Raw genomic sequence first — 72,089 nt, 5'->3', positions numbered from 1 at the left:
GGGATCAGATAAACAACTGGAAATTTAGCCACTCCACTTTCTATCCCTTGGAGATTAAGAAAAAATTGCACATCTAGGAACAATATGTGCAAAGGTGGTCTCCTGGCAATTTGCAGCCAATTACAAGTGTACATTGCTTTGCACAATGGATGTGCTACTGAAAAGGTTATATGCAAATCGAATTTTTGTAAATTGAATTATATTTAACATGCACCAAGGGAACTGGCTATTTTAGGGACACCAAAGTTGAATTCATTTTGTGGAGCAGGGAACCCTTTGTAAAGCAAATTATCATCCTTCAATTCATATATTCTTTGATAAGGTCAGGTTTTATTATTTTGGACCTTTTTGAACTAGAGCATACCTACAGTGTTAAAATGGTAATAATAGGATATTCAGATCCTTCCCCAAATTCTAGAAGTAAAAGGAGGAGAGAATGAAAACTTACTTTGATTCTCCTCCTAAAGGAAAAGATGAACTGGAAAACAGGGAGACTTTCTAGCCTTTACTCTCCAGGCCCCTAGATTGTTAAGTAAAAGTAAGATCCAGGCTAACCAAGGCCTTCTTAACACTTAGGCCCTCTTATCGCAGGGCCTGGGGCCTATCATCGTTTTAAGGACCCAGCAAATGTCTGAAAACTGAAAGAACACAGAGGGAAATTGCAAATCAAAATTAATAAATGTTTAATTAAAGATCTACGAAATGTAACACCATGTCAACTTCATTAATTGTTAAGTTTGGTATTCATGAAAGTTTAATTACCTAAGAATTAGAAAGGAAGAAATCAAACTTATTATTCACAGCTACTATAATTGTTCACATAAAAAATCCAAGGGAATCTATATACAAACTATATCAGTCAGTGGAGGCTGGATTATGCTGTGCTAACAATCCTGAAACATCAGTGACTTAACACAACAGCAATTCATTTCCTTATGCAGTCTGTTGAAGTTCTGAGTGACTCTCTACTAGGTAGTGATTCATCAACCCAGGCTCTGCTATCTCAAAGCCAGGTGTCCACACTTACTTCAGCTGGAGAAGAGAGAGAGGAGAAAAATCATGCAGGAGCTTTACACTGCTTCAGTCTGATAATGACCCACATCACTTCCACTCCCATTTCATTGGCTACAACTGGTCACATATCCCCTTACTGTAGGGTACTTGGGAAGTATTGGCTTTTTTTTTTTTTTTTGGTATGCTCAGGGAGACCTGGTAATATACACCATGTAAACTATTAAATTAATAAGAGCTTAACAAGGGAATTCAGGAAAAACATCTGCTTCATTGACTATTCTAAAGCCTTTGACTGTGTGGATCACAACAAACTATGTAATATTCTTAGAGATGGGAATACCAGACCACCTTACCTGCCTCCTAAAAAATCTGTATGCAGGTCAAGAAGCAACAGTTAGAACTGGACGTGGAACAACTGACTGGTTCCAAATCGGGAAAGGAGTATGTCAAGGCTGTATGTTGTCACCCTGCTTATTTAACTTATACGCAGAGTACATCATGAGAAATGCCAGGCTAGATGAAGCAAAAGCTGGAATCAAGATTGCCAGGAGAAATAGCAATAACCTCAGATAACAGATGACACCACCTTTATGGCAGAAAGTGAAGAGAAACTAAGGAGCCTCTTGATGAAAGTGAAAGAGGAAAGTGAAAAAGTTGGCTTAAAACTCAACATTCAGAAAACTAAGACCATGGCATCTGGTTCTATCACTTCATGGCACATAGATGGAGAAAATGTGGAAATGATGTCAGATTTCATTTTCTTGGGCTCCAAAATCATTGCGGACAGTGATTGCAGCCATGAAATTAAAAGACGCTTGCTCCTTGTAAGAATAGCTATGTCAAACCTAGACAGAGTTTTAAAAAGCAGACATCACTTTGCTGACAAAGCTCTGTATAGTCAAAGCTATGGTTTTTCCAGTAGTCATGTATGGATGTGAGAGCTGGACCATAAAGAAGGCTGAGCACCAAAGAATTGACACTTTCTAAATGTGGTGCTGGAGAAGACTCTTCAGAGTCCCTTGGACATCAAGGAGATCAAACCAGTCAATCCTAAAGAAAATCAACCCTGAATATTCATTGGAAGGACTGATGCTGAAGCTGAAACTCTAGTACTTTGGCCACCTGATGCAAAGAACTGACTCATTGGAAAAGACCCTGATGCTGGAAAAGATTGAAGGCAGGAGGAGAAGAGGACAACAGAGGGTGAGATGGTTGGATGGCATCATGGACTCAATGGACATGAGTCTGAGTAAGCTCTGGGAGTTGGTGATGGACAGAGCCTGGTGTGCTGCAGTCTATGGGGTTGCAAAGAGTCAGACATGACTGAGTGCCTGAACAATAATAACAGCAAGATCAATATACCCAAATCAATAGCTTTCTTATACATCTGTAACAATTAGAAAATGTACATTCAAATAGATGTCAACTTAAAATGCAACCAAAGCCATTAGAACAAATCTAACAAAAGTTATGCAAGTTCTTTATAGAGATAATTATTAAACTTTATTGAAGAATAGAAAAGATGTCAGTCCTCTCCAAATTAATCTATAGACCAAATGAAAATTTGATTTAAACACAGTATTTTCAGTGGTGATCAGTAAGCTGATTAAGTCTGGGTATTTCTGCATGATATGAAGTGAAGTGAAGTCGCTCAGTCGTGTCCGACTCTTTGAAACCCCACGGACTGTAGCCCGCCAGGCTCCTCTGTCCATGGGATTCTCCAGGCAAGAATACTGGAGTATTAGGTTACCATTTCCTTCTCCAGGGGATTTTCCTGACCCAGGGATCGAACCCGAGTCTCCCACATTGGAGGCAGACACTTTAACCTCTGAGCTACCAGGGAAGCCAGAGCATAATTCAAAGCTACTGCAGGAATCAAAAGCAGGTAGCACAACAGAACAAGGGCAGACAGAGATGTCTGTAAAGACAGTAACAAAATGGTCCAAAAGGTATTGTGACTCAGAGCATGAAGTCCACCAGGAGGTAAATGAAAACTGCCTCCCAAATGTGGTTGACTATATGTTCCTTTCAATTCAAGTAGCCTAAGACCCAGGAGGTAGTATAAGATGTGGATGATGGGGAGAGGAAGCAGATTATGGGGGAAAAAAATCATAAAGAGAAATCTCTACTTTTGACCTTGAGCCTTAACCACCTCCATGTAATTTATGCACAAAGGATCTACTCTTATATATAATTTTTGAAATGGAAAAATCCATACACATCATGTTTCCTCAGGGGTCTGAACATTTGCAAATCACTAGCTACCTAATTCCTTTCACCTATATTCAATTAGTCAAAGAAGCGGGTCATGAAATGGAGACTTCTCCACCTTCAATAAATAAAACACAATTTTCTTAACAATTATAGATTCATATCCACTTTTCTTTTTGATCCCCATTACATCAGTGACAATAAACAAAGTAGCTCCTTAGTGTTTGCTCTGAAGTCAGTTGCTTTGAATGCATGTCAGGTAATCCTAAAAACAAATTCCACAAACCTTTGTGGGGACTCTCAGATGAATTCAGAGCATGAATACGAAGAGTGTTTCCACGAGGAGCTGTGTGCCCTACACCCCCGCTGTAGGCTACCGTTAGAGCAAGACAGCGCTGACACGTCTGTGCGCTGTCTATCCACCTTTCACACAAGTCTGTGTCAACAGCAGTAACCTGATCAGAGACGCCTTAGAGGCCTCTGAGAGTCACCCCTTTGTTCATTCATTCATTCATGTCAAATCAGTATCAGACACTTAATATGCACAAGACACTATGTTAGGCTCTGGACACCATTTATTCACAGGTCTGCCAAGTTTTACAGTCTGTTTTCTTTGTTAGAAGCACCAGCAAGGACATACCACCTCTCAGGGAGGGACTGTTCTACTTAGCATTGGAAATTGTGCTGTGGCTCAGCAGGCAAAATAGATCACTAAAGATTAATAAAGATCGCTACAGGCTAAGGAGGTTCTAAGTTCTCATTTATCCCAGAATGACCCTGGAACTTCAGTCTGAATAGTATAAGGATAATGGGGGTAATGCCTTCTCTCTGGGTATAATAATGGCACATTTCTAGCAAAACCGATGGTCGCAGATATGGGGACAGGGGAGGTCCTCTTTGTAGCAGAGGGAGGCTAGAAAGTTCTGGGTTAACTGTGAGCAGGATTCATGCAGAAACCATTCAGCCCTTCTGTGCCTCGGTTTGCTCATCTGTAAATCAGGGACAGCCATGCCCTCTTCGAAGGTTATTGTGACAAATAAGATAGCTTGAGAGACATGCAATCAACACACTGTCTGCCAAGAGGCAAGGACCCAGATTAGAACTGAAGGAGCATACAAACGAAGGGATGGAAAAGTGGCTCAACTATTAATAGAAGTTGAAGAATAGGACACAACACCAGGGACTCCACAAAGGAAAGAATCAACGTCTTTTTCTTCTTACTCTGGCTCTCTTTCTTTCTGCCTTGGACCAAGATGGGCCAGGAGGGTCACTAGAAAGACCCAAAGCTGCAAAGCTAACTTTTCTGAGTTATTGGGGACACATGAGAGGAAGGGGTTACAGTGCTTTTTGAAATTGCTCAAATAGGATAGTCCTAGGTCTATAGAAATTCCAGAATTTCAACTATTCTTCATTAAAGATACTTATATTGAAACAGTATATTATCTTCCTGCCTGCAGTAATAGCTTAAGAGGTTGAGGTGATTAGGGGGAGGACCACAAAGTCTTGTACTCTGGAGTCAGCACTCAACAAAGAGCTTTGAGAAGTATCTGCAGCTGTCTTTGAGGAACTTGATCTCTGGTCTCTTCTCTCCCTCACCATGATTTTACATGCTCTGCTCTCCAAATAGCTTGGAGGGTTGCCATGGAAGATGATTTGTATATCTGTAAAAACTTCAAATGTCACAGCCATCTTTCAAACAACTTCAGACTAATTTCTGCATGTCTTAGCTCCAGTTTACTGATCTGTAAAATGGAACACAGTTCCTTTGACATTGGATAAAGAAACAAGATAATGTAGAAAAAGCACCAGCCATAAATTAGGGGCTAAGGAAATGTTAATGTTGATTCTCAGTATCTCATATGACCTTCTGATCCTCAGTTCATTCTGTAGGATGAATTAATGGCCAGTGTTTTTCATCAGCATAGGATAAGCTGGAAAGAGATGATGTCAAGGGTATGTGAGACACCAGTGCGTCTATGCCTTGGGCATGGCATGTGGTGGAGCTGTAGACCCCGGCCTGGGCCTAGCTGGTCTTTGTGGGGTTGCCACTGCGGTAGCGTCCTAAAGGGGGCACTGTTTTCCCTCTCCATAGAGACACTCTGGCTTGACACAGTGGAGCGGGCCCTTTGCTGCCACCCTCTCATTCCTCACTGTCTTTATCCCTTGGGGGAAGGTGCTTCTAGTAAACTCCTTGCAACAGGGGTGGGTGGGGACTGTCAACCGTGGTCATTTGCTTCCCGGGTCTCAGCATGTCCATAGCCTCAAGGACAGGATGCATAGTGTCAAGATTTACAGTGTACATCTATTAAGAGTCTAGACTTCTCCCAACAGCACGTGGGCGAGTTTGGCCCAGTGCGGGAAACCCAAGCCAGCAGATCTGCAGTGCGGGAGACCAAGGTGTAAGATGCCAGGGTCAGGGTCCTGAGCCAGCAGGGCGCCTGTCAGGATGCGCCCATCGCATTCCCCAGTCTGCTGAAAATCCTGGGCTGCATTTTCCCCGTGATATGAACAGGCCCTGTTCTCCCATGCAGATGAGGACTTGGTAGTTATTAAGAAAAGCTCAATTGTCCCCCTTGGCTTATCATTACTAACCAGGCAAAGAAAAGCTGCAGCCCACCATTGATTTAGATTAGCACCTTCATTTCAGTATTATTAATTACCCAAGTTAGCATATGGCATGTCAACATCAAAGCCCTACTTTTCAAAATTAACTGTTTCTTTTGCAACTGCATGGCTGTACCTGCTTGCTTTCTTGCTTCCAAGGACCAAAGCAGAAATATCTCAAAGATGTGGTTTTAACCGTCATAAAACAAGGTTTTTGGACTGGGGACTGAAGAGTTTCTCCTTTCATGGGAGGCCACCAGCATAACTTTTTGAGGTGACAGTTTCATAATAACTTAACATTTGCCAAAGTTCTCCACTGCATTCTGTGCAAAGTAAACAGAAGGGTTAATTTAGTTCTCTAATCTCTTGTTATAAGCCTAATTATTTTACATGTCTTCATTTCATTAATGAATTGCTGCTTTTTACATGCAGCTCCTTCCCCATTGCTTTTGTTTAAACCTCCTGGTGGGAAGGGATAGATTAATTTTGTTGTGCCTTAATGAAACTGTATGCTACATTAGATTTAACCATTTGGCATGCACTGCCAACATCACCATTATGCATAATGAATTATTTTTTGTGAGTCCCAAACTACTATAGGCCTTTAGTGTTCTCCTTCAGATATTGTGCCTAGGCGACGGGCAGGACAGGACAGCAAGCTCATTGTCCCTCGCATCTAAGGAAACCACCCAGTAGCTTTTTACTTTCTATCACCTGCATAGAGGAGTCTAGACTTCCCCTTGCCATGGGAAGCCAAGATATCCAGTTGATTTCTAATGAGCATCTCAAATGAAACTAACAAGTTGATTTTGAGGTTTGGGGGCTAAGCACTGTGCTAGGCACCTTAAGGCAGAGCAAAATTTACCTAAAACAAGGACTCACTGTTGCTCCTATGTCTGCAGGATGTCTGGGGTCTGCCTGGTCTTGACTGGGCTTGACTAGTAGTTCCGCTTCAGGCTACAGTGTCGGGGGCAGCTCCGTTCCTCCTGTCTCCAGTTTTTCCTTCTGGGATCAGCAGACTAGCCAACATCTGCTCTGCTTTTGTTGATGGCAGAAGCTCAGGAAAACAGGTAGAAATGAAAGGCCTTTTAAGGCTTAGGCTTGGAACTGACACACAAGTACCTTTTCCCTTTTATTGTTGGCCAAAGCACGTCACAAGGCTAAGTCCAAAGTCAAGAGGTAAGGAAGTATTCTCTTCTGTGTGTTGGCCAAGACAAAAAAATATACTCACAGGGACTGGCAAATAATTGGAGCCAATAATTAAATTGTTTATAAGCTTCTATCGGTTGGCTAAATTCTAGGGTTCAGTTCATTTCAGTCGCTCAGTCATGTACAACTCTTTGCAACCCCATGGATTGCAGCACGCCAGGCCTCCCTGTCCATCACCAACTCCTGGAGCTTGCTCAAACTCATGTCCATTGAGTTGGTGATGCCATCCAACCATCTCATCCTCTGTCATCCCCTTCTCCTCCCACCTTCAATCTTGCCCATCATCAGGGTCTTTTCTAGGGAGTCCGTTCTTTGCATCAGGTGGCCAAAGTATTGGAGCTTCAGTTTCAACATCAGTGTTTCCAATGAACACCCAGGACTGATCTCCTTTAGGATGGACTGGTTGAATCTCCTTGCAGTCCAAGGGACTCTCAAGAGTCTTCTCCAACACCACAGTTCAAAAGCATCAATTCTTAAGCACTCAGCTTTCTTTATAATACAACTCTCACATCCATACAGTTCAGTTCAGTTCAGTCACTCAGTCGCGTCCGACTCTTTGCAACCCCATGAATAGCAGCACGCCAGGCCTCCCTGTCCATCACCAACTCCCAGAGTTCACTCAGACTCGCGTCCTTCGAGTCAGTGTTGCCATCCAGCCATCTCATCCTCGGTCGGCCCCTTCTTCTCCTGCCCCCAATCCCTCCCAGCATCAAAATCTTTTCCAATGAGTCAACTTTTCACATGAGGTGGCCAAAGTACTGGAGTTTCAGCTTTAGCATCATTCCTGACAAAGAAATCCCAGAGTTGATCTCCTTCAGAATGGACTGGTTGGATCTCCTTGCAGTCCAAGGGACTCTCAAGAGTCTTCTCCAACACCACAGTTCAAAAGCATCAATTCTTCGGCACTCAGCCTTCTTCACAGTCCAACTCTCACATCCATACATGACCACAAGAAAAACCATAGCCTTGACTAGACGGACCTTAGTTGGCAAAGTAATGTCTCTGCTTTTTAATATGCTATCTAGGTTGGTCATAACTTTTCTTCCAAGGAGTAAGCATCTTTTAATTTCATGGCTGCAGTCACCATCTGCAGTGATTTTGGAGCCCCCCAAAATAAAGTCTGACACTGTTTCCACTGTTTCTCCATCTATTTCCCATGGAGTGATGGGACTGGATGCCATGATCTTCGTTTTCTGAATGTTGAGCTTTAAGCCAACTTTTTCACTCTCCTCTTTCACTTTCATCAACAGGTGATGAAAGTCCATTTAGTCCTCTTTGCTTTCTGCCATAAAGGTGGTGTCATCCATACATGACTATTGGAAAAACCATAGCTTTGACTAGATAGTGTTTGTTGGCAAAGTAATGCATCTGCTTTTTAATATGCTATCTAAGTTGGTCATAGCTTTTCTTCCAAGGAGCAAGCATCTTTTAATTTCATGGCTGCAGTCAACATCTGCAGTTATTTTGGAGCCCCAAATATGAAGTATCTCACTGTTTCTATTATTTCCCCATCTATTTGCCATGAAGTGATGGGACCGGATGCCATGATCTTAGTTTTCTGAATGTTGAGTTTTAAGCCAACTTTTTCATTCTCCTCTTTCACTTCCATCAATAGGTGATGAAAGTCCATTCAGTCCCTTTGCTTTCTGCCATAAAGGTGGTGTCATCTGGTTATCTCAGGTTATTGATATTTCTCTTGGCAATTGTGATTCCAGCTTCTGCTTCATCCAGCCTGGAAATTTGCATGATGTACTCTACGTATACATCACCAGGGCTTCTCTGGTTGCTCAGAGGTTAAAGCGTCTGCCTCCAATGCAAGTAGAGCTGGGTTCGATCCCTGGGTTGGGAAGATCCCCTGGAGAAGGAAATGGTAACCCACTCCAGTATTCTTGCCTGGAGAATCTCATGGATGGAGAAGCCTGGTAGGCTACAGTCCATGGGGTCGCAAAGAGTCAGACATGACTGAGCGACTTCACCTGCCCTCTACGTATAAGTAGGGTGACAATATTCCACCTTGATATATGCCTTCCTAATTTGGAACCAGTCTGTTGTTCCATATCCGGTTCTAACTGTTGCTTCTTGAGTTGTATACAGATTTCTCAGGAGGCAGGTAAGGTGGTCTGGTATTCCCATCTCTTGAAGAATTTTCTGGTTTGTTGTGATCCACATAGTCAAAGGCTTTGACGTAGTCAATAAAGCAGAAGAAGATGTTCTTCTGGAACTCTCTTGTTTTTTTTGATGATCCAGTGGTTATTGGCAATTTGATCTCTGGGAGTTCATGTTCACATACTGTTGGAGCCTGGCTTGGAGAATTTTGAGCATTACTTTGCTAGTGTGAGATGACTAATTGTGCAGTGGTTTGAAGAGTTTTTGGCATTGCCTTTCTTTGGGATTGGAAAGAAGATTGGCCTTTTTCTAGTCCTATGGCCACTACTGAGTTTTCCAAATTTGCTGGCATATTGAGTGCAGCACTTTCACAGCATCATCATTTAGGATTTGAAATAGCTCAACTGGAATTCCATCACCTCCACTAGCTTTGTTCATTGTGATGCTTCCCTAAGGCCAACTTGGGTAGCAACCCCCATATTTCAAAGCTGGAACCATTTAATCTCACAGTTAAGTCAAGTCCAACCCCAGCCAAGACCTAAGATCCTACAATTTCCTACCTCAGGCCAAGACTAGTTCCAGAATCTGGGTATCTTCTTTTCTCTTCCAAAGATTTCTTGACTTCACCTGCTTTTCTCAGTCCTCATCATCTCAACTGGCAATAGTATCCTAACTAGCTCCCTTCTCCAAGTCCCCTTCAACCCCATCCACCAGAGGTGTTTCCCATCACCTCTGGGACAAAATCATGGCTCCCATGATATAGATTCCATGTTCTGACAGCTTCCTCTCCAGCCCTATCTCTCTTCTTTGCTGTTATAGTGATTATCCCCTGGGCCTTTGCATAGATAGTCCCCCTGGCAGAATCACGCTATGACTAGTGCTCATCCTTTAAGATTCAGCTCAAATGTCATTATGATTTTTCGCATATTGCACAGCACATGTTCTGTAAGATATATATATATATATATTTCTTTACCAGCTGAGCCACAAGGGAAGCCTGTATATGTGTGTCGTGTAATGTTAGTCTCTCAGTCATGTCTGACTCCTTGCTACCCCATGGACTATAGCCCATGAGGCTCCTCTGTCCATGGGATTCTCCAGGCAAGAATCCTGGAGTGGGTTGCCATTCCCTTCTCCAGAGTATATGTGTGTATGTGTGTGTATATGTGAGAATGTTCAAGGAATAATGGACTTGATTCTTTCTGATACATCATAAATGCATAGTTATTAAAATTTAAACTGTCCATCCACATACCCCTAAAGATTATCTTGTGTTCCCCTATAAGTTTGCCTACGTCTTCAAAACAGTGAGGAAAGCCATCTGGCTGCTTAAAACCATAGGGCTGGAGAGGGCTCTGAGAAGTCAATCATTCTGTCTTTGGCAAGTTCATTGCTTAAATGGCATAATATTTAAGTTGTTAACATTTCTTGAGTGTTTCCTACATGCTGAACACTGTTATACATGATTGACATGTATTCACTCATTTAATCCTCATGATAACCCTATGAGATGACAATGAAATCATCTCTACCCACTCCAGTGTTCTTGCCTGGAGAATCCCAGGGATGGCAGAGCCTGGTGGGCTGCCGTCTGTGGGGTTGCATAGAGTCGGACACGACTGAAGTGACTTAGCAGCAGCAGCAGCTACCTTACAGAAAACAAGATAGTGCCTTGGAGTGGTTAAGTAACTAGCTCAAGATCACCAGCTGATGAGAGTGGACTGGTCTGTTCAAACTAAACCATATGGCTAGAATCCATGCTCTTAGCCTATCCATATGCTATCCCCTCTAGTAGAGTTTACTGCCTCTGGTATTCTATAGGCAAGACTGTCCTCAGTGCCTAGACTTTGCTGCAGTGCAGCCTTTTTTCCCTGGGGAAGGGAGGACTATCTGATCAGAAAGCAGGCAGGAGACCTAGAAAAGGTAATCTTTTGGAAATGGGCCACCCAGTAGTCTGTGATCCTCTGGTCTTGCTTTAAGAAGTTCTTTGTGGCAGAAGCCAAACTGGTATCACTGTGACAGAATCCCCAGCTGCTGGCCATTTCTGCTATCCTGTGCATGTTTCGGTCTCCAGAGGTAGCCTGAATTTTCCAGCTCTAAGCAAGAAAGCTTTGAAACCAAATCATCCAATTTCTGCCTGACACTTATAAGTGCCACCCCTGTTGAAGGCAGCAGAGCCTCAGCTTTTCTACAGAAGAAACTTTAGGCCAGGTGCTGGGACTCCTGCTCCATGCTATCTATGCTTTACTTGCCCTAGCTTAAAAAGAGAAAAATCCTCGCTTGAGTCATTTCTGCATCTGATTGGGAGTTTTGTGGAACATGTGCATGTCAGTTAAGCAGCTCGTTCTTGTCACATGCCTGTCACATTCACTGGGAACCGGCATGTCTCCACTTTTGAAATGACGCAGCCCAGATGCTATTGATCAGCTCGGCGTCTCTCGGAGAAACCCATGCTCAGCTATGTCCCTGTGGGTGATAAACAGGATAAATGGCCCTATCCCCCGATAAAGTACTTGTTATCTACAAATGTATAACTCAGAAGGAATTACCACCAATATTCTTTTAATTGGAAATATCTTTCTTCTTCCTAAGCAGATTCGTGCAAGCTCCCTTTCCTCCATAAGCCATCCATAGAAACGGAGCATGTGTGTGAGAGACAGGCTGTTTAATCTTTCCCTGTAATCAGCTCCCGCGAGCCCAAATGCTGAGTCTGTAAAAGTAGCAAGCCCAGGCCGCTCTCCTGCTAGAGACTGGCATGGCCTGCCCCACCCTGTCTTCCTGACTTTGGCAGTGGGACTCCTTGGAAAGCAAGCATTTCCCATCTTGAATGAGATTCTCCATCAGAATCAGACACCCTAGAAAAATAGAGCTTAGGCAACTGTGGTTTTTCTGATCCCATTATTGATAAGCTCTTAGAGCTCATCAATGAAATTAGAACTTGTTAATCCTGTACATTCCTCCCCCTGCCTTGATTTTTAATTACAGAAGAAAGAAGCAATGGATAACTTCTGGGGCTGCAGAGACACCAAGGCTGTCAAGAGAAAATTAAATTTACAGTCAGAGAGTTTTGTTTTCTCAAGTGTCCTTGTAAAATGCAAAAAAGGCTTCTGGCATCACCAAGGCAATTCAGCCGGTTTCCTAAACTGGCAGGGTTTTCCTCGAAGAAGCCCTCCTTCGTTTGCCAAGAGAGTGTATTAATGACAAGGACTGGACCTAAAGGGAACTCATTCAGAAGAAAACTGCATTAAAAGAACATTAAGGGCGATGTTATAAAGTCTGATTTAAACTCATGAAAGCAGGGAGATTTATTGTTGAAGCCAAATCGTCGCGCTGACGCGCCCTGCCTGGTAATGCATTCTGATTGGAGCACCGGGGATTGAATCCACTCAGAAACATCACTCATCGGGGCCAGGCGATCCAGCTGGGCGAAAGGAGGACAGCCATGGGGGAAACAGGCTGGGGTGGCACGCTTCTGGAGGCAGATGGACTAACATCCAACACGGGCCAGCCCACCAGGGCAGCAGGAAGGAGAGGAGGGTGCTGCCAGCTGAGATCAGCCCTGACAGGAGCAGACAGCTGAGCAGTCTTTGAGCTCCCCATGGCTGCTGGGGGCAGCCAGGGTGGAGGCACCCCCTGAAGAAGCTGGAAGCTTGGCAGGATGTCCCAACCCCTGTCCTGTGAATCCTCAACTCCTCCTGTGAATTCTCTTTGGCAACCCCTCCTGCAAGCAAATAGATCCACAGCAGAATGGTCACCCCTCTTACTCTCTTGCTCTGTTTCCCTGGACTGTACTAGGCTTTGGAGGAATGCAGTGCCGGTCTTACCTGTGCTGCAGACCTGGACTCTAGCCAAAAGGCCGGCTGCTTGCCATCTTGCCAGTCAGGGTCTGATTTCTAGATTAGAAGTGTTAGTACCTGTGCTGGAAAGGCACAGTGGAGTCTCCTGGAAAAAAAAAAAAAATCAAAGAAATGAAAGAAAACAGCCTCCAGCCTGTGTTCGTCCCTCGCCTCCTGGTGCAGCGGTGTTGCCAGGGCACTTGTTCCCTCTCCCGATGCCAGCTTCTAGAGTTCAGCCTGCCACGGCATCACAGTCTAGTCCATGTAGCAGCCACACTGCAGGACAGCTTGGTGCTTTTTCAACAAGGGCCGAGAACTGATTCTGTTTCAAGCTTTTCCAGTGTCCCTAGGCCTGGACAGACATCCATCGCCCAGTGTCTAAATCATGAGTCCTTACTGTGTATGGATATAGCCTTGTCTTTTCAAGTGATGGGATCTGAACAGCCGAGGGACTATAGGGGTGGATACGAAATCATCTACCACAATCAGAGGACCAAAGAGTGTCACCCGGGATGCGACATGAAAGCCTTTGGTGAAGGCGAAACTGGGGTCTGAGATGAGGAAAGCCCATTGGAGTCCGGGAACAAATGTGTCTCAGTGACAGCGTGAGTGGACAGTCAGTTATCCAGGTGATTAGCAAGGGCTGTGCGATCCTTTCGAGTGTCCATTCATCTGTATGTTGGATGCTTCACAGTATCAGGGAGGATGAAGCTGTGTAAACAAACTCAGTGAATGTGACAAATATAATAGAGGAAGGTACAATTTCTAATCACAAGCAACTGGGAAGAGGGTCGGGGAGGGCTTCCCGGAGGTGATGGCTACTGAGTTGGATCTTGAAAGGGAGATAGATATTTGCTAAGACAGGAAACGGTAGTGACTGGGGGTGGGGTGAGGTGAAGCCCAGAGCAGGGCCTGGGTGGCCAGTTTCCTCTGGAGAGGAGGGAGCTGCAAAAGAAGAGACTAGAAATGTCCTCAGAAGCATGATTGCAAAGGTTCTCTGTGTCTTGCTAAGAAATATTAACTATCTCATGCCATCAGTGGGCTTCCCTGGTGGCTCAGTGGTAAAAAAAAAAAAAAATCCACCTGCAATGCAGGAGACCTGGTTCAATCCCTCGGTTGGGAAGATCCCCTGGAGAAGGGCATGGCAAACCACTCCAGTATTCTTGCCTGGAGAATCCCATGGACAGGGGAGCCTGGTGTGCTATAGTCCATGGGGTTGCAAAGAGTTGGGCATGACTGAGTTCACAGCAGCAGCAGCATGCAGCCCATAGGAAGCAACTGAATATATTTTAGATAGCTTGTGAAATTTTCTTGTTTGAGGTAGAGGTAGGAGGGGGGCTTCAGGATTGGGAGCACATGTACACCCGTGGCGGATTCATGTTGATGTATGGCAAAACCAATACAATATTGTAAAGTAATTAGCCTCCAACTAAAATAAATAAATTTAAATTTTAAAAAACCCCACAACTGACCATGTTGCTACCCTATCTGCAATATTAAGAGAGAGTGGAGGGGGACCCGCATTATTTTGAAGCTGAGCTGAAAGCTGTGAACTTCCTCCCCAGAAAACTGCTTCTGTGTTCACAATTTTGCATATAATTTCATGGTTTTCATGGCCCCCCTAAAGCCCACCCATAAACTGTAACTTATAAGCCTTCACTCTAAAGGTATCTGTGGGAAATAATTTGTTCCCTAGGGAGGATTTCATAGTTCTAAGGGGATTTGTGCTGCAGTATTTAACAAAGATTTGTCATAGCGCCTATAATTTTCAGATGGTTTGACAACACATTTTCAAAAGTGTGTGTGTATGTTTTGTGGGGAGAGAGAATGAGGGGAAGCAACTGAGGCAAAAAGTTAACAATTGATGAATCTAGGGGAAGAGTGTATTGATGTTCATTCCAATTCTTTCCACTTTTCTATACATTGGAAATTTTTAAAAATAAAAGCAAAGAGAAATAAAATCCTTGCTTGAGGCAGAAGTAGAAGGCATGAATATAAAGTGATAGATTTTATTCATTTATATTCTTTCACTATATACTATCTGAATACGTACTATAGCTGTTCAATATTTAGTTGAAACAATCAATAGGAATTGGTGCCTGATGGGAGGTGGGTGGGGGGGTGTTGGTGAGATGATGGAGGAGACACAGTGATGGAGCTTGAGTGGCCAGGGTAAATGACTGGAGCTCAATTAACAAAGAGACCACAAGGCAGAGGGCAGCGGGCCAAGGAGGAGAGATGAGTCCAATTCTGTGGGCGGCTTTTTGAAAGGCATGTTAATGAACTTGAATGAGTCTGAGGGAGAGCCACCAGAAGTAAGGGGAACTAAGACCGTGGTACATGAGAAACAGTATGAGGCAAGGACGGGAAGATATGTGAGAAGAAACTGAAGTGAGTGAGAAGTCTGCAAATTATCTGCAGATATGAAAAAAATCCAGGAAAAGTAGGCTTGATTTATGTGACCTAAGAGGGCTACCCTTGGAAGATGGCTGAGAGTTGCAGGCATAGACGAGGTCTAGGGCGTGGAGGGAGCTTCGTCTTCACTGCGCTGTTGGACGGCTCCCCACCAGGCTCTGTGTCAGGCACAAGGGCTGTCTGGGGTCAAAGCTGCAAGGCAGGGCCTCTACTTGGAGTGGCACAGGCAGTACAGGATGAAAGAAGAGGTTCACTGCTTGACACAGACCTTCACAGTCTTATAAAACTTATAACTGTCTGTTCAACATCTCCATCCAGGCACTCAGGATGACTAAAATCACAACACACACACAATTCCCGAGAATTATGGTGGTGGAAAATAGAAATTCCAGCTGTCCTAGGTAAGTAGCTGTTTCCACAGTTTCATGGTCCCTCCCCAACCAGTTCCTTGCCCCACCACGACACACACACAGAGCTAAAATGAGTGTGGGCCTTCTGGAGTGACATTTGCACATACAAGAAAAGTGGGAGTCTTCTGAGAGGGAAGAGGAGGAAGAAGTTCCAGGTGAATGAAGTAGCAGAACGGAAGCTGAACCATCTGTCATCCTCCCCCGTCTTCTTTCAGGGAAATGGGTGAGAGAATTGAAGGAAAACCCGGAATATGGAACCCTAGTTTATCCTGGGTCTTGTCTGCTGTGTCCTGTCCTATCCTATTCCAGGACTAATTTATTTATCTCCCTGGTCTTAAGGCTTCACTGCTGGTCAGGGGCTTAAGGTAAAGCCCAGGGGTTCCCTTCTAGAGGTGTCTGAACTCAAGTACCTGCAGGATTTGGCAGAAGCCCCCAAACTTATTTTGCTTTCAATATGTTTCCTCTCTGTCCCCCAACTAAGCACAGAAAGGATTGTGTAAACTGTGTCCCTATGTCCGTTCCCCCAAACTGCTCTGGCTGGTTCCCTCCCTTCCCAGAGGAAGATGTGGATGTGGCCTTTGAAAGTCCTCAGTAGACAGCCACCAGGCCATCAACACCCACCCTTCCTCCACATCTCCAGGGCTAGCATGCATGGAGCATTTTCTCTGTGCCAAGCATCTTGTAGGTTCTTTACATGCATTTCATCCTCATAGCAGCTCTATGAGGAGAATGCAATTAGCCCCTTTCTACAGATGAGAAACAGAAGCTTAGAGCATGTAAATAACTTGTCCAAGGTCACTGGACCATGATGTGAGAGGGCAAATAGTGGGATCCACCAAAGGGTTGACTCCAGAACCCAAGCTCTTAAAAATCCACAGGCCAGCTATGCTGTCTCCTTCTAGAGGCTTCGGTGGATTCTGAAAATGATAATCAATACTGATACAGTGGTACTGTTTTCAGGCTTTGTTCTAAGGACTTTACATATATCAATTCCATTAACTTCAAAACAACCTTATGAGGTCAACACTATTGTCATCTGAGATAAACAGACTGAGGCACAAAGAAGCTAAGTAAGTCGCCCAAGGTCAAAATTCAGCTCTCACACCTGTGTCGCTGTGGCACTATATCTAAAAAGAAAAGCATGCAGAGGATGCATGTGTGGCTTGCAGAAAAGCATCTTTTCAGGAATGACACGCCCAGCCTGCACTCGGGGTGCCTCACTGTCCCAACACCTCGCTCACCAGCCAGAGACTATCGGAATGACAGTCGTGCACACATCCCTTCTCAGTCATCCTTGTCCCTGGAATCCCACACACTGTGAGAGAAGAATCAGGAATGTTTCTTGAGCTAGAGGGAGGGCTTAATTTTCAAGTGTTAATAATGTGAAACTCAGGAGAAACACACTCATACTGTGAAAATCCTATAAGATATTAAGTTTTTTTTAATTAGCATATTTACGCTCAAAGTTAGAAAGGAAAAAGATCCTTGCTGCTGGCATTTATTCATAGTTTGCTTATCTCAGCCTCCATGCAAAGCATTTAGGTACCTTTTTTTTCCCCTGCCATCAATAAAAAAGAAAATCACTAATTTGTCTATGAAGAAAGGGAAAAAAAGAAAAGAAGGATAGGTAGGAGGGAGGGGATGGATAAAGAAAACCTTTTTTCTTACATTGATCTAGCGGAGCATGGTGATAGGAATATAATCTGAGCATCTAAATCCGCCTGGTCTTACTGACTCCCATTTGTGAAGTGGTTATTTTCGCCTTCATAGGAAATATTTTGATTTACCATTTTCATTATGTGTAACCTTCCTTACCTCTAAGAGTGGTTTGTCCCAGGGTGACATTCGGAATTTATTTATGATCAGCTTGGCCAGGGCCCCAACCAGTCAGAGCAGGTGCTCCCTGCTGCGTGGTGCCTATGAAAGCAAACCCAACCTCGGCCCTCACACATCATTGATCCTGAGCTTTAAAATAAGACCTGTGGGAAAATGATAGCGCAACGTATCACTCTTCCCAGATCATTCCCCCTAGGGTTTAAATAATCTAAAATCTAGCCAAGAATCGGGACAGCTCAGCAAAAAAGACAACTGCGCAACTTGATGGATCTAGAAGGTCTAGGTATCACAGCTCACACACTGTTTGCAGAAGCCTTCTTACAAGGGATTCTGTGCCAGTGGTTTTGATTTTGAAACCACTTTTAATGTTCACTTTGTTTTCATCAATCAGTAGGCTGGAAGCTGCAAAGGGAAGCTACAGGGGAAAGGATTATTGCTGGAGACAGTATACACCGATGACAGCAAAAAGAGATAAGGAGACAAAAGAGCCGGGGGGAGATCCCCAAGAAACAGATGCAGTAACTCTAAAGACGCTAGTCTGGGGTAATTTAGTGCAGGGCGAATGGCCCTGTACAGCCCAAGCAATATCCCCAGAGAGCAGAGAACCATCACAGCCACACATGGGGATGACTCTGGCCATCAGGAAAAGATGAATTTATGTTCCAATGAAAAAAGAAAGATGAATGCAATGACAGGAAAGATTTATAATATATACACATATTAAAATTCTTAAAAAATCGAATCCTTAAAAGAATAGCTTGCTGTGTCAAAATGTGTCTTAGGGTATGAAACTTTGTTTAATGTTGCTTTGTTTATGTGTGCTCTTATATATACTTAAGAATAGATTATTCCATAAATAAGGGAAATGGCATTATCTTTGAGAATGTTGATGACTAGGTTTTTACAAAGAATTTAATAATCATAAGGTAATAGGAGAGGAGAAATTGTATTTTCCATAATTCCATGAAGACTAGAACAGTCCTTTGGTTGGGCTGAGCTGTTTTCCATCCAAAAAGTGGTGGGAGAAGATGGCTGAAGGAATGGGCTACACTTCCCAGGGCCAGGCCTTCCGGGGGTGTGAGTTCCTTGTTGCAAGAAGCCTCCCTTGTTTGAAGGTAATGAATGGGCAGCAGGAAGAACCTAGAGAATGATGTAAAGCTGAGAGGGTCAGAATCCAACCTCTTCCCAAATATGAATCTAATCAACTTACCAGATTCTCAGTGTCTGTGAGAGAGGATGGGTTGTTTTCTTTTTTTTAATGTGTGAAAAACAGCTAAAGGAGCTATTTTTCCTGTGTTCTAGCTGGCCGCGCATTAAATTAACCTTAGGCTCTTGGCTTTAGAAGCAGTAGAAGAAAGCAAGCGGAAGTAGGGTCGTGAACTTGTAGGAACTGTAAGGAGGACTGCTGGATTCAGAATCTGAGGATTGGGACCAGTTTACCCATATCTCTGAGGATCAGGGGGGCCCACTGGAAACCTAGATCTCTGCCTTTGTCTCTCCCTGTCTCACATACGTGTGTCGTATGTACCTATGTATATTGTTTAATAGTTACCTATCACTGAGGTATAATAGTTATCTCGAATACCTAATGAGGATAGGTGCTATGCTAAATGCTTTTTACATTTGTGATTTCATTCAACTTTCATGAGGTAAGAATTATTACTGTGAAGAGATTGATGCTCAGAGAGGTAAATTAGCTTGCCCAAAGTCAAAGTCACACAGCCAAAGAATAGTTATTATAAAACACATTCTTCCTGCTAAGCCCCAAGCAGATTTTAATGCACCAGGAAAAGCTGCTCCTCTTTATTTCCAAACCCACATTCCCTCAAATACTCAGGGTGTCTGTCTTCTGGTTGTCAAGTTACTAAACCTTGACAACAATGAAGGAGAATTTTAATGTTCCAAGATTTCAATAGATCTGGAGTTTATGTGGGAAATTGAAGACACGGATTTAATGTGGGACAAGGAGGACAGCCATATCTTGTAGATTTAAGGCGTTTGCTGTGTATGCGTGTTAGGAGTGGTTTTCTTCTGCTACCACCACTGCCAGAGATAAAGCATGAATGATATCGAGTTCATGGGACTGATATCCATCAGCGGCACAATATATTCCAGCCTCATAGGAATAAATACAAGGATGTACTGATAATTACGCCTTGATACATGGAAGAGGATATAAAAAACTCTTTCTCAGTTTGTCTAGTGCACTGTGAATAATAATGCTGTCCATGTGTTCATAAGGCAAAGTATTTAAAGCTCTATTGTTATTTTCACAAAAAACAACTTTGGGCAAAGCATGTTTTCAGTATTAAGCTGGAATGTGGAGGTTATCTCACAGTGCTATGCTGCCTTTTCTAGCTGGCATAAATTCCTGGTATTTAAATGCATCAGAGACACTCTACCTTCCCTTTGAAATGAGAGAGTCTTACGGAATGTCAAACAGAGCCCTTGTTTCCTGACTTCTGACCTAGCTCAGGTTTGGGGTTTTTTTTTTTTTTTTCACCCATTTACATGACTCAGACAGGCTCTTGGAGGCCTAGAGATAAAAGGCCCTATTAGAAGTGCAAAATATGACTATTATTACCTCCTTTAATAAGGCTTCTTGCCAATTTTTCAAATGACTAGAATCTGTTTGCTAATTATTACTCCACAGTTTCTGCATTCATTTTCTTCCCCTGAAGGAGCCTGATCCCAGTGAAGATGAAGCAGAGTGCTAAAAAGTGTGTTTACTGCCATCTATGGGGTGTAGCAGGACTGCCATGGCGTGGATCCCTTCCCAGGGAGCTCTCAGTTATTACGGTTTCAAAGCCATGGGGAAATGTTCAGCAACTGTAAGCACAGGCCTTGCACTGAGCCCCCACATGCAAATACCACTGAAAGATTATGTGTGTACAGTTTCTCAGCAATATAAGTTCATATTGCTGCTTTAGAGAGTGAGACAGTATGTTTTCCTCTATTTGAGGCAAAGATGTTTATGTGTAAAGTAATATATGGGCATGTGGGTTCTACTCATGACTAAGAGTTCTAACCTGTGATTACCTCAAATGTTCTAGCAGAGAATGTTAGAACTAGGAATTCATTTGCTGGATGATTCTGAATATTCTGAAGAAGACCAGGAACCAGGAAATAATAAAGACTCCTGAATGACCGAAACAGATGTAAACTGTGTGTGCTATGGCCTATGGACTCAACTCAAGAATCAGGCCTCCAAGGTTATTATAACAAATCCTATTGTTTGAGTATCAGAACGTCTCACTATCAGAGGTAGTAAATTACAAGATAGTGCAAGGGTTTTGAAAGACAGACATTTGAGGAAAGCAAACGTGATAGCTCATATCCTAAAACCTAGGGAGGGAAGAGAAAACTAAAACCAAAGCCAAAACCAAATATGAGTTCAAGAGAGCAAAGCAGTCTGCAAAACCACAGTATAGTATAGCGATCAGTGTTCATGTTAATGGTTCAGTTCTCAAATAGGGGTTAAATTTCCTGAGGTCTATTAAGTCATTAACATGACAGACTCAAAGGACATGTCTACACAATTCATAGAGAAAATAGGAAAAGATACAACTTCATTCAGAACAAGAAGGCCTTCAAATTAAGAGTAAATGATTTAAAGACAAGCCACTGACTCAGAGAAAATATTTGCAAAACTAATATCAGATAAAGGACCTGTACCCACAGTATACCAAAAATTCTTAAAATCCGCCAAATAAGAAAAGGAACAACCTAATTAAAAAGTAGGCATAATACTGTAGAATTTTATGTAAATGGAACCCTGCTGTGCATGTACCCCCCCCCCTTTGTGTCTGCATTATCTCGCTCGTTGTTTGTGGTATTTATCTATGTAGTTGAATGTATCAGTAGTTTGTTCCTTTGTGAATTTTTCCATTTACATATCACAACTCATCAATTTAGGGACACTTTGGTTTTCTTCAGTTGGGGGATAAGAATGCTATAGACATCAAAACAATTAAAAAATAAAAGGTAGGCATAAGATCTGAACAGACATTCAAGCCAAACCATATTAGAAGAGACAGAGAAGAATACTTTATAGGAGCCACAGTCTACAATATACATTTTTTTAAAAGTAACTGAGTTTGTATTCTTTATTCGCCAACTGACCAAACTTCAGAAGAAAAGTTTGGTCACATATGGTGCTAATGAAGGTGTGGAGAAACAAATCCGCTCATACAGTGATGGCAAGAGAAAAAACACGATGTGTGCTCTGTCAAGGGCAGTGCAACAATAGTCATCAAAATTACAAATGCACATATCCTTTCTTAGACCCGGTGATTGTTTTCTGGGAATTTCACCTACAGGTATCCTCAGACATCTGCAATAATGGAGTAAATAAGGAGATTATAATTGCAGCAATTTTTTTATAATAGCAAAAGATTGGAGCAACTAGATGCCTATCAGCAGGGAACAGCTTAAGTAAATAATGCCGCATCCCACACTGAAATAGCATGCTGCCATTGCATAGAATGAGGAACTCTTATGTAGTGATGAAGACTGATGATCAAGATAGGAGATTTTAAAAAGCAAGGTGCACTACTATGTCCTAGCATGTCACCTTTTGTGGGGAAAAATGCATGTGTACATATAGAATATCTGCAGAAGGAGATACCCCATAAGCTGGTAGCATCCGTCAGGGATGGGGAAGTGGGAGGCTGGGGCACTGGGGCCGGAGGAAGACTTAATTATCAGTCTCTACTCTTTTGTTTCTGTTCTGGAAAAAAAGGTGATATAAAATAATTTAAAAATAAAGAAGGCAAAAGGGTATATAATACATTTGGGGATGCTTCCATTTACCCTTTTTTTAAACGTTGATCTTTAAAGTGTTGGTTAGCTCTAGTTATCTGGACAATTTAATTATGTAGAACACCTCATTTCCTGACGATGCTCGATGAATAAGGCAGTACTCTGGTTTGCTGACTTATGCACAATTACAAAGTTAACATTATCATCATAGCACAAAAGAGATTGGAATTTAGAACAAAGGCTGTGATACTTTTTAACAAGGCATGAAGGCAGAAGGAGAATGGATGAAGTGGAGAGAGTCGGTAACCCTCACACTGATTGAGGGATGAAGGCCTAATGAACAAAATCTATGAGCCTCTGTGAAGTGCGGTACTTCTGCATGTAATAGGCCAGGCTTCTGTTCCCCAAACGGCAAAGGCAGTTGCTGCCTTTGTAAGAGACATTTTGTTAGTCGCCAGCGTTGACAGGGAGAGTAGCATTTTAGCGTTTGGTGCTTACAGGTGCTTTGGAGGGACTGCAGAGAAGGCAAGGGCATAATTTCTGGCCCCGGGAGAAGCCTGGCCCCATCTACTAGACACGGCTCAGGACTCGGGAATGCAAGCAAAGCATACTCATCACAGATAAACACAAGCAACATCTTTGAAAGAATAGAGAGCAGAAACTGACCATCAGGCTGATACAGATTGCAGAAATATCCTTCACCATGATAAGGATGTTTCATATGGAAACTCAGGTTTCTTTTTTCAGCTATCTTGAAAAGTTGGAAAATCTAATGATACAGGGCCTGATTTTCTTGCATGTTAACACCCACTGGAGGTGAGCAGGGACTGTCCCCTTTATATGGGACATAAGCTTTATGTGGGGCAGTTAACCACGGTCCCCAGGGCTCCCTGGTACCTTACACCTGGTCTGTCCCTCTCAGCTACTTGCCTGGTCTCTGCAGGCATTGCAGTTTGCAAGTCCTGGTCCAGAATCAGGAAAAGTTAGTTTGAGAAAGTATCTCAGACGTCGGAGATTCTTGAGCAGACTTTGAGAAACAAGAGAGAGTGGCCTGGGGGATTGGGTGTGCAAGACATTTTAGAAGGAGGCTTCCTAGAAGACCAGACTGTTTCCTCTTGACCAAAAATTGGGCCAATCACAAGCTGTCTGTGCTTTAGAAAAATCCAGATGGTGTTGGCTGAGCAAGGTCTTCCCTCCTACTCTGTGCTAGGAACACTTTAGTGGACAAGACAGTTTTCTGTCACAAGCAGCTTATAGCCTACTCATGGAGGTGACCAGCCCACCGGAAAACACACTGCTACGTGTAGATTATAGTGAAAGGAACAGACAGAGTATTGTTGTCATAGAGGATTACAATGAAAGTGTCAGAGGGGAACGTGGAAGCTGAGGAAGGAATATGATCAAGATGTGAGGTCGAGGGAACAGCATGTGCGAAGGCCCTGTGGTGGGAGCACCCGGAGCATTCCCGAGACTGGGGGAGCACCCAGCATGTCCGGAGCACAGTGAGGAAAGAGGAAAGTGGCATGAGATGGTGCTGGAGGAGGAGGACCCTCTGAGTGAAGGCTAGAGGGGTTTTAAGGATAGGAATGACTTGAATCTACACATCAGTTACTTAAGAGATCAGCCTGGGAAAAGCAATGCAGGGCCACACAGAAGGAAGTCAGGAGGCGTGTACCATGATGAGCCAAAGCACCTGGTGTTGGCTTGTTTGCCCTTTCAGCTGCCCACGGTTGGCACCAGGGCCCTGTCAGCAGCCCCTCCTGGTAGGACAGAGGTCCACCCCACTACTTTCTTTTGGGTATTTTCTTTTTTTCCATCTCTACCCCTGGTGCTCGTGTTTTAAAATTTCCCTAGAACAGAATATGAAGGGAGTGGTGATTTCCTTTCTCCTTCCCTCCCCTGCAAGCTCCCCCACCCTGCGCCCCACCACGCATATGCACACACCTGCAAATGTGTGCACACATGGGCATCTTCGGGTGCCTCAGGATGGCAGCGCAGGTGGAAGGGCTTTGCTTGGCTGGAGCGAGGCGGGCCAACCTGAGCTGGGCAGGAATGGACGGCAGTTAGGTAAAGCAGGGCTAATTGGTAGTGGGCCTTGAATTCCGAGAATGGAAGAGTTTTATTATGATTTGAGAGGCAGCTGGGAGCCTTTACGGGCATATGAGGAGGAGAGCAATGTGATCTAAGTGACACTGGAGGAAGATGATTCTCGATGATCTGTGTCCGATAGATGAGAGGGAACCCGTGCAGGCTGGAGGAGGGGGAGCTAACTGGGTCCAGGTGTGCAGTGATTACAGTTTGGACCAAAGGTGTGAGAAGAAGGGAGACAGAAGCAGAAATGCCAGGATTTAATGCTGGATGGGAGTGTCTCTGGGTGTGCGTTGGTGATAGGAGATGTGGGTGCAAAGATGAAGTGAAGAAACTGGGAACTTATTTGACAGTGACATGGGAACTAGGCATGGGTTTGAGGGGACAGCCAAGAGACATGCTTAACAGATCACTCAAAAGTCCCTTCTATAGAAAGTCATCCCTTCCTCCCCCTGCCTTGGGTGCTTAATCACTTTCAGGTGTGTGTCCACGCCTATTCTTGTACCATGATGCTGTGTTGTAATATGTCTTTGTCTGTCTACACCTGCTGCTAGAATGCCAGCCTGGAAGACAGAGGCCCCAGTTCACTCTCTCTCTATTCCCAGTGCATAGTTAGCAGGGGCCTGGCCCATAGTAAGTGTACTCAACATGTTTTACTGAGTGAGTAAGTGAATGAATAGAAACTTTTCAGAGGCATGCCATTGACCCCAGCCACTGTGCAATGCTGTAAAACGTACACATTTTGTGGCAGCTGCAGCACCCTTTGAACAGTTGTGGAAATCAGGTTACAGCTGGGAGCCACACAAAGCCCCAGCCATTACAGCAACTGACAGGTGGTCATAGAAGGAGGGCTTGGCTCAGCAGACGGGAGGCTGGAGGAGTTAAGATACTGCTGGGGGAATTTGAGATCAAGTTGCAGGGTTGTTTAAACACCTTAGGGTTACAAATGGGCTTTCACCCTTTAAATCCCATCTGTAAATATGTAACCTTCAACTGTCTAAATAGCCCTCTTAGTGTTGTTAATTCCCAGGGTTGGTAGTGGCTGAAGGAACACTTATCCTGTACACTCTTACCCTGTTGCTTTCACTGGAATTACATTTGTGCTATAATGAAATCTGGAACTTGAAAAATACATAAAAATGAACTTTCCCCTACAACATTATGCCACCAACGAACGTCAAATTTTTAGACTTTCTAGATAACTACCTTTTATTCAGCTTTTACTGTGTGCTGAGCATTAATTTTATACACAAAAGGTAGTGGCCATAGGAAAGACTGTACACTCTCATCCTGTTGCTTTCACTGAAATTACATTTGTGTTACAATGAAATCTGAAACCTGAAAGATACATAAAAATGAGCTTTCCCCTTTCACATTATGCCACCAACCAACATCAACCAAATTATTAGACTTTCTCGATAACTACATTGTAGTCAGCTTTTATTCTGTGCAGAGCATGAATTTTATACACATTACAGTGTTTAAAGTTTACAACAAGTACATGAGATAGACACTTGTTCCCATCTTGTAGATAAGCAAACTTTGGCCCAGGGAAGTTACATTACTTGCCCACTGGGTGCGCGCTATTTTGAGCTCGTCATTTGGCCATGTAGTCTTCCAGCTGACAACGAGAAAGACAAGCCTGGGGAAGACAAGGAGAGGTGGGGCTTCAAGGAGAACAGAGAGTTGTCTTTCTGTAAATAGCACTAACAAAAGCCATTTGAGCAGCCCAGTCCCCTTAGAGAATGCACATAGAGGGAGACAGCAGAGTGTTTGAGATGGCTCTTTACAGTCGGTCCTCGGGAGATTCTTAGGGAAGAGGAAGAGGGCACAGCCAAAGGACCTTCCCAAGAAACAACTGGGAGTCACTTGAGTCCCTCTATAGCCTTAACACACTGTTAGCAGGACCTCCACCTTCTGCCTCTATTTCTTTTAGCTATTCCTTCCCTAACCACCCACCACCCCCTATAGATAAACAGATTGGATGACAGCAATGTTTTCAATTCAGATGTTCATTTAGTTGGAACTTGGAGAAGTCTGAATATCAGTCTATCTAGACTGCAGTCTAGATGAGAGCATCACAGCTACTTCAGAAAAGGATGAGACATAGAAGGAGTATAATCGTGACAGTGGCAAAGGGGCATTTAATCTGCCTTCTGAGAAGCCAAGGAAACCCAGTGAATGGCACAAGGCTGCACTTGCGGGTGGTTTTTTTTGCCCAAGGATCTTGGAAAATTGCCATTGCCCAAGGCCACTCACGACAGCAACAGCAAAACAATGGAGGGCAAGAAGGTGAATCTGGAGGGCAAGAAGGTGTTACTCTCCAAATGGTGGCTGCAGAAATTCAATTGGTAGTTTTAAACCGAACTTTTCCAAAACTCAAAAGAGATGCAGGTTATATATTTGGTGAGAGCTATTTTGCTGATAATAGTAGAAGTGAAAAGATTCTGGGAGACAATTTAGTTCAAACTCTTCATTTTAAAGCCCAGAAAACTGATGTTCAGAAAGGAAAGCAACTTGCTCTTGGTTATACAACCAGACAATTGACATTCTGGGGCTCGAACCCAAGTTTCCTATATGTTCTGCTGGAATTTTCCCCCCAGGGGACATAGGAGAGTTATGACAAATAAAAACATTGTCTCAGCATGACCTTCAAGGCAGTAATTTTTTGGTTCCTTGTTTTTCCTTGAAGTCAAGGCAGCTCAGAGCAAAGTGGAACATTCTGGAAGCCTCTTCCTAGTTGGAAACACTTGGTCAATTAGGACTAAGTGTTGCTTCAGACCCTGCCCGTGTGCTGAGGGAGTTGGGTCTTTTATTTCTGTTAGTTTGGATGGTTAATGATGTGAATATATATCTAGTCAGTTCACTCAGCATTTATATCAGACCTGATGGACAGGGAGGCCTGGTGTGCTGCAATTCATGGGGTTGCAAAGAGTCGGACACGACTGAGCGACTGAACTGAACTGAGTGGGTAATATTACTTGTTTCCTTACTGCCCATTGAAGGGTCAACAATTGCCAGTAACTTTTGCATGAGGAGAATTGCAAATTGTTCATGCAAGCATGGCATCTGCTTTATTTTTTTATTTTTCAAAAATATTTGTTTATTTGTTTTGGGCTGTTCTAGGTCTTCACTGCTGTGCTCAGGCTTTCTCTAGTTGCGGCAAGCGGGGGCTACTCTCTGGTTGCGTGGCAAGGGTGGCTTCTCATTGTGGTGGCTTCTCTTGATGTGGAGCACAGGCTGTAGGGCACACAGGCTTTTTAGTCATTGTGGAACATGGGCTCAGTAGCTGGGCGCACTGGCTCAGTTGCCCTGTGCTGTGTGGGGGTCTTCCCTGACCTGGGGTTAAACTGGTGTCCCCTCACTGCAAGATGGATTCTTAACCACTGGACCATCAGGGAAGCCCTTTTTAAAAAAATATCTATTTTTATTTGGCCACACGGGGTCTTAGCTGCAGCACACAAGAGCTTTGATCGTCGATCTTCATTGCAGGATGCGGGATCTTTAGTTGCTACATGTGAACTCTTCGGCTGCAGCTTGTGGGGTCCTGACCAGGGATCACACCAGGGCCCCTGCATTGGGAGCTTGGAGTCTTACCCACTGGACCACCAGAGAAGTCCAAGCCTCGTTATTTTGAATGCTTTATATTTGCTTTACTTAGATTTGGAATAGTATACATGCCTCTGGCACACACACATCTCTTGTATTTTTCATCCTGGCATGTGGATTGAGTGTACCGTATAGAGTAAAAAATCACTTGATACGTTCCATGCTTCCAGGTCTCTTTTCCCTGCCTCATTCTGGGAGGTCCCAAGCCAACCCTTCAATAGGGGACTGAACCCAGGCAGCCCAAAGACCTGTGACCAGGGGTTTTGAGATACACGGAGCCCTGTCAGTTACCCTGATCAGTGACCCACACTGTTCCCAGAGCTTTGTCCAAAGCAAAATGCCCCACCCTGCCTTTGATGACTCTCCAGCCAACTAGACAATGGCTTCATTTTGCTAATAGTGACCTGGGTTGGGATTTCTCATTATTTTTATTTCCTGAGGGCCAACACATTCTGTGGGAATCAAACAAGAAAAGAGGGCAAGTTGATATGCAATTTTTCCAGCTTCTATTTTCCTTCCAGGTGCAAATTCCCTGGCTGGGGTCTACCTGGACAGCTCGTAGGAATTTAGACCTGAGTGAAAGAGAAAACAGCTAGAGGGACCACCTGAAGACTCCAGGAGAAGGTGCTGCCCAGGAATCACAAAGCTCTGCGTGGAGGGGGCTTATTAGAGCTTCGCCTTCTTTCAGGTGACTCTGAAACTGCCCTCCTCTCAAATCCTTTCCCTTTACCCTCTGGCAAGGACTTCCTGGCATGGAATGTTCTCTGTTATCCTAGAAACAGGTCAGAGCTTCTTTTCATCCTGGATACAAATCTGCATGGTTTAAAAAATAAATTAAAAAACGGCTCATTGGAACAGACTTTCCAAAAGGCACTCTGGCAATATGTATCAAAAGTCAAAGGCAATTATATTTTGGGGGATTTATCTTAAAGGAACAATCAGATCTCTACATAGTGCTCTAAGTACTAGATGTTCATCAGAGTGGTGTTTACATGAAAGCAATGGGATTCCAGAATTTCTAGAGTAGGGTCAGGCAGCATCTCTCCCACCAGAGGGGCATTTGCACCCACTTGTTTCAGAGGCTGAACACAAGGCTAAATAAAGCACTGAAGAGCTTCTTGAGGATAAACTATTTGAAACATTGTCCTTTTTTTAAGGTTCAGACATATCAGGTATGTGGTGAGTGTGGCCCCAGTGGAAATGAGACGGGCGGATCCTAGGATGAATTTTATCATAGAGAATAAAGCAAGCCAGACTGAGCCAAAGGGCCTAGTCTTGGAAGGAAGCAGTGTGGTAAACACAGCATGTTGGCTGATGCCAGTACTTGAACCAATTCCTTTACTAGTGACTGACCATTCTGGCTTGTAGGGGACTGGGAGCTTCCTGGAACATGGGAATTGTGTTACTAAAATCAGGAATGTCCCTGCAAACTGGAATGGTGGGTCATCCTCCTCCTACTAGGGAAGTGGGGTGGGCACTCAGAGAGAGAAGCTACGCAAGAACCAGAGTGTGTGTCACTCACACTAGACAGTCAGGCTTTGAGCAATCTTGCTATGGGACCCTAGCTGATCATAGTATATATACACGCTCCCTCTTACTTTCAGGAGTGGTAGAGCAATAAAGTCAGTTTTCAAGTGCATTGATGGTATTTTGGTTATGTTGACATTTGAAATAACAGATCTTCAGGACATGGTGATGACTTGGTAAGACAAAAGGAGCAAAGTTCAACTTGAAGGATATCCCTGTGGAACTTTCAGGCATGGAGTGAATCTGTTGGCCATGGAGACAAGCAGTAGCCAGGAATGACCCGCTGACACAATGAGCACTCTGTAGACTCTGAAAGCAAAAGTGTTAGTCACTCAGTCATGCCCAACTCTTTGTGACCCCAGGGACTATAGACCACCGGGCTCCTCTGTCCTGGAATTCTCCAGGCAAGAATACTGGAGTGGGTTGCCATTCCTTTCTCCAGGGGATCTTCCTGACCCAGGGATCGAATCCAGGTCTCCTGCATTGCAGGCAGATTCTTTTACTGTCTGAGCCACCAGGGAAGCCCCCTATAGACTCTGGCAAGTATTTAAAGAGGAAGACTTTGAAAACCATGAGAGTTGAGACCCTAGGGCTACTAAATTTTGGAAATCAATGTTAATGAGACTGTATTTGTACTCACTGGCTAGTAGAGCCTGAGATATTCATATCACATTTATGAGTAAAAAATTGAAACAGTCTGATAATAGAAAATTGATTAAATTATGGTATTTATTAGTCATTTGGAATGGAGATATGAATATATTTATAGACATGCAAAGAGGGTCACAGTATTATTGAGCAGAATAAAATCAGTATGTAAAATATAGCCTATTTTATTATAGGATGTCTACATTTTTAATTTAGATGCACATACATGAACAACCAAAACAGTCTAGAAGATTAACAATGAAATAGACTCTGGATAGTAGGATTTTAGGTCAGTTACAGCATTTCTCAATTTTATAATTTTTCTAAAAGAGCATACATAACCTATGTTACACACACATACACACACACTTAAACCTCCTGCACATGCCAGACAGAGGCAGTTTCCTAAAACCTTTTTATAGAACAGGCATCATGTCTACAACTTTAAGATGTGTTCAGATTGAGCACTGACACCTTGGCTATTATACAGAGCATGTCAGGAGAAGGCAATGGCACCCCACTCCAGTATTCTCGCCTGGAAAGTCCCATGGATGGAGGAGCCTGGTAGGCTGCAGCCCATGGGGTCGCTAAGAGTCGGACACAACTGAGCAACTTCCCTTTCACTTTTCACTTTCATGCATTGGAGAAGGAAATGGCAACCCACTCCAGTGTTCTTGCCTGGAGAATCCCAGGGACGGGGGAGCCTGGTGGGCTGCCGTCTCTGGGGTCGCACAGAGTTGGACACGACTGAAGCGACTTAGCAGCAGCAGCAGAGCATGTTACCTTTAGGCCTGAACTAAGAAGTATATGGATTTTGAGGCGCTAAGGGAAACAAAAGCATACATTAAGTTCTCGTGACCATCTAGGTTCAGAAATTGGGGAATAAAGAAGTTAAAACTCTTCTTGCATTTCACTGGCCAAGGTTTTTTCCCCGCCCCAATATTTCTTGAGCCCCAGGCCTGGTGAGCTGGGAGAGGAGGCAGCACATGACAGAGGCCTAACCAGACTGAGGGGTGGCGGGGGGCTCTGGGCATGTTTGCCTGAGAAGAGTATGGGCTGGGGAGGGGCCGCTGCAGGCTCTGCTTGGACAGGAGCCCTCCGTCTGTCATCTCAGAGCCTGGCAAGGAATGGGCAGGAAGCAGGCCCTCACTATGGGCTTGTTGCATTCATTACACAATACCAACAGCCACCAGATGCCAGGGGAGCTTTATTGTGCTTTCTAGCTCAGCATTTTGCCAGACACTTTATATAAACATATATACCCCCCATTTTAAAGATAGAAAAAGTGGGGCTCCACGTGGCTTAGTAACTTCACTGCCATTCTGCAGTGGTATTTGTTATCCTAGATTTGACATCCCTTTATGTTCCTAGCCTGAAGAAGTAACCAAAGTGGGGTAGCAGAGTAGCTGCTCTGGGAAAGGACGCCATGCTGGCATCATGTGCTCGGATACTGTGCAATGCTTGCTAATGGCCCAGACAGTGGAAATTGGAGGACTCAGAAGCTCCTCCTCTTGTCATCTGTAACATGCCTTTACTCTTGATGAGCAGAATGCCGAGAGCTTGGAATTGCATACTTAACTGAAGCTCATCCAAACCTCTTTGGTCTGGATCATGGCCTGGAAATCAAACTCTTGCTGAGAGTTTGTAGTTCAATCAAGTCAAAAAATTACATGAATCTCAGTTTTTTAAATACATCTTTTTTCAGTATGATTGAAGAATTACTTCAGTCTTCAGTTTCTGCTAGTTAGCCCACATTTCTCCATTCCTCACCTATCATCCAGAAGTGCACAGAAATCTGTCCTAAAAGACTTCACTGTATTGAAGCTGCTAAGGAAAGGACATTTGCTTAAAATACTCGATCCATCGGAGTTTTAAAATAGTTAGACTGATTTCACTCCATGGAAGTATAGAGAATTTTTAATTAAAGTTGTGCCCACTGAATTCTTTAAAATATGATACCATTTGTAAAAGCTACAAATTAGAACACAGTAACTCCTTAAAGTAAAACAGTGCTCCATAAAAAAGGTGGGACGGGAGGAAAGGAGGGAAGAAGAAGTGTAGTCAATCATATAAGTAGTGGCACCTGTTACAACTTTAGATCACTAAATTTAGGTAGTAAATCATGTGAAAAGTCATCTTCTGTGTATAAATGAAGAGGGGGAAAGGGATATAAAACATAAGAGTACTCAAATAATTTACATTCTCAAAGTGATGGGGGTTTCTGGAAATATCAGTAAACACAGGCATGCTCTTCAGAAGGATGGACCTCAGTGCAAACAACTGTCTTTTTGATGACCTGATGCCGTAAAGAAACTTAAGAGCTGGAAGCAGCAGTCCAGAAATCATACACTTTTAAATCCAGGTATTTCTCATCTTTTTTGTTGTGGTATCTAAGGCAACTTTGAAGGGAATTCAGTTCCTCAGGCATCCCAAAACTGCAAACTTGCCTCTAGTTGTTAAGCTCTCTGAATATGCATGAACCTTACCCATATTTACTTAGGCCAATTCCTCCCTCCTCTTACTGCCCTCTCTGTATATTTTTTCTGTCTTTTAAAATTAACATGTCCCTGTAGAAAAGCATCAGGTCTTCTCTTGCCCCGAATTCAAATTCTTCAGGGTTCTCAGAGTATTGGAACAAGCACATATCCTAGTACTGAGCTATGCCCACCTCTTCTTTCACAGGTGAGGAAATGGATAAGAGTAGTTAAGAGATGTATCTACAGTCATGGAATGATTTTCTGCAAATTAAAGAATAGTATGGTCTACATAGAATGACTGGTCTTTGAAATAACACAGACTGCATACAAGTCCCAGACCTATCCTTTGCCCTGTAGCCTTAGGCAGATCCATATAATCACGGTCTCTACAATGCCATCTGTAAAATGGGGATAATAAAATATATATTAAGGGTTGTTATGTGGACTAAATGAGAGCTAGAGAATGTCCGGCCTATGATAGGCTTTCCATAAATGTCAACTTCCTTTCTTTAAAAAGACAAGGCATCAAAAGAAGTAAAATATTTAAGAGATTAAAATGGCCAAAATTCCTAATTTATTTTTAGCCACACATAAATGAGGCAAAATTTCTATTCTGAACTGATTTCTGTAATTCTTATCATTTTCTAAAACTGTATATCTCCACAGGAATGTCCTAAAAATATTTCCACCAATGTCAGAACCTAGGATTCTTGTGCTTCCTTTTAGAGCCTGGAAAGTGCTTTTCCCTGGCACTGGGAGGAGGCAGGGACCTCCTTGACACTGGCCTGTGTTACACAGGACATAGCTCAAGATTCAGAGAATGGTCTCCTGATAAGATTCACATAGTAATCATAGAAAATCAGGCTAAACACTTGGTAGAATCAGGAAAATTATAAGACTGATGTACTGACGTGAATATGAACCATAGCCTGTTCTTCAAAGTGAGAAAGACAAAAAGAAAGATACTGGCAACTGTCACCCTGTAAACATCTTATCCAGCCATAATAATTGTGTGTGTGTGTGTGTCCGTCTGTGTGTTTAAGTATCAGGAAAGTCATGATATCAGGAACAATAAGTAGCTTAGGCTTCAAAGAAACAAATCATGCCAGCACAATAGCTTTTTTTTTTTTGACAGAGTTAAGGGGAAATGTAAGAGATGTAATATATCTTATGTTGGTAAAGATTTGATATGTCTCAGGAAATTTTACTTGCAAAATTAGCTACAAGATCATAAAGAAAGGTTATTGATAAATTGCAAAATATCTAGTTGTAGGAAGGTGCAGAGATGGCTGTCGGGGATGGTCTAATTTAACGCCTTCATCATTAATTTGGATGAGGGAGTGAATGTCTCTTCGTGTTCATGAAAATTGCAGGTTATACTAAATCAGGACGTGGTGTGAACACTGATCAGCCAGAGACTGACACAAAGAGGTCCCCAAAGAAGGACAAATTGGACAGAAGCAGGAGCCCAGGGAGAAAAACAGCATTTTTAGGTCTGTTTTGATTTACCTTTTCTTATAGTGAACAGAAATGAGAACTTTATAGCAAAATAGAGCCACACAGACGTAGAGGAGAAGATGGACAACAGAAAGGCATCTGTTAGATACTTTCGTGGGTCCTCACATTTGCTGGGCACCTGCTGTGTGCCAAGTTCTGAATTTGGACTTCACTGTGTTAGCAGGTGCCCAGAGGAAGCTCAGAGATATTGATATTGAGGATCCCTTCACAGAGGAGAAACTGGTTCTGTGTGATCTAGTCATTACTCACTAAATATAATTAGACATAAACTGAACATCCTTGACTTCTTGGAGCTTGAATTCTATAGATGTGCATTTTATCTGTAAGTCTACGGTCCACTTTGAGTCATTTTGTAAACGGTATGGATCACGATGAAATTTATTTTGCGTAGGGACATCCAGTATCGTCTGTTGAAAAGACTATCATTTCTTCCTGAATTGCCTTTGCACCTTTGTCAAAAAACAATTGTCACGTATGTGTGAGTCTGCTTCTGGAATCTTCATCTGTTCCATTGATCTGTGTGTTTATTCTTTTGCCGGTAACTCACTGTCTTGATTACTGTAGCTTATCGTAATCCTTGGGATCAGCCAGTGTGAGTCCTGCAGCTTTCTTCCTTTCCAAAATTGTTTCGGCCAGTTTAGTTCCTTTCTTCTTTCATATAAATATTACAAACAACTTACCAATATTAGCAAAACATCTTCCTGGGATTTTCACTATGATTTCTTTGGATTTGTAAACCACTTTGGGGATAATTGACCTGTTAACAATATTGACACAATCTGTGAATACAGTGTCTCTCTCCATTTCTTTAAGTTTCTTTGATTTCTCTCATGTTTTGTAGTTTTCAAGATATGGATCCTGTACTTAGTGCTCTTGCAAATTATGTTGCTATTTTTAACTTCAAATTCTAAATTTTACTGCTTACATACAAAAATATAATTTTTGCATATTGGCCATGTACCTTGCAGCCTTGCTGAACTGAGTTATCAGTTTTAGGACCTCTGTTATATTGTCCACATAGGCAATTATGTCATCTGTGAGAGAATTTTATCTCTTCTTTTCCAATCTGTATGCCTTTTATTTCTTTTTATTGCCTTATTGTCCTGGATAGGACTTCAAATATAATGTTGAAGAGAAATGATTAGAAAACAATTTTTTGCCTTGTTCCCCACATTGGGGGAAAGTATTCGGTCTTAATATATGATGTTAGCCTTCAACTCCGAGAAGAATACCCTTTATCTTAAGACAGTTTTCCTCTATTCCTAGTTTGCTGAGAAGTTTTAATCATGGATGGATGTTGAATTTGGTCAAGAAAGTTTTGCATTCATTTTGAAATCAGTGTAGTAGACCTTTGGATATTTTCCCACAGCTCTTCTACACTCTGTTCCAGTTGCTTATTTACCATCGTTGTTATTCAGTTGCTCAGTCGCATCCGACTCTTTGTGACCCCATGGACTGCAGCGCACCAGGCTTCCCTGTCCTTCACCATCTCCCGGAGTTGGCCCAAACTCATGTCCATTGAGTCAGTGATGCCATCCTTATTTACTGTGGCTTCTTCATTTTAAGCATTCCCATGTGACCGTTGCTTATGGTTTTAATTTCTTTGCTGAAATTACCCACCTTATTCTTGTATATTGTACTCCTTCCCAGTTTTAGAGTCTTTAACATATTAATAACAGTTGTTTCGAATCTCTTGTCTGAAAGTTCCAACATCTGTGTATTTGAGTCTGTTTCCGTTGTTTGCTTTGCCTCTTTGCAGTGCGTTGTTTTTACTTGCTTCTTCATCTGCCTCATTTTGTTGTTGTTGTTGGAAGCTGGACATCTTGTGTAGCACAGTTGAGACTGAGATAAATACTCTTTCTGTCTGTAAATGGGCATATCTCTCCTACTGATGCCTTTAGTGTGTGGTTTTGAATCAGTCTACTGATGAGTTGAGATGTATTTAGGGTTGCTATGGCTACCCATAGTGCACCAAAGGCTTCAATTTACTCTTGTAATGACGTGTTTAAGATGGGGACTGGTTCAGTATGGGGTATTTTTCAGGGCCTGCTTCACTCTGAGCATCAGGTCTTGGCTTTCTGCTGCATCTGAGAGAGTCTCTTCCCATGCTGCCATAGTTCTCCCGGCAGAGTTCCACTGGGGCTTGTTACTTGTTACTGGTGATGGTGACAGGGGCATTCTCTATTGTTCAGACTTAGCCAGTCACTGTGTCCCTGAGTCTCATGGGTTTTCACTGCCTTCTCAACACTACGAGCCCTTCCTGATGTTTAGAGGTTTGTTTTTTTCTATTTTCTTCCCCAGCTGCAGTGGGTTTTCACCAGTACCTAAGAGTGACAGTATTTGTTGCCTTTCTTCCCATAGTATAAGGCTTATTCTATAAGATCGAGGAGAAGAGATTCTTTCCCCCAGTCCTACCGTTCACCTCCCACAAACATGCACTTCCAAGGATGCTTTCTCAAGACCCTCATCATCATTTTTTTTTGAGCATCTGCTAAAGTTAGTGGGAAAGAGAATACAAGTGGGTGGAAATCTAAAGTCATTGGCAGTTCTATATTCTCTGTGTTACTTGCCTACACTCAGCCTTTGCTAGCCTCACTAATTTGTTAACAATTTCACCTAATGTCTTCTACCAGTGTCCAGCTGCATCTGTCCCAGGTGAGAAAGTGTCCTCACATCATCTCTTTGTGGGCATCTGTCATTCGTTAGCTCTTTTAGAGGGTAAAGTGATGCTGTTGTGGATTTGCTGTTTGTCTAGTTTTCGTGCGCATATTGATGCTATTGCTATTGTTGTTTGTGTAGGGATGAGTATGATGCTATTTCTAGCTTTCTGCATTCCCCAGATGGACTAGAAAGTATCTGTTTGCTTTTGATAAGACAATCAGAGATCTTCCCAGTGCTGGGGACCAGATGTTATTCTCTTCACTCTGATGGAGAACAGAAAAAATGTACTCCTCTTGAAGGTAAAATGATACTGACCTTCTGTGTTTATTTGAATCTTTTGATATTTGCTACAGAGTTAATTTTGGATATTTTCCCATTCTCCTCATCAAGTCAATAAAACCCTTAGAAGTTCTCTTGTGTTGAGAGGGTATGTGAATTACTTCATTACAAATTTATTTACCCTTGGTAACACTTCACAGAATCTTTTCTAAACCACCTTTCCCATTTCCCATTTCCCATTTCAAAAGTATAAAGCCAACAGGCTATTCCATTATTTCAAAAAAGAAAAGAAATCATTCACTTAGTAGCATGTCAGATGAAAGGGACATTGAATAGTGGCATCATTCTGCACATATGAAAAGCCAAGTCTGCACCTGTCATGACTATGGGATGAGGCATGAATATTCTATACATTTCTGATTAATCAAAATCCATGAAAAAGTATCACTTAGATCAGAAGAGTCAGAACTGATTAAACCATGTTTAGCTTATCTGTATTGTCCGGGTATCACGCAGATTAGAATAGAAGCCAGTGTGATAGTGTGGGAACAAAGGCCTTGTCAACCTGACACTGTTTTAAACACAGAAACAAATGGGATCTTGCAAACCAATTCTGATTAACTCAACCTGACTCCACCTCGAAAAACATAATGGTTTTATATTTTTATGATTTTAATACGGTTATCAGCGCATCTCTTCTCTTCTAAGGTATCTAGACATATAATCTTCAGGTGTTGGGAAATAACATCTTCAATCTGAGAATAACAAGGCCTGCAGTATGCCAGCCACATACAAGAAACTACAGGGCAAGCCTGTTTCTGGTGTGATTAAAAGCACACTTGAAAGGATCTCTTTGCATGTGGAACTTTCCTGGGTAAAGGATAGGGAGCTTCTTTGTCTTCAAAGAGCTTCAAAGGATATACGGGAAAAAAGCGTGTGGAGACTGGAGAAGCAGATGTACGAGGTAAGGAAAGGATTAACGTTTTATGCTCAGATAACATGTAGTATCTATAGCCCTTACTCCTTGGCTCCATCCTCCAAAAGAAGCCATTCAGGTAGAATGCGGTAGAACAAAGCCCACCTTGACCTCTCCCATTGCTACTGTGCTGGGCAGGCTGAAGATTTTGGATAACTGAGTGGTCATGGCTGGGGACTGAGGATGCAAAGGTGGGCCTTAAGTGAGGGCGACTGCAGGGGCCAGTCTTCCCAGCTTGGCCTCAGAGGCACTGCAGTGGGCAGAAGTGGCATGTGGCCTCTGCATGATGGAGCATGCAGTGTAAACCACTTCTCTGTCATGCCTCTTACTGTCCCATTCCCCACCTGAGGATTAAACCTTGTATGTTCTGAGAGGCAGGAAGGAAAGTCGCATAGCCATAAACACAATCCTGCTCTTCCTCTCTGTTTTCTCTCTCCTGAAATCCAGGCCCACCCATTTGGTTCCTGCAGCCCACTCCTCTGGGACCTCAGCAGCCTCTACTCCTTCCTCCTCCGTGTTGCACGTCAGCATCGGGGACATAGAAGCAGCTGCCTGTCCTCCACCCTGGTGGGCAGAGGGTGAGGTGGTGAGCTGTTTCAGTAGGACTGTGTACCTTTTAGTAAGAGTCCACCTATGGCAAAAGTTAAAAATGCTTTCAATAAAGACACTCTAATTTTTTAAGAAGAGAATAGCTCTGGGGGCAACACAAATTTTAAAATCCACAACTTGTTCCACTCCAAGCCAATTACCAATCAGGGCAACAAGGAATTTCTAGGTTTCCACAACCTCCATATCACAACAGCTTTCCCCAAACTAGTCAAGATGGAATATTCTTACCTGATATCCCTTCTCTCTTTTTAATTAACTCAACCACTCCCCTTTCTAATTCACCTTTCTTAACAAGCTTTATTACAAAGTCAGTGTTCAGGCTTCTCATTCAAAACTTGTTTACCATTCTCAGGAATACTCATCTATTTGAATTATACTGAAATTCCACTTTGATAAATCCACCGGGGAAAATAAGACATTTTCTTACCTCAAATTCTCTAGGTAAGAGATCCTATTCTTATTCTAGAGTTTGCTTACACTGTATCCTATTTTCATCCTAAGTAGATGAAAACATGCTTTAATACTGTTTCTGTAACATCAACTAAATCTCTGGTCCATTTTCCAGAAGGTGAGGGGAGGTAAAAAGTGAACTTATAAATGGGTAGTGATGAAATTGGTACACATGAAAAGATCAATAATTTCTAATGTTAAAAAATTCTTGCTTAAATATTGCTTTAAAAAATTATCTCACCAAAATTAATTAGGGATCTTTAGAGTAAGAAATTTAGGGAATTCTCCTGGCAGTCCAGTGATAAGGACTTCACAGTCTCACTGCCAAGGGCCCAGGTCCAGTCCCTGGTTGGGGAACTAAAATCCCATAAGCCATGGGGTATGGCCAAAAAAAAAAAAAAGAAAGAAATTTAAGTAGTTGACAGAAAATCAGGAGGCAGGGGTAGGGGAGGTGGAGGGGATAGGGGAAAAGAGGAGCATGAAGGTTGTGACACAAGAAATTAGTTTGAAGTTTTGTATCTTATGTGTACCAGCAGTAACAAAGCAAATGGACTAACATAAAATATATGTGTCAGGATTGAGAATGCATGGGTCTTGCATGAAATCATGAACATAAAGTAGAATTCAAGTATTATGTCTTAGTGTGAAAAGGTTGCCATGCTATAGCAAGAAATGTCATTTGCTTAGTGAGTAGAGAGGTCCCCTTTGGAGACCATCATTTCAGTTTCATACAGAAGTTAAACACGAGTCTGTTTTCTATTCGATATAGTGGACATTGATGGTGCCTGCCCAGCCTCCAGCTCTGCTTACTCTGAGATTGCTCAGGCATCCTCCAGCCCTCCGTGTACCCGATCTGACTTCGAGGAACCTGACCCCATGCATCCAGGAGTGAGCCTGATTGGAGAGGTTCATCCTGTTCCTGCAGACCATGGTCAGCAAAGCTTTCCTATAAAGGGCCAGGTAGTAAACACATGAGGCTTTGTGATCAGACAGGCTCTGCTGCAACTTCTAATGCCACTGTAGCATGAAAGCAGAGCAGACAATGCAAAGATGAGTGGACACCGCTGAGTTCCAAGAAAACTTTGTGGCCACTAAAATCTTCATTTCATATAATTTTCACACTATGAAATATTCTCTTTTGATTTTTTGCAGCCATTTAAAAATGTAAAAACCAGGTTTAACTAGAAGTCTATACCAAGAGAGATACTGGATGAAATTTGGCTTTTGAGCTAAAGTCTGCTGACCTTTGCTCTAGCAACCAGTGTTGTCCAACAGTATTTTCTGAGATGGTAAGTTGATCACATGTGGCTACCAAGCACTTGAAACGTGTCCAGTATGACTGAGGAATTGAATTTTTAATTTTATTTAACTTTAATCATTTAAATGTAGACAATCACCTTTAGAGAGTATACTGCTGCTGCTGCTGCTGCTAAATCACTTCAGTTGTGTCTGACTCTGTGAAACCCCATAGATGGCAGCCCACTAGGCTCCCCCGTCCCTGGGGATTCTCCAGGCAAGAACACTGAAATGGGTTGCCATTTCCTTCTCCAATGCATGAGAGTGAAAAGTGAAAGTGAAGTCACTCAGTTGTGTTTGACTGTTAGCGACCCCATGGACTGTAGCCCACCAGGCTCCTCCATCCATGGGATTTTCCAGGCAAGAGTACTGGAGTGGGGTGCCATTGCCAACTCTCTATTTTTTTGATATTTGACTTCTGATACCCTTTAAGCCTCATCATTTACCCCAGATCTACGCCTGCCCCGAAGAAAGCCTTCGTGCTCCCTCTTTGGGCACTGATGGATGATTCAAACCACATAGACTCCTGCTCACACCATGTAACGCTCCTACTGGCCCCACCCCTGACTGTAATAAGCAATCAGGCCAGCCTCTTATCCCTGTACTCTCAAGCTGTCTCAACTCTGTTACAGAGGGCTGCCCTGCTCTCTCTAGAGACCTCAGTCATGTAAGTTATGAAACTTCATATCCTTGGTAAATGTATATGGCATCATTCTCAATACAACCAAATTTTAAGCGAGGGTCCATCTGCCTCTGCAGGCAACCATAAGAGTGAGTCTTCATTATACTGGACAATACAGCTCAGAGAGTCATTTATTCAGGGAAGTGACTCAGTTTGGATTTAGGCTGCTGAGAACACAGGGAGTTAGTTAGGGACGTCTAGGAAATTTCTTTTCAATTATTTGGAAATAATCCTCTGCCTTTGACTCAATGTACATGTGGAATTCTGTACTCTATTTGCTGCTGGCATCTATGTTTTCACCTAGAAAGTGAACAAGCCTTAGAGAATGAAATTGATCCTGTGATAGGATAGTGGATCTTTAATGCCAGTATTGAACTTCTGGATCAGCCCCTTCCTGAAGCTGTCCTCTCAGCTTCCAGGATGTGAGCCAACATATTTCTCAATCAGGTTTCTGTTAATTACAGAAAGCATTCTAACATATATCATTGATTCTAAAAAGGACAATTTCCCCCTCAATTTTAAAATCTCTAAAACTACAATGAGTCTTATAATCTACAGCATGACATAATATACCTGGTAGAATCTTTTTATTTCTTTGCAGTACACAAAGTAGTGGTGTGTTTTATAATGGTGGGATCTTAGATCTGATGAAATACTTTAGATTTGATGATTAAGTTAGGCTTTGAGATTTTCTGCCTTTCTCTCTTTTTTTTATAATTATGCTTATTTAACTTTTTGAGTAAGATTTTCTTCTAAGATAATCTTTTCTTCAAATTTATATATCCCCCAGCATTATGAAACAGCATTTTCATGTTAGCATATCTTCAGAGCATGCCTAACTGAATTTTAGTACCAGGATAAGATTTTATTACTGGAAGAATACATTCTGCTTTGTGAACTAAAGGCAACGTACAAAACATCATTCAAAATTGGAAAGATCATTTGGGAATATCAACTAAATTAAAAAATATTATTAAGGGGCTGACATATTCTAGCAATACTCAGGCGCTAAGTGAACTGGCCTTGGATAAAATGAAAAAGAGGGTATCTGCTTAATTGTATGCTTGATGCACTCCATTGTCCCTGGCTACTGAAGAGCAGCTTAACTCTGAATTACATTTTTGTTATTAGATTTTTAACATTCTTTTTGTTTTATTGTGAAAATCCAGCATAATGCAAGCATATTATTATGAGTTTTTAGTCAAGAGCCACCAAGCACTGCCATTAATTCAAACGTATTGAAATCCAAGATAAACACCCACATTCATGAGCCAAAACCCCCAATTCACATTGAATTCTCTTACTGCAAATATCCCCCCCTACTCCACCCCCAAATCTCTCTCAAAATGGAAATAAGAAACTGTAATGAAAAATAAAGTTCCACTTCATAATTTCAACAAAAAAGATAAAATGCCTAGGAAAGTATGTGACTGTTTGCAGAACACTACGAAAATTTGAGATATGTAAAAGAAGTCTTAAATCAATTGATATAGTGTTTTTGCACTGGAAAAGTGATGCCAGTATTTCAGAAAATTCTTAGTAGTTGTATGAAGTCCTCTTGGAAATACTAGATAGGGAGAGGAGAGTCTGACAAAATAATTTTAAAAACAAAAGGCATAGATAGCCAAGAATATATTTAAAGTAAAAACTAACAAAAGAGAACTTGCCCTACCAGATAATGCAACTTCAGTAATTAAAGCAGTGTACTACTGACAGAAGAATTGGCAGGCAGATCCATGTAATGGATTTGATGGCCCAGAAATCGACCCCAGTATAGATGCAGACTTAAGATATATTAACGATGGTATCACAAATCAGTGAGAAAGATTCATTATTGAAAAAAATGGTTCTGGGACAGATGGTTAACTATTGGAAGAAACAAAGTTAAATTATCAGTCTAAAATAAATTGCCATGAGTGACCTTTAACCTATTAAATGCTAGAGGTAGATATAGGGTGAAATGTCCTCTTTAAGCATAAGTTATTGAGAGGAAATCACAAAGGAAATCATTAAAAGGTGAAGCACATGTCTCTGCTTCCTCTATGGTCCCCTGGAAGTGATAAAAATAGTAGTTTGAAAGAATCAAATCTTCCAATTTGTTGGCTTTTCAGTTTGATCAACTTTTTATCTGTTAGGATGAAGTGGCACCTTCCAGGCTTCTTACATGCAGAACTAGAGAATGGAGGTCTAAAGCCAAAATTTTAAAGTGCAGGTTTTTAACCTGACTTCAATTAATGGGCTTGTTAATCCCCTGATTTCCTTTCCAAGACACACTGGCAATAGAGATGGAGTGGCTTCCATTGGAAACTAGCTGAACAATGAAATTAAGAAAACCAGGGAGCAGGAAGTAGACAAGGAACTTCAGAGCTTACTGGAAAGATGTTATAAAAGCCACAGAAGATGTGGCCGTTTTGGTCAAGACGGTGTCTAGCTAAATGGTTCTCATGGAAACCAATTGTACTGGTTGCATGAGAAATAGCTAAAGGGACCAGGAAGAGAGCGGCTTGATCCTGACAGGTAGCTGCTAATTAGCAATCAAAACTTAATTGAGATTAACAGCTGTTTTTCTAGTACGGTTACTAACAGGGAGGCAGAAATGGTATGAAGATCATCCAAGCTCTGTAAGCTGCGTTTTAGTATCAGAAAGCTACGAGAATAGAGCTATGTGCCAAGCAAGCAGGGAGATGAAAGCAGGCCATGAACACAGAGCTTAGCTGACAGGCCAAAGAGGGCTGGATCCAGAGGACCAATTAGGCTGTCTACAGGGGTGCTGGAGGCAGATTAAAGGGGCAGGATGCAAACAGCAATAGAGAGTCTGTGCACTGGCTGGTGTGGCTGAGTGACTGCCTGCTTCTCCTGGAGGGAAGGGCACCGGGTGCAGCAATCTTAGCTAGCAGCTGTGCCCTCGGGTTAGGCTGGAAATTCTCTCACGCACACTCTCTGAGCACCATCCCAGCAATAGTCCAGGCTGTAGAAATATCTATTGTGTGGAGACCTGGCCGCCCCATGGGGCTGAACCTGGTGACATATCCACCAGGTAAAACACATTGAATGGTCAGTCTCTCTCTCTTTGAAATCCTTTCAGTGGATTTTCCTTTTCTGGGACAGTCTCAGCCTAGTGACTCTGAATGGGCTTCTTAATTAGCACCACTAGTAGAACCAGTGGCTGCCACCAGAAGTATGTCACAGGACCCAGGAGGAACTAAAACACCGGGCAGGACCCAATCAGCGTGGGTTAAAGCTGTTAGACACCTTGCTGCCCGGGCCAGTGGCACCTGTTAAACACTAAAGGAATATGGTACGGTACCTCCTATGTGCCTGGCGTTGGTCTCAGTGCTGATGTATAGTAACGCATGTAATCCTATGCGTCTGTGAGGTATTGTGCACTGCGGTCATCTCCATTTTACAGATGCGAAAGTTGAGGGAGAAGGACTAAGAAATGTGACCTGGTTTCACAGCTCTAAGTGACAGAGGTAGGATTTGAACCTGTGCAGTCTGGCTCCAAAGTCTACACTCGTAACCACTAGGCTGCAGTCTGCAGCCTCACAGTGCTGTCCCCACATAGAACCTCATTAGAAATGCAGAAGTTCAGGCCCTGCCCTGGACCTACTGAATTATGTGCTACATTTAATAAGATGCCCAGGTGAATCCCAAGCATATTATGGCTTCAGAGACACTGTGTTATGCTATATGCCCTCGTGCAGATGAGTCTTATATGTATATTTATACTTAATTAATAGTAAAAACATAAAAGAAAGAAAGTGAAGTCGTTCAGTCGTGTCCGACTCTTTGTGACCCCATGGACTGTAGCCTACCAGGCTCCTCCATCCATGGGATTTTCCAGGCAAGAGTACTGGAGTGGGTCACCATTTTCTTCTCCAGGGCATCTTCCTGACCCAGGGATTGAACCCAGGTCTCCCGCACTGCAGGCAGAGGCTTTAACCTCTGAGCCACCAGGGAAGCCCAAACTGCTCCTCAATAACAAGGGCACACTGCAGGTAGGCCAACAGGATAAACAAGGGGAGGAAATGTCCTCTGTTGAACACTTTTCTCTCTCTTCACCAGGCCTGTTTTTCCTAACTGTGGCCTCATTCGCTGAATAAGAGTTATTTTTCTTCTGACTCTCTCTGCCACAGGCCATTTTCACAACCTGTAATTCCTTTTGTTTCAGCAAATATTCACTACATTTTAAGTGATAATTGCCTCTTTCCCATCATTTTTTCCCTTCTTACTTTTGCCTCAAGTATCTACACTCTGACGTTTTCTCAGTTAAAGTAGCTTAGTTAGTTTCTAGAGCATCCAGTTTCTCTCCTTCTGTTCCTCCTTACACTTTCCTCATGGTTGCTCCTGAAGTACTGTTAACTAGGATATACTTAGCAACTAGAACTCTCGTGCACTGCAGGTGGGAACGCACCATGATAAAGCCACTCTGAAAAACATTTTGGCAGCTTAAATACATACTCTCCATATGACCCAGCAGTCCCACTCCTGGGTACTTAGAGAAGTGAAAACTTACATACAAAGACCTATATACAAATGTTCATAGCAGGTCTATTAGTAATTACCAACAACTAGAAGCAATCCATTGTCCTTCAGTGAACGAATGGGACAAACAAATTGTGGTGTATTCATACAATGGATCACTCACTACACAGCAATCAAAACAGCTGAACTACTGGTATGCTTAACAGTATGAATAAATCATTATGCATTATGCTAAGTGAAAAGGCCAGACCTAAAAGACTACATCCTATGTGATTCCACTGTTATGTAACTCTAGAAAAGGCAAAGTTATAGTGATTGAAAGCAGGTCAATGGTTGTCAGAGGCAGGGTTTGGGAGCAAGGGATTAAGTGCAAGGGGCACAAGGAGGCATACTGAGCTGACGAAAATGTTTTGTCTCATCATTGTGGTAGTTGCTATACTACTTATATATTTGTCAAAGTCCATTGAATTGCTCATTTAAAATTCATGAATCTTACTGTATGTAATAAAGCAGTAGTGGTTAATTTTATATGTCAATTTGACTAGACCACAGGGTGCCCAGATATAAGGTCAAACATTATTTTGGGTGTTTCTTTTGAGGGTGTTCCTGGATAAAAAATTATGGAGTCCCTGGTGGCTCAGAGGTTTAAGCATCTGCCTGGAATGCTGGAGACCCGGGTTTGATCCCTGGGTCGGGAAGATCCTCTGGAGAAGGAAAATGGCAACCCACTCCAGTACTCTTGCCTGGAGAATCTCATGGAGGGAGGAGCCTGGTAGGCTACAGTCCATGGGGTCGCAAAGAGTCAGACACGACTGAGTGACTTCACTTTCACTGGATAAAATTAACATGTAACTTGATAGAGTAAAGCAGATTGCCCTCCTCAATATGGGGGGCCCTCATCCAATCAGGATGAAGGCCTGAACAAAAGGGCTGATCTTCCTACAAATAAGAAGGGATATCTTTTCTTTTTTAATTTTTTAAAAATTTATTATTTAATTAATTATTTAATTTATTTAATTATTTAAGACCCTGCAAAGGGTCTTAGTTGTGGTACAACGGATCTTTAGTTGTGGCATGTAGGATCTAGTTCCCTGACCAGGGATTGAACCTGGGCCCCCTGCATTAGGGAGTGTGGTATCTTAGCCACTGGACTACCAGGGAAGTCTTAGCTATTGGACTGCCAGGAACTTCTTGAGTCTCAAGAAGAGCCAATATTTCAGGATAAAACTACACATCTGGCTCTCCTGGATCTCAGTCCTCTGGACTAGAACTGTAACTTAAACCATCCACTCTACTGGAGACTGCAGATTCCTGACTGCAGATCTTGTGACTTCTTAGCCTCCATTATCACATGAGCCAATGCCTTGTAATAAACACAGACACACAAACACGTGCCTTTTTGGTTCTTTTTCTCTGGAGAACACTGACTAATACAAAACATAACCAAAATAGAGGAATTTGGTATTCATCATGGGTTGGTATAAGGAAGAAGAGGAAGGGTGGTCAGATCCTCTGAAGCCCCTGGTGGTCCAGAATGTTACCAGCATTATCATCAGATAATAAAAGAAACAGCCTACAAATACCCAACACAGATTAGAGTGGTAGTTTGTTCTCTGGAATAGTCTGATTGAATTCAGTACTTAAAGAAAACACATTCTAAACATGTTTGCAGTATCCTGAGGCTGTAGAATCTGAAATTAGTTCTATGGAGATGCCATAAACTTCTTGTAATTAAAGACATGCTAAATGTTAGTTGCATTAATGCTGGGAAAATACAAATGCATAATCTAAAGTTGTTGAGAGTCAGTACCTCATTGAGACTGAGAATCATTAAGTCTCATTGAGAGTAAAACTCCGGTCTTCATGGACCCAAGCCCCTGTCTTTTTACATAGAGGAAGATGTGTGGTACTCTAGTACATATTTAGTGAAAAAAAAAAAAAAACCACATATAAGTGGACCAGCAGAGTTCAAATCTGTGTTGTTCATGGATCAACTGCACAGGACAAAGACCTTCTTTTTTTCTGGACCGGCTGAGAGTACGATGCTAGCCTTACTCTCATCTTACCATCTTCCCCTTAACTTTTATGTGTGTTCCTACAAACAAGGGCATTGTCCTAGATAAACAGGATGCAACTATCAAAATCAGGAAATTCACATTGGTTCATTACACCATCTAATCTTCAGACCTCATTCAGGGTTAGCCAGTTGTCTCAACAATGTCCTTTACAGCATACAGATCCAGTTTAGATACACACATTATATTCCGTTGTGTCTTTTTAGTCTCATTCAGTCTGGAATAGTTCTGTAGTCTTTCCAACTTTCATGACATGTTTGAAGATTTTGCTGTGTTTGAAAATTGCAGGGAGGTTATTTTGAAGAATGTGCCTTGATTCGAGTTTGCTAATGTTTCCTGATGATTAGATTGAATTTAAGCATCTTTAAAACATGGTCCACTGGAGAAGGGAATGGCAAACCACTTTAGTATTCTTGCCTTGAGAACCCCAAGAACAGTATGAAAAGGCGAAAAGATAGGACACTGAAAGATGAACTCCCCAGGTCGGTAGGTGCCCATTATGCTACTGGAGATTGGTGGAGAAGTACTCCAGAAAGAATAAAGAGATGGAACCAAAGCAAAAACAACACCTGGTTATGGATGTGACTGGTGATGGAAGTAAAGTCCGATGCCGTAAAGAGCAATATTGCATAGGAACATGGAATGTTAGGTTCATGAATCAAGGCAAATTGGAAGTGGTCAAAGAGGAGATGGCAAGAGTGAACATTGACATTTTAGGAATCAGTGAATTAAAATGGACTAGAATGGGTGAATTTAACTCAGATGACCATTTTATCTACTACTGTGGGCAAGAATCCCTTAGAAGAAATGGAGTAACCATCATAGTCAACAAAATAATCTGAAATCCAGTACTTGGATGCAATCTCAAAAACAACAGAATGATCTTTGTTCATTTCCAAGGCAAACCATTCAGTATCACGGTAATCCAAGTCTATCCCCCAACCAGTAATGCCGAAGAAGCTGAAGTTGAACAGTTCTATGAAGACCTACAAGACCTTCTAGAACTAATACCCAAAAAAGATGTCCTTTTCATTATAGGGGACTAGAATGCAAAAGTAGGAAGTCAAGAAACACCTGGATTAGCAGGTAAATTTGGCCTTGGAGTACAGAATGAAGCAGGGCAAAGGCTAATAGAGTTCTGCTAAGAGAATGCACTGGTCATAGCAAACACCCTCTTCCAACAACACAAGAGACGACTCTACACATGGACATCACCAGATGGTCGACACTGAAATCAGATTGATTATATTCTTTGCAGCCAAAGATGGAGAAGCTCTGCACAGTCAGCAAAAATAAGACCGGGAGCTGACTGTGGTTCAGATCATGAACTCATTGCCAAATTCAGACTGAAATTGAAGAAAGTGGAGAAAGCCACTAGGCCATTCAGGTATGACCTAAATCATATCCCTTATGATTATACAGTGGAAGTGACAAAGATTCAAGGAATTAGATCTGATAGACTGAGTGTGTGAAGAACTATGGATGGAGGTTTGTGACATGATACAGGAGGCAGTGATCAAGACCATCCCCAAGAAAAAGAAATGAAAAGAGTCAAAATGGTTGCCTGAGGAGGCCTTACAAATGGCTGAGAAAACAGAAGTGAAAGGCAAAGAAGAAAAGGAAAGATATACCCACTTGAATGCAGAATCCAAATTTGCACTGGATCATTGACAAAGCAAGAGGGTTCCAGAAAAAACATCTACTTCTGTTTTATTGACTATGCCAAAGCCATTGACTGTGTGGATCACAAACTGGGAAATTCTTTAAGAGATGGGAATACCAGACCACCTGACCTTCCTCCTCAGAAATCTGTATATAGCTCAAGAAGCAACAGTTAGAACTGGACATAGAACCACAGACTGGTTCCAAATCAGGAAAGGAGTATGTCAAAGCTGCATATTGTCACCCTGTTAAATTATTTTACTTATATGTAGAGTACATCATGTGAAATGCCGGACTGAATGAAGCACAAGCTGGAATCAAGATTGCCAGGAGAAATATCAATAACCTCAGATATGCAGATGACAGCACCCTTATGGCAGAAAGTGAAGAGGAACTAAAGAGCCTCTTGATGAAAGTGAAAGAGGAAAGTGAAAAAGTTGGCTTAAAACTCAACATTCAGAAAACTAAGATCATGGCATCCAGTCCAATCACTTCATGGCAAATCGATGGGCAAACAATGGAAACAGTGAGAGACTTTATTTTGTGGGGCTCCAAAACCACTGCAGATGGTGATTGCAGCCATGAAATTAAAAGACACTTGCTCCTTGGAAGAAAAGCCACGACCAACCTAGACTGCGTATTAAAAAGCAGAGACATTACTTTGCCAACAAGGCCATCTAGTCAAAGCTATGGTTTTTCCAGTGGTCATGTATGGATATGAGAGTTGGACTATAAAGAAAGCTGAGCCCTGAAGAACTGATGCTTTTGAACTGTGGTGTTGGAGAAGACTCTTGAGAGTCCCTTGGACTGTGAGGAGATCCAACCAGTCTATCATGAAGGAAATAAGTCCTGAATACTGATTGGAAGGACTGATGCCAAAGCTGAAATTCCAATACTTTGGCCACTTGATGGGAAGAACTGATTCACAGAAAAAGACCCTGAAGCTGGGAAAGATTGAAGGTGGGAGGAGGAGACGACAGAGGATAAGGTGGTTGGATGGCATCACTGACTCGATGGACATGAGTTTGAGCTCCGGAAGTTGGTGCTGGACAGGGAAGCCTGGCGTGCTGCAGTCCATGGGATCGCATAGAATCAGACACGAATGAGCAACTGAACTCACTCACTCTCAAGCATCTTTAGCAGAAATTCTCACCACTGTCTATCAGGCGGCACGAGATTTCAATCTGTTACTGATGGTGCGCAGTTGGATTGCTTGATTATAGGTGTGTCATCCAGGCTTCTCTTTGTAAAGTTATTCTTTGTTCCTCTGTAGTTAGTGAGAAAATTGTGGGAAATACCATCAAACTCTATAAATACCCTGTGCCTCATCAAACTTTCTATCAATTAATTTATCTATTTGAATAGACTCATGGCTTCCTATTTTATTCAGGGGGCATAATCTTATATTATTATATTGATTTCAACCTGTCATCATGTCAGCCAATGGAAGCAACTTCAGACTGGCTTCTGTCTCCCTTCGCTGGGCCTCCCATGAGCACTTCCTTACTCTCTGGCACAAGAAGAGATGCTGGTCTCATCTTGTATTTCCCTGCCACAAGCCCTGGAATTAGCCATTTTTCCTGCTTTCTTTTGTTAAAGAGCGCTGTTGAAAAGCAAGTTTATGTTAAATGTTCATTGTTATTGGAATGTTGCTGTCCCCAAGGCCTCTTCAACTCCCTCAGTAGGCCTTGGGAAACGTGTGTGTGTTATGTAATACACACACTCCCTTGTAGCTGTGTTTGTTTTGATATATACTTATATATATAGAAATCCATGAGCTCACTCTGATATCTTAAATTCCAATCCCAAACCTCAGAGTTTGTTCTAAATTCATCCAGTTACATTCTTGTAACTTCCTTCCCCACCAGTGAGCGATCCAGCCCCCATAGTCTTCATATATTTAGTCATTTGGTTGATCTCCTGCATTATGTAAGAAATTTCCCATGCCGTCACTGTCTCACCTCTCCACACGTGCTGTCCTCAGCCTGCTGGCCTGACAACCATGCGGTCACCACCAGCCTGCGAAACCGTCCTCTGACCACACCTAGACCGCCTACTCGGTGGGCTGCCTCCCCTACCTGCACATGCAGCCTCCTCGCCCCACTTTCGCTCCATGTGGACACCTTCCTTACCCCTTCCAGCATGACCTTCCTACCCCATGCCCTTCCCTCCACTCCTTCCCAGGCTTCCCAGGCTCTGGGTAAAGAAGGAAGAGAGGAAAGGGTGAGGGAAGTGAAGGAAAGGAAAAAACAAAAGGAACCAACTGTGTTTTTAATCCCACTGCTCTGTCATTGGAAACCTGAAAGGTCTCTTCCTTCTCTTGCGTATGGAACTGCTTGGACTCCATTCCTCTCGAATGCATTTGAGAGTGACCCTTCAGGTCACTCAGCCTAAAATCCATTTTTGCTCAAACTTCTGCTCCCATCCAGATCCATCTCACTGACAAATTTCTCCAAAAGGACCACTCTGGTCACCTCTGGCATCTGCCTACAACTCCTACTGAACTTGTCCTCCCCAAGTTCACTGAGGACCTGCAAATCACCACATCCATGAGCTTTCTTGTAGATTTTTCACTCATCTGCTTGATATTGCAAATGATTGTCTCCGTCTTGAAAATCTGTCCTGCCTTGTTTCCTGGGACAACACTCCCTCTGGTTCTCACCCCATCAGTGCCCCTCCATCCTTCCTGTCTCTTCTGCCAGCAGCTCTTCCTCTGCTCCCAGTGGTGGGTGTTCCCCAGGGATCTGTCACTGGCTTCTTCTCTTTGTAATCTATATTTGCTCCCTGTGAAATTTTATTTTGTCAGTTCCTTCTCTCGTTTCTAGGTGAATGAGTCCCAAATTGACACCATGAGTTTAACCTCTCTCCTGAACTGTGGGAGATTTCTCCATAGTTACCATGAGCTCTCTCTCTATTTCCCCAGGTAGCTCACATTCTAAAATTTATTCATTGCTTCAAATTATCAGGCTTGTGCTAGGTCGTATCAACACATAGATGAATTAAGCATAGTTTGTGCAAACAAGAGGTTTTATCCAAGCTGGAAACTATAGTTATCTTCAATAGCCCTCTCTCCCTAATTCCCAGTCTGTAAGCCATCTTTCATATCACTATGATACTCAGCTTTCTAGGGCACAATTTTGATCACACTACTCCCCTACCGAGAAACTTCCGATGTCCTCTCCCTGTCCATGGCAAAAAGTTGCAGCTCTTTCGCCGTGATTGTTTCTTGCTGCTTCTTGCCCTTCTCTTTCCAGATAAACAAGATGTTGAGTCTATGCTCTATGCCGTCGTTCATGCTGGTCCTCGTAGAGGAATGCCCTGCTTCTCTTTCCCACCTATTAAAATCTTACTTTTTTTCAGGCTAAACTCCTATGACACCTCAACTGTCTTTTTTTCTGCCTCTAACAGAATGACACCTGAGATTTCCCAGCTTTTTGAATTTTGTCTATTCCCATGATGACGAATATCCCGGTTTACCTTTAACTGTGCTTTGCAGTACATACATTTCTCTGAGCAACTAGAGGACAAGGATGTGGTATTATTCAAGTTAGCTCCCCTCTAGAACAGTCCTTCCCAAACATTTTTGGTTCACAATGCCCTTAATGTGTCAGCAAATTTTCATGGTGCCCATGGACCAGAAAGAATATCTAGTAGTTCTATTTATTAGATAGGCACAAAAACCCCAATAAATATTCTTGCCCTAATAACTCAGTACCCTTTTGAAAAAATACATATAAATTAAAGGGGAAATAATGTGTGCATTTTATTTTAAAATAATCACAGTTATTACTAGCGGGATATGTGTGTTTTGCTGGTCACTGCACATCTCCTTAAATCTTGGAATCTGATTGGGAGTTAACACCATCATTTTCTTCTCTACACTGATTCTCATCACAGCAACTGCCAAAACCCAGTTTTACAAAAATATGACACCACTGAGAAGGATACAGAGTGATATAACACGAAACTGTGAACTACCTTGGGCTAGTAGTTGACACGCTATCTACAGAAGTTGCTGTGTTTTTCTCAAAACATTTAAGATACTTTGCAGTGTCCTATGAGTTCGTTACACCACTTCAGGGCATCAAGGCACATTTCAGGAACCTCCAAGGCCAGGCCTGACGTCTGCTATACATGGGACCCTGGTGGACTGAATTAGGTCTTGTTTTATTTATGGATCATTAGTTAGAAATTTATCTCATGTCTCAGTCCTACAAATAGCTTTTCTAAAGAACACAAATTTCTATAAATATGTAGCATTATAAGAATTATCAATATTATCACAATGTCAAACTTTACCAAGGACAAAAAACATTGGATTGATATATTCTTAAGAGCCATATTTACATTCACCTAGTAATGGCAAATAAAAGCTTTGTTTGCATTGCTTCTTTCAGGAGTGGAATGGTTCTTATAGCAAGGGATGTTATCTAGGAATCCATTTGTGCAAATTCTTGTCTATTTGAAGTTGTACATTTTTCTGAAGACAGTATGTGTAGTTTCCATAAGATCCTTTGTTCTCTGACCAAAACAGTAAAATTTGGTCTATAACATTAAACAAAATGCAAGTTTAAAATCAGCCTTGTCATGTCATTACTAACCCTAATGATGATATTTTGCCAAAGATGATCTTGTTGATACAAAAAAAGTTTTACTTCCCACCACCCCCAACCCTGCCAGGATTTAGTGTTTATCAGTGTCAGAAAGAAGCAAAGAGGATTTACTGCTTTATTATTTTATGATTATTCCACTTATTTCTCCAACTTTATAGAGATTTTCCTCCTTACTAGAAATAACTTAGAAATGTGATAAGTAATTTCAAAAATGAAAATAATGATTTTTATCTCCTTTTTATTTATAGGTGACCTTAATTTTCCTAGCAGACTTAAACAAAAGTTTCACTTGGAAAATAACAGTTTCCAAAATGTTTATCTTTGTGCAATTTATGATCTCCTTATGAGATTCTGGCTAAATTGATGGCACTTAATATTCTTTCTTGCTCAGATGGATCTTCTAATAGGCTGAAAACTTAATATGAAAAGCTTTAATATGAAAGCCAGATGCTAAAGCTATTACTACATGATCTCAAACTCCTGGATTAAAAATAAAACAAATAAACAAAACCTTTGAAATTTATTGCATTATTACAAAATATTCCAGTGTTTGGCATTGTGTAGACCTAACATCTAAATTAATTACTTCAATAAACTCAAGTGGTCTTGGATTAGAAAATTGCTGTTAATAATAGATATAGATTAACTTGCCTGATGGTCTTTACTGTTCTAAACAATAACATTTGTCTTGTCTTTTTATCCAGCTCACCTCGTGTCTCAAATTCTCATGATCCCTGACTTTTCCAGCTCAGAGTGAAAATTCCCTTTCACTGAATTACTATAAACTTCTAATCTTTAACAGAAAATATAGACTTCATCTCCTCCTCTACTCCTTCCCAATTCTACACACTACTTTTAAAGGAACTGCCTTCTTCTCAGGCTGAAATTTGGATTTATCCTCTCTCCCCCTTACACAATACTCCACAGACATTCAGTAAACAAAATCTTAAGGGTTTACTTCTATCATATATTTGAAAAATTACTTCTTTTCACCACCCTACTGTCCACCATGGTTCCACCTCTCATTTCTTATTATCTATACAGTTGTAACAGCCCCTCCATAACTGTTCTCACCTCTGTTTTCTCCCCACTCCAATTCACTTGACATAGCTCTCCAGCTTACTTTTAATACCAGCTCATTAGGTTGTTCTGTCTCTTAAAATCCCATCATGATTCCTTGTTGTCTAAGAAGAAATCCACTGTATTCCATAATTCACATTGACAGCCTCACCTTCCACCACTCCCCTACAATTCACTCACAATATCTGTTCCCCAAACTATAACCCTAATTTTAGACTTAATATCTCCTCTACTTCTGAACTTTCATAACACTGTGCTTTGTCAACACTTTCTAAGTATTATAGTTTTTTAGATATTTGTCTTACCACTTTACTCCCTCATAAGCTTTTTCCGTACAGGAAAATAAATGTATTCTTCAATTCATTCAGAACATACTACTTACTTGGTAACTGCCAGGCATACTCTAGGCCCAGGTGTTCAAAGATGAACAGGATAAGCCTTCCTGTACTTAGTAATGAAAAAGTATTTGTTAAGTTTCCAATAGTTTTCAACCAGTTATACACATAAAGGACAACTTTATTAAATTGAATGGAATCCTACTTTTGTATTCTTTTATATTTTACTATCCTAGTCTTACACTCTCCAAGAGGTAAGGGACCCTGTCTTAGTAATCCTTTGCATTCCCCAGATCGTACGCTACATCTGCAATGGATTTTCAATCGTCCACTTTGGTTGAATGACCCAATGCTTCATTTTCTTCTGTATATGTGATGTAACGTAACCTGAGTCCAACAGTATAATCAGCAGGTGAGATTAACTCTGCAAGGGGTAAAACTTGAGTTGACTATTTTTGCTTCTGCAGGCTTGCCTGGAGAATCCCAGGGATGGGGGAGCCTGGTGGGCTGATGTCTATGCGGTCGCAGAGTTGGATGCAACTGAAGCGACTTAGCAGCAGCAGCAGCAGCAGCAGCAGCAGGCAGAGCCTTTGTTGTTGTTCTGTCACTCAGCCGTGTCTAACTCTCTGCAACCCCATGGATTGCAGCCCACCAGGCTTCCCTGTCCTTCACAATCTTCTGAAGTTTGCTCAGATTCATGTCCATTGAGTCAGTGATGCCATCCAACCATCTCATCCTCTGTCATCCCCTTCTCCTCCTGCCTTCAGTCTTTCCCAGTGTCAGGGTCTTTTCCAATGAGTTGGCTCTTCACATCAGGTGGTCAAAATATTGGAACTTCCCCTTCAGCATCAGTCCTTCCAATGAAAATTCAGGGTTGATTTCCTTTAGAATTGACTGGTTTGATCTCCTTGCAGTCCAAAGGACTCGCAGGAGTCTTCTCCAGCACCACAGTTCAAAGGGATCAATTCTTTGGTGCTCAGCCTATTTTTTAATTGTCCAGCTCTCACATCCATACATGACTACTGGAAAAACCATAGCTTTTGCTATACAGACCTTTGTCAGCAAAGTAATAACTCTGCTTTTCAATACTCTGTCTAGGTTTTGTCATAGCTTTTCTTCCAAGGAGCAAGTGTCTTTTTGTTTCATGGCTGCAGTCATCATCCACAGTGATTTGGGAGCCCAAGAAAATAAAGCCTTTGCTGTCATTTGATTTTCACTTTTGAGTTGGCACTTTCTGAAGCCAAAACTATTTAAAGTGAGTTAACCTGTCACCTAATCCTTTAAGTTATTCACATATTGATCTAGTTCTTATATTTTTATCATGACATTTGAATACTGGACAAATGTCAGAAATCATACCAAAGTACTTATATTCATTTTGAATAGTTTTTAGTATTAACTTAGCTTTTTTTTTAAAAAAAATAAGATTTCTTTATATCAATATACATAGAGATGGGTAGATATAAGGGTTCAATATTGAGATTTTATCTTTAATTCAACAACTCTTACTAATATACAAAAATGCTAAATTCAATGGGAGACTACTACCCTTATGAAGTTCATGTATTAATTCATCAAACAGATGTTTCATTCTTGTGGGTGTATTCAGAGAAATGTGAAATTGAACTGCCTGAAAACCAAAGAAATTGCCAGTTATGATGACTGTAATTAATCTCTCTCTACTCCAAATAAAATGATGCCTGTAAAGCACTGGCAGACTAACTGGTATATAGTAGGCATTCTGTAAACGTTAGTTACCTTTCCCCTGGTGGCTGAGAATAGAATTAATCAACTATTTATAATGGAGTGCAGAGAGTGATAAATTCTTACTAGAAATTTTCCTTTAGCAAGAAGGACCCAAATTGTTTTTGTGCTTTAATTAAAATTATCAGATAACTGTTTAATTCATTTTTTACTTCCCCTATGAATACAAAGCTAATTATATAATGTGAAAGAAATAAAAGGAAAGAGAAACACAAAACCTTAAAATATAAAATGTTGAAACTAGTGTGAAAATTATGAGACACCTAAAACAGGAAAGATAATGCTGAGAGAAAAAAACAAGACGTATTATAAATATTCTGCTTCTGAGGATAATCTAAGCTTCTTACCATCATGCTAGACACAATGGATGCAGACTACATACATATAGACCGATAGACAATGGATTAAAAGGGGCTGACCATGTTCAGTAGAACACGTAATTTTTAATTTTAAAGAAATTGGTATGTGCCAAAGCTCTAGAAGAAGACAGGATTGCCTGGCAGCCTAGATGATGGCTTGGCCTTTTCCTTACAGTCCAAGGGAGATCTTCTCTCCTGTGCCTTTCTGAGAGGCATAAGCAGGGGCCTGCACAGCTAGAAACAGCCTCAGGATCTGGCATTTTAGGAGTTTCTCTACTCTGCCAAGAAATTGCCCAGCTGGATGGAGACAGAAAGTTGCCTCCTGGTTCTCAGAAAGGAAAGAGAGTGATGCCAGCAACGAGTCCTCTTCTACTGGCATCTCTACCTGGTCAAGGAGCCAAGCAGTCATAAAGGGGAACCTGGGTGAATGTCAGTGGGGAGAATGAAATTCTGCTCAGTCAGCAGGGCGATCTCAAAATGGTGGGAACACATCACACCAGACACACTCAATTGCTATTGTGTTAAAATTACAAAAACACAACTGGTTGCTGGTAAAACTGTAGTTGCTGTATGTTGAGATTTATTGAAGTAATAAAGAATTGGCTCTGCAGTTTCATGACATTCTACCAGCAAATTCTGCTCAGACCAGTTTGGATCTGATTGTAATCATTGTGTAAGCTGAAAATTGGCTGGAACACATTCAGACAGAGCTTCCTGATTCCATGGAAATCAATCCAGTCAGAGAATGGCCACGTGAGTTGCCTCAGGGTAAATGTTAGGCCTTACCATTTGTGTGGTGTCCCTTCCAAATGTACAGCCTGTGGAAGCAGCTCTGTAATAAACTGCAGCTTGGGCTCCTCTGCTAGCTCTGGCCAAGTTCCTTGGACAACTCGCTGCCTGATATGTAGTCTAGCTACTATGATATCTATCTACTTTGGATTCAGCAAGAAACTTCTAGACAGCAGGTATGGTTTGTCTTTTTTTTTTTTTTTTTTTTTGTGCATAGAGAGTTTGTTCCCTGGACTCTACTGGAAAAGTCTGGGAAGAATGAGGTGATAATACTCCATAATCATAATCTTCCAGGAGCTACATTAAGAATGTTTATACACTGTCTCATTATATCTCAATAACTCTATGTGCTATGTATTATTATTTTATCATTTTAGAGATGAGGAAACAGGTTCACAGAGCATCAGGAATATGCCTGAGTTCATGGCAGAGCCAACTGGCCTCATTCCAGAGCCTAAGAAACCCATCAATTCTGTGTCCAGCTGCATAGAATGGTGCAACGAATCTGAGTGCTTTCTGTGTTTTACATGGAGACTGTGAGGCAGCCACTGTTGTCATCTTTCTGAAAAATTCAAGAGTTTGGGCCTATGGTCGAAGCCAGGAGGAAAAGGGCATGACAGAATGGATGAGATGGTTGAATGGCATCACTGACTCAATGGACATGAGTTTGAGGCAATTCCAGGAGATAGTGAAGGACAGGGAAGCCTGTGCTGCAGTCCATGGGGTCACAAAGAGTCTGCCACAGCTTAGCGACTGAACAATAATGGGGAGGTGAGATGCTGCTGCTGATTTGGGGAGTGGGCTTGGTCTAATGGTGACTGAGCCTACCAGAATACTGAAACAGGTAAAATTTGTCTTTTGATTCTCTCTCTCTTTTTTCTTTCTTTAATTTGAATGAACTTTAAACTTTAGAGAAGTTTTGGTGGTGGTGGTTTAGCCACTAAGTCATGTCCAACTCTTGCAACCCCATGGACTATAAAGCCTGCCAGGCTCCTCTGTCCATAGGATTCTCCAGGCAAGAATACTGGAGTGGGTTGCTGTTTCCTTCTCCAGGGGATCTTCCTGACCCAGGAATTGAACCCAGGTCTCCTGCACTACAGGCAGATTCTTTACCAACGGAGCTACAAGAAAAGTTTTAGATTTACACAAAAATTGTGAAAACTGTACAGAGAATTCCACACTCAATTTCCCCTATTGTTAACATCTTACATTAAGAGGATAGATATGTCCAATTGATGAACCAGTATTGAAACACTGTTATTAACTAAAGTCAACACTTAATTCAGATTTCCTCAGTTTTTACCTAATGCTTTGTTTCTGTTCCAGGATCCCATCCAGGGTATGTTATGTGTTCTTAGGTTCCTCTTGGCTGTGATGATTTATCAGACTTTGTTTTTAATGAACTTAACAGTTTTTAAAAATCCTGGTTAGGTATTTTGTAGAATGACCATCTATTTTGTTTGTTTGATGCTTTTCTCATGACTGGACTGGCGTTATTAATTGTGGGAGGAAAACCCCAGGGAAGTGCCATTCTCATTACATCAAAGGTACATACTATTTACATGGGAACTTTATTACTTATGAGTTACACTATTGAGGTTGACCTTCATCACCTGGAGGAGACAGTGTTTGTCGATTTCTCCACTATAAAGTCACTCGATTTTCCCTCTTATCATACTATACACTGTGGAGGGAAGTCGCCAGGCACAGCTCTTGCTAAGGAGTAAGGAGTTATGCTACCTTCTCAAGAATGAAGTAGCTAAATAATTTATTTTGAATTCTTCTGCAGGGGAATTTTGTCTCTTCTCCAGCATTTGTTTATTCTGTCATTTCAGTTCAGTCGATCAGTCATGTCTGACTTTTTGCAACCCCATGGACTGTAGCACACCAGACCTCCCTGTCCATCACCAACTCCCAGAGACAACTCAAACTCATGTTCATTGAGTCAGTGATGCCATCCAACCATCTCATCCTCTGTCATCCCCTTCTCTTCCCTCCTTCAATCTTACCCAGCATCAGAGCTTTTCCAATGAGTCAGTTCTTCACATCAGGTGGCCAAAGTACTGGAGTTTCAACTTCAGCATCAGTCCTTCCAATGAGTATTTGCAACTGATTTCCTTTAGGATGGACTGGGGCTCTCAAGAGTCTTCTCCAACACCACAGTTCAAAAGCATCAATTCTTTGGCGCTCAGCTTTCTTTTATAGTCCAACTCTCACATCCATACATGACTACTGGAAAAACCATAGCTTTGACTAGACGGACCTTTGTTGGCAAAGTAATGTCTCTGCTTTTTAATATGCTAAGTTTGTTATAGCTTTTCTTCCAAGGAGCAAGCGTCAAATTTCATGGCTGTAGTCACCATCTGCAGTGATTTTAGAGCCCCCCAAAATAAAGTCTCTCACTGTTTCCAGAAACAGTGATGGTGTGTTGCTTTCATTCTATCATTTTCTTATACTAATATGAACTCATGGATATTTATTTTGTACTTTGAGTTATAATTCAACACTATTTATTTTGTCATTCAGATTATCCCAGTTTTGGCCATTAAGAGCTCTTTTATGTTGGTGCCTGTGTCTCTCTGACATACTTCCATCCTTGCAGGGTTTTTCATTTGTTTGAGCACTTCCTTACTTTCTGATGCTTCAAGATGTTCTGGGTTATTTTTATATATTTCCTGCCCAAGTCCTAGAGTCAGCTATTTCTCCATAGAGCTCTCTTATCCATTTTAGGAAAGGAAACCCAAAGAATCTTGAGAGAAGTCATGAAGGATATGAGGCAGACAAGTGAGATGATCTGATTAGATTTTAGAAAGATCACTTTTGGCTGGATAAAGCTGAGACTAAAAGCAGAGTGGCAAACTGCGGCAGTGGTCCATGCAAAAAAAAAAAAGTGATATCTTGAAGTATGCAAGCAGCAAAGTGAAGGACAGACACTTGCAGGTAGGTCGGTCAATGGAGTTATGGATAGTCTAAGTCCTGGGCCTCATCCTACACTGTCAAAAAGCACATGGAAATTTTCTGGAGAGAGAATAATAATCAATAATAGTGATCACTAATGTTTATTGGGGACAACCTGGTGGCTCAAATGGTTGAGTCTGCCTGCAAGGCGGGAGACCCGGGTTCGATCCCTGGGTCAGGAAGATCCCCTGCAGAAGGAAATGGCAACCCACTCCAGTATTCTTGCCTGGAAAATCCCATGGATGGAGGAGCCTGGTGGGCTACAGTCCATGGGGTCGTAGAGTCAGACACGACTGAGTAACTTCACTCAATGTTTATTGAGTATTTATTACATTCTAGGCACTGCTCTAAACACTTAACATATAAGTTTAGTCCTCATAACAACTCTCTGCTAATTGTTATTCTTTTCTCATTTTACAGGTGAGGAAATTGAGCATTAAGAGAATCAATAAGTAGCCCCGCCATCTCAATTGGTAAGCAACGGGCAGACACACAAGCACAGGAATCCTGACCCCAGCTCCGTACTCTCCCACACAGTGCTGTCGTGAAAGATGGTTTCAAATCTTGAGAGCTCCTTATTGCCAGAGCTGCATCTCAGCTGCCTGGGCTGGCTGCTAAAATGTCTAATCCTGCTTCTGCCTGCAATGCTTCTGTTCCCTCTGACTCCTAGCTTATCCCTCAAAGCCAGCTTAGACTGATAGCCCATTATGCTGACCTAATGCCTGCATCTATGCCTTCCCAGAGCCAGCTGCCATGTGACCTCACTTCTGAACTTTCCATTCCAAAGCCCTCACTGAGCACCTGCTCCCTGGCACTGTTGTAAGGAGCTGGGGATGAAGAGGGAGAGTCATTCTGTTCTCAAGGGGCTCATGGGCTCATGGTGTGAGCATATGTGTATGAGTGTGTATGTATGTGTAAATTCAGTGTAATCTATAACTCTGCTTACAACCCAGGGATTGAACCCAGGTCTCCCGCATTGCAGACAGATTCTTTACCAGCTGGGCCACGAGGGAAGCCCACTCCATTTACTCTGAACTATCTTTCAGCCTCTGGTACCTGCACCCCAATGCTAAGCTGTCCACTTTACTTTATAGACCATCCTCTGCCTCAGACTCTCGCCATCCAGGTCTATTCCCAGGTTCAGCCCCTTCTGTGTCTGTTGTGACTCTCTCTGCTTGTCTGTGGGCCTCCTGTCTGCTGATCTTTCTCTACCCACACCTCCATCACCAGGAGCCACGTGGGCAGCTTCCTCACTCTCCTGTTGTTAATGGGGTCAGCCTGGGGAACATGCCAGGCCAGCCCAGCCTTCCAGACTGCTCTGAGTCATGCTAATTTTGTTTCCAGAATTTGTTTTCATTCACAGTACTAGTGGAGCTTCAGACTCTCTTTTGCTCCAGAAGGAGTAGGAGGTGAATTAGGGGTAATTAGCAGCCAGATATCTTCCATCACTTCTTTCAAACCCATCTGGATTTTTTCTACTTGACTATTTTCTGATGTGAGTCTGAGTCATTCTGCCACCAAATAGTAAGACCATTTAAATAATCTGCATTATTTATCCCATATTTGAAGTTTCAAAATCCATCTTATATACATTAATATCTCCCAAAGGGATACTGCCTACTTGGTTGTGGGAAACATCTTCTCTGGGTAGAACCTAGTGAAAATGTCACTATGATTAGAATAGGGAGATCCTAGGTAATCCCCTGTGAAACTTTTCAAAAAGGATGCTAACAGCTGTTTTTCCATTCTCTCCTAAGATTCTAAAAATATTATACAGGCTAGTTATGTGGCATAATGCTCAGTTAAGTGACACACTTAAGACTCACTGTTTTCTTCAACATCTTATTTCTAGTTTTTAAGGCATCCTGAATTTGTATTTTTCAAGTCAGAAGCAAAGATTCTTCTTGGTCCTTTCCTTGGAGAGGAAAGACCTGGATCAAAAGCTATGAGTGAGGGTAAAAGAAAGGAAGGGAAAGTAGAGAAATTATTTTTAAAATTATTTTAATTGGAAGATAATTACTTATAATATTGTGATGGTTGTTGCCATACATCAACATGAATTGGCCACAGGTGTACACGTGTCCCCCATCCTGAACCCCACGCCCACCTCCCTCCCCACCATATCCCTCTGGGTTGTCCCAGGGCACCAGCTTTGGGTACTCTGCCTCATGGATCCAACTTGCACTGCTAATCTGTTTTACATATAGTAATGTACCTGTTTCAATGCTATTCTCTCTAAACATCCCACCCTTGTCTTCTCCCACTGAGTCCAACAGTCTGTTCTTTACATCTGTGTCTCCTTTGCTGCCTTGCATGTAAGATCGTTGGTACAGCCTTTCTAAATTCCGTATATACGCGTTAATATACAGTGTTTGTCTTTCTGACTCACGTCCCTCTGTATAATAGGCTCCAGGTTCATCCACCTCATTAGGACTGCCTCAAGTGTGTTCCTTTTCAAAGCTGAGTAATATTCCATTGTGTATATGTACCACGAGTTCCTTAAGCATTGACTGTCTTTTATACACATGACTCTCCCTTTCCTTCCCAACAGGTTGTTCTCTCTCCAGGACAGTCTTCTTGGTCACACTCTTGTAACCCAGTTTTAGAAGTTGTTTTGCGAAGTACTTGTAGCAAATAAGTAGCAAAGTTGGAGAATAACTGAATTTTAGTGCCTAAGTATTCAAAGTTAAGTGTTCTAAGGATTCAAAGCTAAACCTAAAATAACATAGCTCTTTCAGTCTCTTACAGAACAACTTGCTTTCCTGTGTGGGAAGGGAAGTGGAGGCGTTTCAGCTGTGTGACAAGTAACCCACTGAATGGGTTGTCCTATGCAGCCTCTGCAGAGAGCAATGGAAAATGACAAAGCAAGGTGAGAGCAGGGTCATCTTTTCGACGAGGAGCATCTGTTCATTCCTTCAGGGCCAGAGCTTTGTTGGTGGGTTTTGCTGAGAGCAGTGAGGCAAGTCTTGGCCCTAGGCATGGCCTCATTTACTTGTGTCCTGTGTACAGAGTGGCAGCTGTTTGTGGCTTCCAGGGCCAGAACTCCCCTCCACCCCGCCCCCACCAGAAAACTCTCAGCCATCGTTAAGGTGAGAACAAGCAGGCCACCATGAAGGTCTGCTGTACAATGGACATTGAGCGGACAACCTCTCTTAGACATCAAGGGAGAGCTTGGAAGAGCAGAGGCTGACCCATTCTAACATCCCCTTTAGGCCTCCTCCCACCTTGACTGAGTTCTGGGCCTCTGTTCCTTGATTGAGCTTCCCGTTCTTTCATTGGTAAGCTTCTATTTAGGCCAGTGTTCACCAGGAGAGCTGAAGGCAGAGGCTGAGAGTGGGGAGGACAGTCAAAGAATATTTTGGCAGGTGCTTGGCTCTTGTCCTGCCTCTCTCAGGTAGCCTCAGGACACCTGGGGTCAAGCACCTTCTGTTATTAGTTCCAGACTCTGTTTCAGAAATCAATATCAGGCAGTTGTCCTCCATACCTAGACCACTGCAGGCCTGTCAGCTAAGCTCTGCAGTCCTGGGGAGTGAGCCATCAGAGGGCTCCTCAGGGCTGTGGGAAGGATGTGAAGCCAGTTCTTCTATCTAACTTGCCTTCATCACTTAAAATACATTTTTGCACAGCTTGAAAAGGATCTGGTTGCTGCCCTTCTCTGTGTCCGGTTGGTTGCATCTGATCTACTAGGTCAACATAGCCTCTAGCAGGAATCAAACTGTGTTCAGAAACAGAGTTGTTGCTTAAAGAGAGAGGGAGTGGCAGGATCAGGTGCAGCAGGGAGGTGCACTGGGGAAGAGGCTTCCATGGGGTGTGATTTAAGGGCCTTGCACAGGCCCTGAAATTCCCATCATCTGAACTCCATGGTATTGGCATTCTAGCTTCCTGAAGGTAGCTCACACTGTAGCATGGATACTATATATACATGTAATGATGATCATAAACATTTTTAAGCACTTTAAGGTTTAAGAAATGCATTTAAATCATTGCATTTATTTGGGATATTCCCAGATGAGCCAGACTTCAGCTGAAATTGTGTTGGTGGTTCTAGATAAAATGCACCATCCCAGTGTTCCTCTGACAGCTATTAGGTTGGCCAAAAAGTTTGTTTGGGTTTTTCCATAAGATGTTACAGAAAAACTTGAGCAAATTTTTTGGCCAACACATTTCCCTGAATGGTGTGCATGGTAAGAAAGATCCTATCCAAAGAGAGCTGTTACGATCAAGGTCTCTGGGAGGCACAGTAGGGGGCATAGGCTGGGATGCTAGGAAAAATGTGAGCTGTCCCCAGCCTGACCCGCCAAACTCACCTCCCTGATGGAAGAGATCAGCTATGCAAAGTCACTAAAAGGAGCTGTTTTTCTAGAAGATAAGACTGGGAGCCCAAGCAGAGCTCTTTGGGATCCAAATGACTTACTGTGGCACAGAAATGTGAAGGAGGGAGCTGTCAGCCCACTTGTTCTTGGAATATGGCACCACTGCAATAAGTCAGCCAGAGGTATAGGAACTGCAGCATTCTTTGGCACCTCAAAGTTTGGTGTTTTCAGTAGCTCAGGGAAGCAACCCCTAGCCCAGCCAGAAAGGAACATTCTCACATAGATAGCAGGCATTGTCACATGCTGGGAAGACAGGAGGAACTGGCTTTGAGCAAATATGTGATGCTTCAGAGACCCCAGAAGTGACTTTTTGATGATGGCCGTTCTGGCTGGTGTGAGGTGATACCTCATAATTTTAATTTGCATTTCTCTGATAATCAGTGACGCTGAGCATTGCTTCATGTACCTTTTAGCCTTCTTTTAGTCTTATAGTCTTCTTTAGGGTTTCTCAGGTGGTGCTGGTGGTAAAGAACCCACCTGCCAAAAAAAAAAAAAAAAGAACCCACCTGCCAAAGCAGGAAACGCAGGAGATGGGATTTTGACCCCTGGGTCTGGAAGATCCCCTGGAGGAGGGCAAAAACCCACTCCAGTATTCTTGCCTGAAGAATCCCATGCACAGAGGAGCCTGGCACGCTATAGTCCATAGCGTCACAAAGAGAGGGACACGACTGAAGCGACTTAGCACACAGGCATGCACACACGTCTTCTTTGGAGAAATGTCTGTTCAGATCATCTGCCATTTTTTTATTGGGTTGTTTTTGTTGATATTGAGCTATATGAGCTGTCTGTATATTTTAGAGATTAATCCCTTCTCAGTCGCATCATTTGCAAATACTTTCTCCCATTCTGCTGGTTGTCTTTTCATTTTGTTTATGCCATGTTCCTATGCCATCCATGCAGAAGTTTTCAAGTTTAATTAGGTCCCATTTGTTTACTTTTGTTGTCATTCCATTACTCTAGAAGACTGCTCAAAGAAGACATTGCTGTAATTTATTTCGAACAGTGTCCTGCCTATATTTTCCTCTGGAAGTTTTATAATATACCAGTTTTACATTTAAGTCTTTAATTCATGTTGAGTTTACTTTTATGTATGGTGTTAGAGAATGTTCTAATTTCATTCTTTTACATGCAGCTATCCAGTTTTCCCAGCAGCACCACTCTTTTTTAAATCAGAGGAAAACTGTTTTACAATGGTGTGTTGGTTTCTACCATACAACTATGCGAATCAGTCATAATTTTATATAATATTATATATATACACACACACACACATATATCATCCTTCCCTCTTGAGCCTCCTTCCCCTCTGGCCATCCCATCCCACTAGGTCATCACAAAGCACCAGGCTGGGTTCCTTGTGTTATATAGCAGCTTCCCACTAGCTATCTGTTTTATGCATGATAGTGTACATATGTCAATGCTATTTTCTCAATTAATCCCACCCTCTCCTTCCCCCACTGTGACCACAAGTACATTTTCTATGTCTGTGTTGCCATTCCTTCCCTGCAAATAGGTCCATCAGTACCAATTTTCTAGATTCCACATATATGCATTAACACACGATGTTTGTCTTTCTGACTTATTTCACTGTGTATAACAGGCTCTAGGTTTATTCATCTCATAACAACTGACTCAAATTAATTCCTTTTTATGGCTGAGTAATATTTCATTGTATATATGTACTGCATCTTCTTTATCAATTCATCTGTTTATGGATATCTAGATTGCGTCCATGTCCTGGCTATTGTAAATTGTGCTGCAGGGAACACTTGGGTTCATGTGTTCATGAACAGTTGGGTGCATGTGTCTTTTTGAATTGTGGTTTACTCAGGGTATATGCCTGGTAGTCAGATTGCTGGTCATAGGGTAGATTTATTCCTAGTTTTATAAGGAACCTCCATACTGTTTTCCATAATGGCTGTATCAGTTTGCATTCCCACCAACAGTGCAGGAGGCTTCCCTTTTCTCCACGTCCTCTGCAGCATTTACCGTCTGTAGTTTTTCTGATGATGACCACTCTGATTGGTGTGACGTGATGCCTCTTTGTGGTTTTGGTTTGCATTTCTCTAATAATGAGTGATACTGAACCCCTTTTCAGGTGTTCATTGACCATCTGTATGTCTTCTTTGGAGAAATGTCCGCTTATCAGCACCACTTATGGAAGAGGTTGTTTTCTCTCATTGCACAGTCTTGCCTCCTTTGTCATATATTAATAAATAGACCATAAGTGCATAGGTTTATCTCTGGGCATTCTGTCCTGTTCCATTGATATATGTTCCTATTTTTGTGCCAGTTCCATACTATTTTGGTGACTGTAGCTTTGTAGTATAGTCTGAAGTCAGCGAGCCCTATTCCTCCAGCTTGGTTTTTCTTTCTCAAAAGTGCTTTGGCTCCTCAGGGCCTTTTCTGTTTCCATAAAATTAAAAGTTTTTTTCAATTCTAGTGCTGTGAAAAATGCCACTGGTAATTTGATATAAATGGCATCGAATTATAGATTGCCTTGGGTAGCATGGTCATTTAGACAATATCAGTTCTTCCAATCCAAGAACATGATGTATCTTTCCATTTGTTTGTGTCATCTTGGATTTCTTACATCAGCATTTCTTTCATCTGTACTTTTCAGAGTACAGGTTTTTTGCCTCCTTAGGTAGGTTTATTCCTAAGCATTTCTTCTAGGTATGGGATTGTTTAATTTCTCTTGTTTGTTGTCAGTGTCTAGAAATTCAACAGATTCCTGTATATTAAATTTTTATTCTGCAATTTTGCTGAATTCAGAGATACACTGTAGTAGTTTTCTGGTAGCATCTTTAGGATTTTCTATGTGTAGTATCATGTCATTTGCAAATAGTGAGTTTTACTTCTTTTCCAATTTGGATCACTTTTATTTCTTTTTATACTGAATAAAAGTGTTTAAGAGTGGACATCCTTGCCTTGTTCCTGATCTTAGAGGAAGTGCTTTCAATTTTTCACATTGAGTATGATGAATGGATTTGTCATATATGGCCTTTATTAAGTTAAGGTAGGTTCCCCCTATTTCACTTTCTAGAGAGTTTTTTTTAAAATCATAAATGGATGTTGAATTTCATAAAAAAAAAACTTTTTCTGCATCTATCGAGGTGATCACACTGCTTATATCCTTCAGTTTTTTAACGTGGCGTATCAGACTGATTGATTTGTGGATAATGAAAAATCCTTGCATCCTTGGGATAAATCCCATTTAATCATGATGTATAATCCTTTTAATATATGGTTGGATTCAGTTTGTTAGTATTTTGTTGAGGATTTTTGCATCTACATTCATCAGTGATATTGGCCTATAGTTTCCTTTTTTGTGGTATCTTTCTCTGGTTTTGGTATCAGGGTGGCCTCATAGAATGAATTTGGAAGTGCTTTTTCCTCTGCAATGTTTTGGAAGAGTTTCATAAAAATAGCTGTTAACTCTTCTCTAAATGTTTGATCAAATTCACCTGTGATGCCATCTGATCCTGGACTTTTGTTTGTTGGGAGTTTTTAAATCACAAATTCAATTTCAGTACTTGTAACTGGTTTGCTCATATTTTCTATTTCTTCTTGGTTCATTCTTGGGAGATTTTATCTTTTTAAGAATTTGTCCATTTCTTCTAGGTTGTCCATTTTATCAACATGTAGTGGCTTGTAGTAGTCTATTATGATCCTTTGTATTTCTGTGGTGTCAGTTGTAGCCTCTCCTTTGTCATTTCTAATTATACTGCTTTGGGTCCTTTCCCTTTTTTCTTGATGAGTCTGGGTTGAGGGTTATGAATTTTTTTCCCCAAAGAACCAGCTTTTCATTTCATTGATCTTCTCTCTTGTTTTCTTTGTCTTTATTTCTGCTCTGATCGTTATGATTTCTTTCCTTCTACTAACTTTGTGTGCTGTTTGTTCTTTTTTCTCCAACTGCTTCAGGTTTAAGGTTAGGTTGTTTATTTCAGATTTTTCTTGTTTTCTCAGACAATCATGTATCACTATAAAGCTCTCTCTTAGAACTGCTTTTTATGCATCCCATGGGTTTTTTCCTGTGTTTTTTGCTTTTATTTGTCTCTAGGTATTTTTAAAATGTCCTCCTTGATTTCTTCTGTGATTCATTTGGGTTGTTTCATAGCATATTACTTAACCTCTTTTGTCTTTTGACATGTGTACCTTTTTTTGGTGGATTCTAGTATCTTCCTGTCGGTGGTTGTCCAACAGCTAGTTGCCATTTGAGTGCTCTCACAGGAGGAGATCAGCACATGTCCTGCTACTCCAGCATCTTGAAACAGTTTCTCAGTCTCTTTAATTGATGGTTAGTCAGCAGTTAGTTGTGATTTGGGAGTGCTCATGAGAGGAGGCAAGTTCAAGGTCCTTCTACTCCACCATCTTGTCTCTGTCTCAATATCATGTACCTTCTGAGGAGATCTGAGGAAGACTCTTTACCTTTGTGGCATTCTTGCCACAAACCTATAACTCTAATCAAATCATGAGAAAACATCAGATAAACAGAAACTGAAAGGCATCCTACAAAATCATGGAAGCCGTAGTCTTTAAACTGGAAGGTCATTAAAAACAACCATAAGAAAATAAGAAGCTGTCACAGATGGAGGAGACAGAGAAAACATATGAGTAAATGTAATGTGGTATTCCAGACTGGATTCTGCAACAGAAAAAGAACATTCGTGGAAACACTGGTGAAATCTAAATAAAGGTGTATTTTAGCAAATAGTAGTATACCAATATCAATGTCTGAGTTTTGACGATGTTCTGTGCTAAGATGTTAACATTAGGGAACACTGAGTCAAGAACAGACAGGAACACCAAGTTCTACCACTGCAACTTTTCTGTAAAGCTAAATTGAGAGCCAGAAATTTTAAAAATGACCAGGAACCCAGGGTAGAAAGAGAACTAGATAATACACACAATGTGTAAATAAACAGGGAATAATGGAAAGTCGGATGAGACAGCTGGCATTCCACAAAAGCTCTATTCCTCTAGATAGTTGTCTAGGTCATCTTGGGCCATCTGGATTTTGGGTGCGCTGCCACAGTAAAGGTAAACAAGGGGTTGCAGTGGTCTGTGCAGGAAGAGATTCCACCTAAAGTTTGGTTTGGGGGAGGCACCTCTGTACTGGCGAATTGAGTTTAAAAGTGTTTTCTTTTTTTTTTTTTGGAAAGTCTTAGAAGACCAATGTAAGATGAATTGTTTAATGAATTAATGATGTCTCCTTTTTATTTGCCATTTTATATAAGTATAAAATCACCATTCGTATTGACATTTTCTCTGCCTCCAACATCTTGAGGCTTTGTGATCAAAGAGACTTGGTTTCACGTTTTTGGAAGGCATTTTATCTGGGACTGTGCCAGCAGTACAGGGAAATCTAAGAACTTTCCCATCCATTTTTAAAATGTGATAGTCACTTGTACTTTTCGGTTGGGACCAGGGCTAGTCTTTCAAGTACATGGAGGTGGTAGCTAAAAGATAATACAAGTCCTCTCTACTCAAGGCTGATCTAGTGCTTTAAAGCCCTCAATTAGCAGTTTTAGGGACTTCTTTTTTATGTTCGGCTTCTCTCTTCTGTTAGGCATAGCTTGCCTTTTATGTTAAGAATACCAACCTCTGCATCTTTTTTTGCTTACTGGAGGATAACTGCTTTACAATATTGTGTTGGCCTCTGCCTCTCCATCTTTTCCTCCATGTAACATGTGAGGCTGCTGGGTGTCATATATTGGGTTCCCTAGAAAACAGATACAGAGTCCCTCAGATTTGCATGGTGGAGGTTTATTGGGGATAACGCTTGGTATCGATAGCTGAAAAGGGTAAAGCATAAGGGAAGCAGTGTTCAACAGAGACAGAAGTTGAACTGTGATGCAGCTGCAACAGAGACCTCAGACAAATCCTATCAGTAATGCTGGAGCTGAGGTGGCCCTTTATATATGAATGGGTTGAGGAAAGAGAAGGGGCCTCATCTCAGAACTACTTATTGGATATGATATAGTGCAGGCAGCGGTATAAACTTGGGTAAGGTAACTGACTTTAATAGAGGGAAATTCCTAGGGAGGGAGTTGGGCATGAGCTGTCACCAACTAACATTCCCAACAGTTAGAAAAATAAGTTCGTTAATCCTGAAAGGGGCTCTCTGAGGCATATCAGTATAGTCCTCCCTTTTCACTATCTGAATCCTCCTCCAAATGGGATAGGCCCATCCAGAATCAGGTTCTCAGGATTTGGGGAGATGTTCATGGGAAAAGTTATAGTGTTAAGGTGGTAGAATGAACTAAAGTCCACGTGACTGCAGCTGGTCTCAGATCTATAGCTGTACTCCACCCACCGTTAGTTGCTTCTCTGTTGGTCTTGGTGAGTAAGGTGGTAGAGCCAGGTGGTCT

Source organism: Ovis canadensis, chromosome 16 (assembly GCF_042477335.2).
Source record: "Ovis canadensis isolate MfBH-ARS-UI-01 breed Bighorn chromosome 16, ARS-UI_OviCan_v2, whole genome shotgun sequence".
In the NCBI taxonomy this organism is placed as follows: Eukaryota; Metazoa; Chordata; class Mammalia; order Artiodactyla; family Bovidae; genus Ovis; species Ovis canadensis.
The sequence above is the reverse complement of the archived record's forward strand: the minus strand, read 5'-3'. Positions refer to the sequence as shown.